The sequence below is a fragment of the Lathamus discolor genome, unplaced genomic scaffold (genome assembly GCF_037157495.1).
Source record: "Lathamus discolor isolate bLatDis1 unplaced genomic scaffold, bLatDis1.hap1 Scaffold_236, whole genome shotgun sequence".
In the NCBI taxonomy this organism is placed as follows: domain Eukaryota; kingdom Metazoa; phylum Chordata; class Aves; order Psittaciformes; family Psittacidae; genus Lathamus; species Lathamus discolor.
Window position 1 is genome coordinate 1 of NW_027069265.1, and position 68,545 is coordinate 68,545.

Below are 68,545 nucleotides of genomic sequence, written 5' to 3' on the forward strand. Positions count from 1 at the left end.
TTGTACACACATACACACGTGCATGTACACATGCAAACACATGTGCAAGCACACATGTACACGCACATATTTACATGCACACATATGCTTGTACACGCACACACATGCACACGCACACGCACACACGTGTGTTTACATGTGCATACACATGTACATGCATACACACATGTACATGCACACACATGTACACGCACACACATACACGCACACACATGTACACGCACACAAGTACACGCACACACATGTACTTGCACACATGTGATGCACACACGTACATGCACACAGATGTACACACACATGTACACACACATACACGCACACATGTACATGTACACATGCAAACACGTGTGCATGCACACACATGTACACACGCGTGCACACACATGTAACACACACACGTACACGCACACACATGTACATGCACACACATGTACACGCACACACGTACACGCACACACATGTACATGCACACACATGTACACGCACACACAGCAGCCCCCCAGCTGCTGTTGCACACCCAGGTGTGGAGCCGCACGCGCAGACGTGCCCCGGGCGCGCGTGGCCGCCTTGCACGCCCCCCGTGTGCGGATGTGCTGCACACGGGGCTGTGACTGCGAATGCGCACGGGAGGCCCCAGCCTCGCGCCGTGAGCACAGCCCTCGCACGCTCAGGTTGCACCCACGGCATCCCTCGTGCAAGGCCCCCGTGCAAGGGGCCGGTGCTGCAGGACCCTGGTGCGACGCTCGTGTTGCCAGGTCCCTGTTTGTAAGCCCCGGTGCAAGCCCCCGTGGTGAAGCCCTGAGCGAGGGCCAGTGCAAGACCCTGTTGCAAAGACCCCAGTGCAAGGCTCCCTGTGCAAGAGCCACTTGCAAAGTCCCCGTGCAAGCCCCTGGTGCAAGGGCCGCACTCAAACCCCCAGGGCACGATCCCTGGTGCAAGGTCCTTGGGGCACAATTCAGTTGCAAAGCCTCTGGTGCAAGGTCCTGGTGCAAGATCCCCCTTCAAGCCCTCGTTGCAATCCCTCATCACAAGCCCTGTGCCCATCACCACCACCACACGCCCCTGGTGCAAAGTCCCCATTCAAGATCCCTGGTGCAAACCCCATTCCAAGCCCCCAGTGCAAGGTCCTGGTGCGAGGTCCTGTTCCAATCCCCCAGTGCAATCCCCTGTGCCCACCATCACAACCCTGGTGCAAGGTCCCAAGTGCAAGATCCCAACGCAAGGTCTCTGTTCAAGGTCCTGTTCCTATCCCCCAGTGCAATCCCCTGCGCCCACCACAACCCCTGTGCCCTCCATCACAACCCTGGTGCAAGGTCCCAGGTGCAAGATCCCAACGCAAGGTCCCCGCTCACGGTCCTGTTCCAATCCCCCATTGCAATCCCTTCTTCCCACACCACCACCACCGCTCCCCATGCGCTGACGCCGCATCCCCGGGGTCCCCGCAGGCCGGGACGAGTACGTGGCCACCTTCAAAGGCAATGAGTTCTTCTGCTACGACCTGTCGCACAACCCCATCCAGAGCAGCACGGACGAGCTGACGCTGTCGTTCCGCACGGCGCAGCGCAATGGGCTGCTGCTGCACACGGGCAAGGCGGCCGACTACGTCAACCTCTCGCTCAAGAGCGGCGCCGTGTGGCTCGTCATCAACCTGGGCTCCGGCGCCTTCGAGGCGCTGGTGGAGCCCGTCAATGGCAAGTTCAACGACAACGACTGGCACGACATCCGCGTCACCCGCAACCTGCGGCAGGTACGGCCAGGGGCGCTGCCGGGCACCGGGGCGATGGGTGGGATGGACAAGGGCTCAACTGGGGGCAATGGGTGTCTTGGTCAAGCACCCAACTGAGGGCAATGAGTGTTTTGATCAAGCACCCAACTGGGGGCAATGGGTGCCGTGGTCAAGCACCCAACCTTGGTCAACTCACCGGCTGGGAAGACTAGGTGGGATGGTCAAGTGCCCAACTGAAGGCAATGGGTGCCTTGTCCAGTACTCAACTGGAAGCACTGGGTGCCTTGGTCAAGCACCCAGCCTTGGTCAACTCCCCAGTTGGGAGGACTGCGTGGGATGGTCAAGTGCCCAACTGAGGGCAATGCATGTCTTTGTCAAGCGCCCAACTGAGGGCAATGGGTGTCTTCTTCAAGCACTCAACTGAGGGCAATGAGTGTCTTGTCAAGTACCCGACTTTGGTCAGTTGCCCAGCTAGGAGGACTGGGTGTGATAGGTCAGCTGCCCAACTGGGGACAATGGTGTCTTGGCACTGGGTGCTTTGGTCAAGCACCCAACCCTGGACAGCTCTCCAACAGAGGGCAATGGGTATCTTGGTCAAGCACACCACCTTGGACAGCTCCCCAACTGAGGGCAAAGGGTGTTTTGGTCAAGCACCCAACTGGAAGCACTGGGTGCCTTGGTCAAGCACCCAACCCTGGACAGCTCTCCAACTGAGGGCAATGGGTATCTTGGTCAAGCACACCACCTTGGACAGCTCCCCAACTGAGGGCAAGGGGTGTCTTGGTCAAGCACCCAACTGGAAGCACTGGGTGCCTTGGTCAAGCACCCAGCCCTGGACAGCTCTCCAACTGAGGGCAATGGGTGTCTTGGTCAAGCACCCAACTGGAAGCACTGAGTGTCTTAGTCAAGCACCCAACCTTGGACAGCTCCCCAACCGAAGGCAATGGGTGTCTTGGTGATCTCCCCAGCTGGGAGCAATGGGTGCCTTGGTCCAGTATTCAACTGGGAGCAAGGGGTGCCTTGGTCAAGCACCCTACTGAGGACAATGAGTAACTTAGGTAAGCACCCAACTGAGGACAATGAGTGCCCTCATTAAGCACCCAACTGAAGACAATGGGTGTCTTGGTCCAGTACTCAATTGGAAGAACTGGGTGTCTTGGTCAAGCACTCAGCCTTGGACAGCTCCCCAGCTGAGGACAATGGGTGCCTTGGTCAACCACTCCACCTTGGTCAACTGCCCAACTGGGAGGCAATGGGTGTCTTGGTGATCTCCCCAACTGGGAGCACTGGACATGATGGTCAACCACCTGACCTTGGTCAACTGCCCGACTGGGAACATCAGACATGCTGTTCAACCACCCATTTGGGGGCACTGGGTGTCTTGGGCAGCTCCCCAACTGGGAGCACTGGGAGCATTGGGCACCTTGGTCCAGTACCCAACTGGTGGTGATGGACACCCAGGTCTGCTCGCCACCTGGGAGCACTGTGTGTGTTGGTGAACTGTCTGACTGGGACTACTGGAAGCACTGGTTGCCTTGGTCCAGTACCCAACTGGGGGTGTTGGACCCTGGGGGCGACTCCCCGGCTGGGAAGCACTGAACATGTTGGTCAAACACCCAGCTGGGAGCACTGGGAAAACTGGTGCCTTGGTCTGGTACCCAACTGGGAGCCCTGGGAGCAGTGGTTCCTTGGTCAAGAAATCATCTGGAAGTACTGGGAGCAGTGGTTGCCTTGGTCCAGTACCCAACTGAAAGCACTGGGAGCATTGGGAGCAGTGGTTCCTTGGTCCAGTACCCAACTGGAAGCACTGGGAGCAGTGGGAGCACTGGTTCCTCAGTCCAGTACCCAACTGGGAGCACTGGTTCCTTGCTCCAGGACCCAACTGGAAGCACTGGGAGCAAAGCGAACAGTGGTTTCCTGATCCAGTACCCAACTGGAAGCACTGGGAGCACTGGTTCTTTGGTCCACTACCCAACTGCAAGCACTGGGAGCAGTGGTTCCTCGGTCCAGGACCCAACTGGGAGCACTGGGAGCACTGGTTCCTTGGTCCAGTGCCGCACTGAGAGCAGTGATTCCTCGGTCCAGGACCCAACTGGGAGCACTGGTTCCTTGGTCCGGTACCGCACTGGGAGCAGTGGTTCCTTGGTCCAGGACCCAACTGGGAGCACTGGTTCCTTGCTACAGTACTGCACTGGGAGCAGTTGTTCTTCGGTCCAGGACCCAACTGGGAGCACTGGTTCCTTAGTCCAGGACCCAACTGGGAGCACTGGGACACGGGGTGCTGGGCTCCCTGGGGGGTGTCAGTGCCCCCCCTTTAACAACTCCGCTGCTCTCCCCCAAGGTGGGCGCAGCCCCCTCGTGCACCCACCCCCCTCGTGCAACGCCCCCCCCCCCCCCCTTTTTCCCTCCTTGTGCAACGCCCCCCCCCCCCCCCTCTCTGTGTGTGCGCGTGCCACTAACACGCTTCCCGCCTCCGGGGCCCCCCCCCCACTAACCAAGTGCCCCCAACTAATCCTGGGGGGGCCCCTCCCCCTCGTAATAAACCAACACCCCCCGAAACGCCCCCGAAACGCCCCCAAACCCACCCGAATAGGGCCCGAAGCTGCGGGAAAAGTCACTGTTTGCTGTGTTTTGTCCCCCCCCCGGCTCCCCCCGGCGCCAGCACGCAGGGATCGGACACGCTATGGTAAACAAACTGCATTACCTGGTAGTTATCACTCTCTTGTTCCCCCTTGGCTTCGCCTCGGCCCCCCCACATCCCCCCCCCCGGGCCCCGTTCCTGCCACAAGGAGCTGACCCCCCCCCCCCCCCCCCCGCCCCAATGCCAAAGCAGCCGCTTTCCCCCCAAAACACAGCCTCAATGGGGGAGTGGGGGGGTGGAGAGTGGGGGGTGAGGTGACCCCCCCACCCCCAGCCCTGGTTTTGGAGTGAATTCTTGGGGTTTGGGTGATTTGATACCCGCCACTGCATTAAGGGCATCGCCACCAGACCTCAGCTCCCCGATGCTAAAACCGGACGGTTTTCCCCCAAAATAAGCCCGTTTTGGGTCAGCAGGGGATGTTTGTCCTCGGGAGGGTGATGTCAGTTCCCACCCTCGCCCCCTGCCCTCGTTTTGGGGTGAATTCTTGGGATTTGGGGACATTTGATCCCTCCCACGGCAGTCAGGGCACCACCCCCAGTCCTCAGCTCCCCGATGCTAGGCCCAGCCATTTTCCCCCCAGATAAGCCCATTTTGGGTCAGGGAGCTGATGGGGGGGTCCCAACCCCTTCCTTTTAGGGTGAATTCTTGGGATTTTGAGCAATTTCCTAAGCCCTGTCTCCCTGACGCCAAGACCACCCCTTTTCCCCCCCAAATCCTGCCCCACGGAGGGTGTCTCTGCTGCTTAATGGGGGGGTCTCAAAGCCCCATTTTGGGGCATTTTCTTTGGGTTTTGGTCCATCTGACCCCCCTCCCCCCTTTGTAGGCAGCCAGGCCTGAGCTACACAGACCCAAACCCAGCCGATTTCACCCCAAAACCCCTCCTAGGATGAGGGGGCCCTGTTTTTCCATGGGGGGGTTGACCTGAGGCCCCAAACCCCACTTTTGGGGGTGCTTTCAGCCCAAAACCCGGCTCGGGGGGGCGGAGTCGCCATGGAGGGGAGGGGGGGGCAGGTTTCGGGGTGGCCCCTCCCCAAAATGAGGACAGAAACGGCGTTTTCAGGACAAGCCCGTGGGCAGCTTCCCCCCTCCCCCCCCGCGCAGGCAGCGGGACCCCCCCCGCTCTTCCCCCCCCCCCCCCACCGCGGGTCCCGCTGCCTGCACGGAGCCCTTGCACGTCCCTTGCACCCCCCTTGCACGTCCCTTGCACCCCCCTTGCACGCCCCGCATGGCTCACTAACACTGTGACCCCCCCCCCCAAGGCCTTCCTTGCCCCCTCCCCATCCCCGTGTCCCCCCCCACCCATGGGTGCTGCTGGCGGAGCACCAGGGCCAGAACCATTGCAGGGTGGGTGTGCAAAGTGCAAGGGAGGGGGGATGCACGAGTGTGCACTGGTGCAAGGGGCAGGATTGGTGCAGGGGGTGTGCACTGGTGTGTAATGGTGCAAGGCCCATGCAGTGTGTGTGTGTGCACATGTGTGCACTGGTGCAAGGGGCAGGATGGGGGGGTGTTGATGCAAAGCCCAAGCAATGTCTGCGTGTGTGCGTGCATGAGTGTGCACTGGTGCAAGAGACAGGATTGGTGCAGGGATGGTGCAAGGGGTGTGCACTGGTGTGTAATGGTGAGGTCCATGCAGTGTGTGTGTGTGTGCACACGTGTGCACTGGTGCAAGGGGCAGGATTGGTGCAAGTGGTGTGCACTGGTGTGTAATGGTGCGAGGTCCATGCAGTGTGTGCGTGTGTGCACACGTGTGCACTGGTGCAAGGGGCAGGATTGGTGCAAGTGGTGTGCACTGGTGTGTAATGGTGCGAGGTCCATGCAGTGTGTGTGTGCACGAGAGTGCACCGGTGCAAGGGGCAGGATTGGTGCAGGATCGATGTAAGTGGTGTGCACTGGTGTGTAATGGTGCGAGGTCCATGCAGTGTGTGCGTGTGTGCACAAGTGTGCACTGGTGCAAGGGGCAGGATGGGGGGGTGTTGACGCAAAGCCCAAGCAATGTCTGCGTGTGTGAGTGCATGAGCGTGCACTGGTGCAAGGGGCAGGATTGGTGCAGGGATGGTGCAAGGCATGTGCACTGGTGTGTAATGGTGCCAGGTCCATGCAATATGTGTGTGTGTGCACGAGAGTGCACTGGTGCAAGGGGCAGGATTAGTGCAGGACTGGTGCAAGGGGTGTGCACTGGTGTGTAGTGGTGCAAGGTCCATGCAGTGTGTGCATGTGTGCACACGTGTGCACTGGTGCAAGGGACAGGATTGGTGCAAGGGGTGTGCACTGGTGTGTAATGGTGCGAGGTCCATGCAGTGTGTGCATGTGTGCACGTGTCCATTCGTGCAAGGGCCACACTGGGGAGTGCAAGCTCACGTGTGCAGGTACCAGCGCACGGGGTGCGTGTGTGCTCACGTGTGTGTGTGTGCGTGCTCACAGTGTACATGTGCATATGTGTGCGTGCTCACACTCGTATGCGTGTGCTCACACGCGTGTGCAAGTCGCACACGGGGCTGCCCCATCCCTGCCGGGGCCCTGGTGCTCCCGCTGTCCCTGTGCCCCTGCACGTGCCTTGCACACCCGCTCACGCCCTTGCACCCCCATTGCACCCCACTTGCACGCGCCTTGCACCCCCCTGGCACGCCTGTGCTCACTGCCCCCACTAACAGCCATTTATCGTCTGAGCTTGGTTCTGAGGACCCCAAAACTCCATACTAACCCCCCCCCCCGCCCAGTGACACCCCCCCATCCCCTTGTCCCCATTGTCACCCCATCCCCATGCCCCTCAGTCCCTTGGGCCACCCCATTGTGTCCCTGTCCCCATCGTCCCCTTGTCCGCATTGTGCCTTTGGGCCACCTGGGCCTCACTGTTCCCCACTGCCCCCCATCTCCTCCCATGACCCCCACATCCCCTATGTCGTCCATTGCCCCCCCCCCATGTCCTCCACATCTCCATGTCCCCCATTGCCCCCGTGTCCCCATTGCCTCCCCATATCCCCACATTCCCCCCATGTCCTCCATTGCCCCACATGTCCCTCCCATCCTCATGTCCTCCATCTCCCCCCATATTCCTGTTGTCCCCCATGTCTCCCATGGCCCCCCATGTCCCCATTGCCCCCTATGTCCCCATGTCTCCCATTGCCCCCCATGTCCCCATTGCCCCCCATGTCCTTGTTGTCCCCCATGTCCCCATTGCCTCCTATGTCCCCATTGCCCCCTATGTCCCCATGTCTCCCATTGCCCATGTCCCCTTTGCCCCCTATGTCCCCATGCCTCCCATTGCCCCCCATGTCCCCGTTGCCCCCTATGTCCCCATGTCTCCCATTGCCCCCCATGTCCCCATTGCCTCCTATGTCCCCATGTCTCCCATTGCCCCCCATGTTCCCCCGGTCTCCTTGCCCCCCCCCCCCCCCCCAGACACGCTGTTGGGCGGGGGGGGGCCGGCGCTGAGGCCGTGCGCACTCGTGCCGCAGGTGACGATCTCGGTGGACGGGATCCTGACCACGACGGGCTACACGCAGGAGGATTACACGATGCTGGGCTCTGACGACTTCTTCTACGTGGGGGGGTCCCCCAACACCGCCGACCTCCCGGGGTCCCCCGTCAGCAACAACTTCATGGGCTGCCTCAAGGACGTGAGTGATGGGGGGCACGGCACGGGGGGGGGGACAGGGCGTGGGGGCATGGGGGGACGTGGGGACACGGGTGCACGGGCCCATGTGGAGGGGTGCCGGGGGACGTGGGGCGCATGAGGACCCGTGGGGGGTGCATGGGTGGGTACGGGGTGCACAAGGACGGTGGTGGGGTGCAGAGGGACACAGGGACACGTGGGCCATGGGGCCGTGTGGTGCATGGAGGCTCACGGAGGGGTGCAGAGGGACACATGACACATGTTGCATGAGGGCACACGTGTGACACACGTGACACTTCACAAGGACACAAACGTGACATACATGACGTGTTACACGAGGCCATGTGTGACACACATGACATGTGCTGCACGAGGACACATGTGATACACACGACACGTGTTACACGATGACACGTGTGACACATATGACACATGTTGCACGAGGCCACACGTATGACACACATGACACGTGTTACACGGAGACACGTCTGACACACGACGTGTTACACGAAGACACACACGTGACACGACACGTGTTACATGAGGACACACGTTTGACAAAAATGACGTGTGACAAAAGGCCCCACGCGTAACACACATGTGACACACATGACACGCGTTAGACAAGGACACACCCGTGACACACACGACACGTGTTACACAAGGACACACACGTGACACACATGACACGTGTTACACGAGGGCACACACGTGACACCCATGACACGTGTTACACAACACCCCACGCATGACACACGTGACACACATAACACGTGTTACACAAGGACACACACGTGACACACATGGCACGTGTTACACAAGGACACACACGTGACACACATGACACGTGTTACATGAGGACACACATGTGACACATGACGTGTTACATGAGGACATACATGACATGTGTTACATGAGGATATACATGACATGTGTTACATGAGGCCCCACGCGTGACACACATGACACACATGACACGAGGACACACGTGTGACACATGACACGTGTTACACGAGGACACACACATAACACACACGTGTTAACAAGGACACACATGTGACACACATGACACGTTACAGGGAGACACGTGACACACGACACGTGTTACACAAGGACACATGTGACACACATGACACGTGTTACACGAGGCCCCACACGTGACACACACGTGTTACACGAGGACACACATGTGACACGTTACACAAGGACACACATGTGACACACATGACATGTTACACAGAGACGTGTGACACGACACGTGTTACACGAGGACACACGTGGCACAAATGACACATGTGACAGAAGGCCCCACGCGTGACACACACAACACGTGTTACATGAGGACACACACGTGACACATGACGTGTTACACTAGGACACACGTGTGACACACGACACTTTACATGATGACGCATGTGTGACACACGTCACGTGTTACACAAGGACACACATGTGACCCACGACACGTGTTACACAGGCCCCACACAACACACGTGACACATATGACGCGTGTTACACAATGCCCCACGCATGACACATGCATGACACACTTGACACGTGTTACACGAGGACACACACGACACACATGATGTGCTACACAAGGACACACGTGTGACACACGACACTTTACATGACACATGTGTGACACACATCACGTGTTACACAAGGACACACACGTGACACACAACATGTGTTACACAGGCCACATACAACACACGCGACACACATGACGCGTGTTACACAAGGCCCCACGCATGACACACGCACGACATGCTTGACACGTGTTACACGAGGGCACACACGACACACATGATGTGTTACACGAGGACACACATGTGACGCACATGACGCGTTACACGGAGACACGTGTTACACGAGGACACACACGACGCGTTACACGGAGACACACGTGTGACACACAGGACACGTGTTACACGAGGCCCCACACGACACACACGATGTGTTACACAAGGACACACATGTGACGCACATGACGCGTTACACGGAGACACACGTGTGACACACAGGACACGTGTTACACGAGGCCCCACACGACACACACGATGTGTTACACAAGGACGCACATGTGACGCACATGACGCGTTACACGGAGGCACACGTGTGACACACAGGACACGTGTTACACGAGGCCCCACACGACACACACGATGTGTTACACAAGGACACACATGTGACGCACATGACGCGTTACACGGAGACACACGCGTGACACGCAGGACACGTGTTACACGAGGCCCCACACGTGACACGCGTGACCGCCGCTCGCGCCCGCAGGTGATCTACAAGAACAACGACTTCAAGCTGGAGCTGTCGCGCCTGGCGCAGGAGGGGGACGCGCGGGTGACCCTGCACGGGGCCCTGCTCTTCCGCTGCGAGCCGGTGGCCGCGCCGGAGCCCGTCACCTTCGGCACCCCTCAGGCCTTCCTGGCGCTGCCGCCCTGGCCGCCCGCCCGCACCGGCTCCGTCTCCTTCGACTTCCGCACCACGGAGCCCAACGGGCTCCTGCTGCTGGGGCAGGGGCAGGCGCCGGGGCCCGGCCCCCCCCGGCCGCACTTCTTGGCGCTGGAGCTGCTGGACGGGCACCTCTACCTGCTGCTGGCCATGGGCGCCGGGGACACGCGGCTCCGCGCCAGCGCGCGCAAGGTCACCGACGGCGAATGGTGCCACGTGGACGTGCAGCGGGACGGGCGCAGAGGTGAGGGGAAAGGGGTGCGGGGGGGGGGGGGGGTGAAGGGGGGGGGCTTGGAGGGGTTGAGGGGGGGGGGGGGGGGGGCACTGGTGCACGCAAAGGGGTGGCAATGGGGTGAGGGAGGGGGCCGGGGTGTGCGAAGGGGGAGGTGGCTGGGTCTGTGCAGGGTGGGGGGGGGGTGTGAGTGGGGTGTCCCCATGTCCCATAGCCCCGTATCCCACATCCTATATCCCCGTCATTCCCGTATCCTCATATCCCACATCCCGTATCCCACACCTCCATGTCCCCATATCCTGTATCTCCACATTCCACACCCATTATCTCCATGTCCCCATATCCCGTCTCTCCATATCCCATATTCCACATGCCATGTCCCCACATCCCCTACCTCCATATCCCCATATCCCACACCTCCATATCCCCGTATCCCACATCCCACACCTCCCTGTCCCTACATCCCATACCTTCATATCCCATATCTTCGTATCTCCATATTCCAAGTCCCATATCGCCCTATCTGGTATCGCCATATCCCATATTCCACATCGCGTGTCCTCCATCCCATATCCTGTGTCCAATATCTCCATATTCCACACCCTATGTCCCCATATCCCACATCCCATATCTCCATATCCCATATCCTGCATCCCATATCTACACATCCCATAACCCACACCTCCATATTCCATATCCCCTATCTCCATACCCCACATCCCATACCTTCATATCCCATATACCACATCCCCATGTCCCTATATCCCATATCCCCTATGCCCTATCCCACATCCCAATCCTGTATCTCCATATCTCCATATCCCCTATCCCACATCCCAATCCCGTATCTCCATATCTCCATATCCCCTATCCCACATCCCAATCCCATATCTCTATTCCCCCTATCCCACATCCCACATCCCCATGTCCCTATATCCCCTATCCCCTCTCCCCTATCTCCCCATCCCAATCCCGTATCCCCATATCCCATATCCCCTATCTCACATCCCCATGTCCCTATATCCCATATCCCCTATCTCGCATTCCAATCCCGTATCTCCATATCCCCTATCTCCCCATCCCAATTCCGTATCTCCATATCTCCTATCCCACATCCCAATCCCGTATCTCCACATCCCCATGTCCCTTTACCCCCTCTCCCCCGTCTCCCCATCCCAATCCTGTATCTCCATATCCCCTATTTCCCCATCCCCTCTCCCCCTTCTCCCCATCCCAATCCCGCATCTCCATCCCCCCTATCCCACATCCCACATCCCCATGTCCCTTTACCCCCTCTCCCCATCCCAATCCTGTATCTCCATATCCCCTCTCCCCTATCTCCCCATCCCAATCCCGTATCTCCATATCCCCTATCCCCACATCCCAATCCCGTATCTCCATCTCCCCTATCTCCCCATCCCAATCCCGTATCTCCATATCCCCCCTCCCCCATCTCCCCATCCCAATCCCATATCTCCATATCTCCTATCCCACATCCCACATCCCCATGTCCCTTTAACCCCTCTCCCCATCCCAATTCCGTATCTCCATCCCCTCTGTCCCACATCCCAATTCTGTACCTCCATATCCCCTATCTCCCCATCCCGTATCTCCATATCCCCTCTCCCCCTATCTCCCCATCCCAATCCCCTATCTCCATATCCCCTCTCCCCCTATCTCCCCATCCCAATCCCCTATCTCTCCATCCCAATCCCGTATCTCCATATCCCCTCTCCCCCCTCTCCCCATCCCAATCCCGTATCTCCCCCTCTCCCCATCCCAATTCCGTCTCTCCATCCCCTCTATCCCACACCCCAATCCCGCATCTCCATACCCCCTATCTCCCCATCCCAATCCCGTATCTCCATATCCCCTCTCCCCCTATCTCCCCATCCCAATCCCGTATCTCCATATCCCCTCTCCCCCTCTCCCCATCCCAATCCCGTATCTCCCCCTCTCCCCATCCCAATTCCGTCTCTCCATCCCCTCTATCCCACATCCCAATCCCGCATCTCCATACCCCCTATCTCCCCATCCCAATCCCGTATCTCCATATCCCCCATCCCAATCCCGTATCTCCATATCCCCTCTCCCCCTATCTCCCCATCCCAATCCCCTATCTCCCCATCCCAATCCCCTATCTCCCCATCCCAATCCCGTACCTCCATCCCCCCTATCTCCCCATCCCGTATCTCCATATCCCCTCTCCCCCCATCTCCCCATCCCCATCCCGTATCTCCATCTCCCCCATCCCAATCCCGTATCTCCATCCCCCTATCCCACATCCCACATCCCCCTGTCCCTTTACCCCCTCTCCCCCCTCTCCCCATCCCGTATCCCCCCACGCCCCCCCCGCCACGCTCTCCCGTGTGTGCCCCGCAGGCTCGGTGTCCGTCAACAGCCGCCGGACGCCGTTCCTGGCGGGGGGCGATGCGGAGGAGCTGTGGTTGGACGCGGGGCTCTTCCTGGGGGGGGCCCCGCCGGGGGCCCCGCTGCCGCCCGCGCTCTGGGCCGCGCCGCGGGGGGGGTTCGTGGGCTGCGTGCGCGACCTCGCGATCCACGGCCGCGCGCGCGACCTGCCCGCGCTGGCGGCGGCGCGCCCGCACCCCGGCGTGGCGCCCTCCTGCGTGCGCCAGCCCGCGAGGCACTGCGACAGCGCCCCCTGCCGGCACGGAGGACTCTGCCGAGAGGGTTGGAACCGCTTCACCTGCGACTGCCTCGGGACCGGGTACCTGGGACCGCGCTGCGAGACCGGTGCGTCCGGGGGGAAAGGGCACCCGTGTGTGGGGACACCCCCCGGTATAGGGACAGCCCTGTATGGGGACAGCCCTGTATGGGGACACCCCTCTATAGGGACAGCCCTGTATGGGGACACCCCTCTATAGGGACAGCCCTGTATGGGGACACCCCCCGGTATAGGGACAGCCCTGTATGGGGACACCCCCCTGTATGGGGACACCAGTGTGTGGGGACACCCCTCTATAGGGACAGCCCTGCATGGGGATACCCCTGTATAGGGACAGCCCTGCATGGGGATACCCCTGTATAGGGACACAACTGTATAGGGACACCCCTGTATGGGGACACCCTTCTATAGGGACAGCCCCCTGTATGGGGACACCCCCCTGTATAGGGACACCACTGTATGGGGACACCCGTGTATGGGGACACTCCTGTATGGGGACACCCCCCTGTATAAGGACACCCCTGTATGGGGACACCACTGTATGGGGACACCCCTGTATAGGGACAGCCCTGCATGGGGATACCCCTGTATAGGGACACCCCTGTATGGGGACACCAGTGTATAGGGACACCCCCCTGTATAGGGACACAACTGTATAGGGACACCCGTGTATAGGGACAGCCCTGTATCAGGACACCCCTGTATGGGGACAGCCCTGCATGGGGACACCCGTGTATGGGGACACCCCTGTATGGGGACACCCCCCTGTATGGGGACACCCCTGTATCAGGACACCCCTGTATGGGGACACCCCTGTATCAGGACACCCCTGTATGGGGACACCCCCCCTGTATGGGGACACCACTGTATGCCTCCCCCCCCCTGTATAGGGACACCCCCCCTGCATGGGGACACCCCTGTATAGGGACACCCCCTGTATGGGGACACCCCCCCCTGTATGGGGATACCCCCTTATGGAGTCACCCCTTCCATGGGGATACCCCCCATGTATGGGGACACCCCCATCCATGGGGACTTCCCCCCTGAATGGGGATACCCCTGTATGGGGACACCCCCGGTGCTTGGGGCACCCCCCCTGTATGGGGATGCATGCAGATACCTACCTCTGCATGGGGACACCCCCAAATGGGAACATCCCCCTATATGGGGACACCCCCTTAGGCATGGGGATACCCCCGGAATGGGGACACTTCCCTGCATGGGGGCACCCGTCACAATGGGGACCTGCACCCCCTGCATGGGGGCCCCCCCAGTATGGGGACACGTCCCAGAACGGGGACACCCCCAAAGGGGGACACCCCGCAGTGCGTGGGGACCCGCAACCCCAAATCCATGGGCACCCCTCCCACATGGCTGACCCCCTCCCTGTATGGGGTCCCCACACCCCTGGGTGCCCCCCAGCCACATGGCTCCCCCCCAAATACATAGGACCCCCCCCCCCCGGGGAACCCTCGCACCCCTCAGTGCCCCCCGGCTGTCTGGGGCCCCCTGGACACTGCGGTGTCCCCAGGGGGCTTTGGGTGCCCTGAAAGCGGGGGTCGGCCCTGGGGAGGGGGTACCCGGCTCCGCAGCGCTGGGTGCCCCGACGTGGGGCGCCCGGTGACGGGTCCCCCACTGCCCCCCAGAGGCGGCGGTGCTGAGCTACGACGGCAGCATGTACCTGAAGGTGCTGGTGCCGGGCACGGCGCAGACCGAGGCCGAGGACGTGTCCCTGCGGTTCATGTCCCCCCGCGCCTACGGGCTGGTCCTGGCCACCACGTCCCGGCACTCGGCCGATACCCTGCGCCTGGAGCTGGACGGAGCCCGCATGAAGCTCACGGTGAACCTGGGTGAGCCCCAGACCTGGCACCCAAAGGACCCCCGAGCCCCCCCCCAATCCCACACCCGGGACCCCAATGCAGCCCTGGGCTGGGGGGGGGCGGGGGGGTCACACAGGAGCTGGCTTTGGTTCCTCCATCCCCGTTGTGTCCCCGTCGGGTACCGTGTCCCCCCCCGTCGTCCCCCCCCACCCCGGGTTTGGGTTCTTCGTGACCTCCCCCCCGCTGCCACCTGGGGCTCGGCGCTGGGACCACCCCCAGAGGGGCTGAGACCCCCCCATGGGGTTGGGGATCCCCCCTTCATTGGGGCCCCCACCGTGGTTTTGGGGACCCCCAAGGGGTTGGAGACCCCGCTGTGGTTTTGGGGTCCCCCCATGGGATTGCCCCCCCCCCCCCACCCCGGTCCCAGCGCGTTTGCCCTCCCCCGCCCCCAGCGGTTGACGAGGGGGGGCCCAGGCCCGGATCCCATTGGGATTCCCCTGGATCCACTGGGCTGGGCCCTGCCAAGGCCGGGACCCCCCTGAGGTGCCACCAATATCCTGACCCCCCCAGCACAGCCCAGTGCTGTTTCCATCCCCTCCCATCCCATCCCATCCATCCCATCCCATTCCATCCATCCTATCCCATCCCATTTATCCCATCCCATCCATCCCATCCCTTCCCATCCCAGTTCAACCCCAGCCCGATCCCAAACCAGTCCCATCCCAGTCCCAATCCCATCCCCAGTCCCCTCCCAGTCTAATCCCAACCCCCCCCCATTCCCCCCCCCATTCCCCCCCCATTCCTGCCCCATTCCCGCTGGCACCCGGGTCCCGGCCGCTCGTCCCCGGGGCGGTGGCTCCGGTGGCCCCGGTGGCTCCGAAGGGCTGATCCCGCTGCTCTTCTCTCCCCAGACTGCGTGCGCGTGGGCTGCAACCCCAGTAAGTGCGGGACCCCCGGGGGCGCCCAGCGCCTGGGTCCCCCCGGCCCCTATAGGGGTGACCCCCCCAAAACAGGGTCCCCTATAGGGGTGACCCCCCCCAACGCCTGGGTCCCCCTGGCTCCCCTATAGGGGCTGAACCCCCCTTCGTAAATGTGGCTGAACCCCCCCCAAACCGGGTCCCCTCTAGGGGTGACCCCCCCAAACCGGGTCCCCTATAGGCGTGACCCCCCCCCCCTGCATTGGGCCCCCCAGTCCCCATAGGGGGGGACACACGAGTGTGTGTGAGGAGCAGGGGGGTCCTCGTGCACCAGGATGTGCCCCCCCCCCCCCCCATGTCCAAGGGGGACCCAGGCAAGCCCCAACCCCCCCCGGACCCACGCGTGCACACACGTGACACGGCACAGCCGTGCACGGGATGCGTGTGCACACACACGAACACACACGGGTGCACACACGTGTGCTGCAGCCGTGCATGGGTGCACACGCGTGTGCACGGCCACACGCTGTAGCTGTGCACCAGCACACGCGCTGCAGCTGTGCCCGCACACACGTGTGCGCACGTGGCCTGGGAGCACGCACACATGTGCACACGCCCCACGTGGACACGCGTGGGCTCACACCCTACCCCATGTCCCCGGCTGGTGCACGTGTGTGTACATGTGTGTGTATGTGTGTGTACGTGTGTGTGTATGTGTGTGTACATGTGTGTTTATACATGTGTGTTTGTACACGCGTGTGCACATGCATGTGCACATGTGTGTACGTGTGTGTATGTGTGTGCACATGTGTGTAAATGTGTGTGCACATGTGTGTGCACATGTGTGTTTGCACATGTGTGTGTACCTGAGTATGCACATGTGTGTGTACATGAGTGTGCACATATGTGTTTGTACATGTGTGTGTACCTGTGTGTGTACATGTTTGTGCACGTGCGTGCACATGTGTGTTTGTACATGTGTGTGCACATGTGTGTGTACATGTTTGTGCACATGTGTGTGCACATGTGTGTTTGTACATGTTCGTGCACATGTGTGTGCACATGTGCGTTTGTACATGTGTGTGCACGTGTGTGTACATGTTTGTGCACATGTGTGTGTACATGTGTGTACATGGCATGAAGGGGAGCACACGCGTGGGCATGCTGTTTCTTTAGCAGGGGGGTGCATGGGGTTTGCATGGAGGGCTTGGAGTTGTGTGCATGGTGTCACCCATCAGTGCCCGGTGTCACCCATCAGTGCCCAGTGCCACCTGCCTATTCCCAGTGTCTTGATGTCCCATTGTCCTGGTGCCCAGTATCCCATATCCCACTGTCCCAGTGTCCCAGTGTCCAAATATCCTGGTGTCCCAGTGTTCCAGTGACCCCATATCCTGGTGTCCTATATCCCACTGTCCCATATCCCGTTGTCCTAAATCCCACTGTCCCATGTCCCGCGTCCTATGTCCCCTGTCACGCTGTGTCCCGTGTCCCCTGTCATGCTGTGTCCCATGTCCCCGTCATGCTGTGTCCCATGTGCCCTGTCATGCTGTGTCCCATGTCCCCGTCATGCTGTGTCCCATGTGCCCTGTCATGCTGTGTCCCATGTCCCCGTCATGCTGTGTCCCATGTGCCCTGTCATGCTGTGTCCCATGTCCCCGTCATGCTGTGTCCCATGTGCCCTGTCATGCTGTGTCCCATGTCCCCGTCATGCTGTGTCCCATGTCCCCGTCATGCTGTGTCCCATGTCCCATGTCCCCTCTCACGCTGTGTCCTATGTCCCCTGTCATGCTGTGTCCCCTGTCACGCTGTGTCCCGTGTCCCCTGTCATGCTGTGTCCCATGTCCCCTCTCACGCTGTGTCCCCTGTCCCCTGTCACACTGTGTCCCCTGTCCCCTGTCACACCGTGTCCTGTCTCCCCCAGGCAAGGGCCCCGAGACGCTGTTTGCGGGGCAGAAGCTGGATGACAACGAGTGGCACTCGGTGCGGGTGCTGCGGCGCGGGCGCAGCCTCCAGCTCTCCGTCGACAACGTCACCGTTGAAGGTGCGCGGAGACCGGGACACGGGGGCACGGGGGGGGGGGGACAGCCCAGGAGGATGGGGGTGCTTGGTCATGGATGCTCAGCTCCATGGGAGGTGGATGCTCATGTCCATGGGTTATGGATGCGCATGTCCATGGGTTATGGATGCTCAGGTCCATGGGTTATGGATGCTCAGGTCCATGGGATGTGGATGCTCAGGTCCATGGGTAAAGGATGCTCAGGTCCATGGGTTAAGGATGCTCAGCTCCATGGGTTATGGATGCTCAGCTCCATGGGTTAAGGATGCTCAGGTCCATGGTTTATGGATGCTCAGGTCCATGGGTTATGGGTGCTCGGCTCCATGGGTTGTGGATGCTCAGCTCCATGGGAGGTGGATGCTCAGGTCCATGGGATGTGGATGCTCAGGTCCATGGGTTATGGATGCTCAGCTCTATGGGATGTGGATGCTCAGCTCTATGGGATGTGGATGCTCAGCTCTATGGGATGTGGATGCTCAGCTCCATGGGAAGTGGATGCTCAGGTCCATGGGTTAAGGATGCTTAGGTCCATGGTTTGTGGATGCTCAGGTCCATGGGTTATGGATGCTCGGCTCCATGGGTTGTGGATGCTCGGCTCCATGGGTTAAGGATGCTCAGGAACATGGGTTATGGATGCTCAGGTCCATGGGTTATGGATGCTCAGCTCCATGGGTTATGGATGCTCAGCTCCATGGGTTATGGATGCTCAGGTCCACGGGTTAAGGATGCTCAGGTCCATGGGTTAAGGATGCTCAGGTCCATGGGTTAAGGATGCTCAGGTCCATGGGAGGTGGATGCTCAGCTCCATGGGTTATGGATGCTCAGGTCCACGGGTTAAGGATGCTCAGGTCCATGGGTTATGGATGCTCGGCTCCATGGGTTGTGGATGCTCGGCTCCATGGGTTAAGGATGCTCAGGTCCATGGGTTAAGGATGCTCAGCTCCATGGGTTATGGATGCTCAGGTCCATGGGTTATGGATGCTCATGTCCATGGGTTAAGGATACTCAGGTCCATGGGTTAAGGATGCTCATGTCCATGGGTTAAGGATACTCAGCTCCATGGGTTATGGATGCTCAGGTCCATGGGTTAAGGATGCTCAGGTCCATGGGAGGTGGATGCTCAGCTCCATGGGAGGTGGATGCTCAGCTCCATGGGTTATGGATGCTCAGGTCCACGGGTTAAGGATGCTCAGCTCCATGGGTTATGGATGCTCAGGTCCATGGGTTATGGATGCTCAGCTCTATGGGATGTGGATGCTCAGGTCCATGGGTTAAGGATGCTCAGGTCCATGGGTTAAGGATGCTCAGGTCCATGGGTTATGGATGCTCAGGTCCATGGGTTAAGGATGCTCAGGTCCATGGGTTAAGGATGCTCAGGTCCATGGGTTATGGATGCTCAGGTCCATGGGTTATGGATGCTCATGTCCATGGGTTAAGGATACTCAGGTCCATGGGTTAAGGATGCTCAGGTCCATGGGATGTGGATGCTCAGGTCCATGGGTTAAGGATGCTCAGCTCCATGGGCCATGTCTCACTGGGAGGCGGTACCCGGGGACACCCACATGTCCCCGCTGTGCCCCCGCAGGGCAGATGTCGGGCTCCCACGTCCGCCTCGAGTACCACAACATCGAGACGGGCATCGTGACGGAGCGGCGCTTCCTGGCCGTGGTGCCCTCCAACTTCCTGGGCCACCTCAGCGGGCTCCTCTTCAACGGGCAGCCCTACCTGGACCTCTGCAAGAACGGGGACATCAGCTCCTGCGAGCTCAACGCCCGCTTCGGCCGCCGCACCATCGTGGCCGACCCGGTGGCCTTCCGCGGGCGCGGGTCCTACGTGGCGCTGGCCACGCTCCAGGCCTACTCCTCCATGCACCTCTTCTTCCAGTTCAAGACCACGACGCCCGATGGCCTCATCCTCTTCAACAGCGGCAACGGCAACGACTTCCTGGTGGTGGAACTGGTGAAGGGGTGAGGATGCGGCTGCAGGGGCTCCTGGGTGCCTTGGGGACCCCCTGGGCCTCCTTAGACCCATCCATGGGGATGCGGATGCTCAGGTCCATGGGGATGTGGATGCTCAGGTCCATGGGATGTGGATGCTCAGGTCTATGGGGTGTGGATGCTCAGGTCCATGGGATGTGGATGCTCAGGTCCATGGGATGTGGATGCTCAGGTCCATGGGATGTGGATGCTCAGGTCCATGGGATGTGGATGCTCAGGTCCATGGGATGTGGATGCTCAGGTCTATGGGATGTGGATGCTCAGGGCCATGGGATGTGGATGCTGAGGTCCATGGGATGTGGATGCTCAGGTCCATGGGATGTGGATGCTCAGGTCCATGGGATGTGGATGCTCAGGTCCATGGGATGTGGATGCTGAGGTCCATGGGGATGTGGATGCTCAGGTCCATGGGATGTGGATGCTGAGGTCTGTGGGATGTGGATGCTCAGGTCCATGGGATGTGGATGCTCAGGTCTATGGGATGTGGATGCTCAGGTCCAAGGAATGTGGATGCTCAGGTCCATGGGATGTGGATGCTGAGGTCCATGGGGATGTGGATGCTGAGGTCCATGGGATGTGGATGCTCAGGTCTATGGGATGTGGATGCTCAGGGCCATGGGATGTGGATGCTCAGGTCCATGGGATGTGGATGCTCAGGTCCATGGGATGTGGATGCTGAGGTCCATGGGATGTTGACACTCAGGTCCATGGGATGTGGATGCTCAGCTTCATGGGGATGTGGATGCTGAGGTCCATAGCATGTGGATGATAACCCTTCTGGAGACCTTCTCAATGTCCTAGACCCTTGGGGACCCCAATGGGACACCAGGGAGCTCCTGGGGCCTTTGGGGACCCCCTGTGGCGCCCTGGGGTTGTTGGCGACCCCGTTGGGGCCCTCCTGACCCCTCTTAAGGCCCCCATAAGCCCTGGGGATCCCCTACCCCAAGGGGCCAATCCCTTCCTTGCTCATCAGACCCCGCCCCTTTGACTCAAGCTCCTCCCCCTTTGCTCAGACCCTGCCCTATTAGACCACGCCCCTTAGACCCATTGCATTATCTGTTCAATGTGGGAGGGCTTGGCTCCTCCCACTTGTCTCAGGCCACGCCCCCGGCTGTAGCCACGCCCTCCCCCCCAATGTACATGCACTGTTTGTTTGCCTGGGGGGGGTGTCTCCCATTGGCTCTGGCTCCTCCCCCTTGTCTCAAGCCCCGCCCCCATTGTCTCAGGCCACGCCCCCTTGTCTCAGGCTCCGCCCCTCTCCCCCCCCCCCCAGGTACATCCATTACGTGTTCGACCTGGGGGACGGCCCCTCGCTCATGAAGGGGAACTCGGAGCAGCCGCTGCACGACGGGCGCTGGCACGAGGTGTCGGTGGCCCGGGACGGCGGCTCCGTGCACGGGCTGCGCGTGGACGGGCGCCCGGTGACCCAGCACGGCCAGCCCGGCCGCAGCCTCGACCTCAAGGGTGAGCCCCCCCACCCCCCCCCCCCCATTGGGGTGAATGTGGGGTGGGAGCCGTGGGGTGAGTGGGGGCGCCCATGGGTGACCCCTACAGAGCTGGGTGCGTGGGGGCATCCATAGGGTGCCTGGGGCGGCCTCACTGGTGATGCCCGTTGGGGTGGATGGGGATGTGGTGGCAGCTGTGGGGTGGGAGAGGGGTACCCATGGGTGATCCCCATATAGGGGTGCACACATGGGGGGACCCATAGGGTGGGGGGTGGCACCCGTGGGTGACCACCACAGGGGGTTGTGCATGGGGATTCCATGGGGTGAGGGATGGCACCCATGGGGTGGATGAGGGGCACCCATGGGTGATCACTATATATAGGAGTGGATGCATGTGGGGACCCATAGGGTGTGGGATGGCACCCATGGGTGATCCCCATATATAGGAGTGGATGCTTCTGGGGACCCATGGGGTAGAGGATGGCACCCATGGGTGACCCCCATAGGGGATTGTGCATGGGGGGACCCATGGGGTGAGTGAGGGCAGCCATGGTGTGGATGAGGGGTACCCACAGGTGATCCCTATAGGTAGGGGTGGGTGCATGGGGGTGCTCGCTGAGGTGAGTGCCAGCACCCATGGGTGATCCCTATATATAGGGATGGATGCATGGGGGGACCCATGGGGTGAGGGATGGCACCCATGGGGTGGATGAGGGGTACCCATGGGTGATCCCATGCATAGGGATGGATGAGGGGTACCCACGGGTGATCCCCATGTATAGGGATGGATGAGGGGTACCCACGGGTGATCCCATGCATAGGGATGGATGAGGGGTACCCACGGGTGATCCCATGCATAGGGATGGATGAGGGGCGCCCACGGGTGATCCCCATGCATAGGGATGGATGAGGGGTACCCACGGGTGATCCCCATGTATAGGGATGGATGAGGGGCGCCCACGGGTGATCCCATGCATAGGGATGGATGAGGGGTGCCCACGGGTGATCCCATGCATAGGGATGGATGAGGGGTACCCATGGGTGATCCCTATATATAGGGATGGATGCATGGGGGGACCCATGGGGTGAGGGATGGCACCCATGGGGTGATGAGGAGTACCCACGGGTGAGTGATGGCACCCATGGGGTGGATGAGGAGTACCCATGGGTGGTCCCATGTATAGGGATGGATGAGGGGTGCCCACGGGTGATCCCCATGTATAGGGATGGATGAGGGGTACCCACGGGTGATCCCCATGTATAGGGATGGATGAGGGGTACCCATGGGTGATCCCATGTGTAGGTATGGATGAGGGGCGCCCACAGGTGATCCCCATGTATAGGGATGGATGAGGGGTGCCCATGGGTGATCCCATGCATAGGGATGGATGAGGGGTACCCGTGGGTGATCCCATGCATAGGGATGGATGAGGGGCGCCCACGGGTGATCCCCATGTATAGGGATGGATGAGGGGTACCCGTGGGTGATCCCATGCATAGGGATGGATGAGGGGTACCCATGGGTGATCCCTATATATAGGGATGGATGCATGGGGGGACCCATGGGGTGAGGGATGGCACCCATGGGGTGATGAGGAGTACCCATGGGTGAATGATGGCACCCATGGGGTGGATGAGGGGTGCCCACGGGTGATCCCATGCATAGGGGTGGGTGCATGGGGGCGCGCAGCGGGGTGGGTGCCAGCACCCATGGGTGTCCCCCCGCAGGGGAGCTCTACGTCGGGGGTGCGAGCCGGGCGCTCCTGGGCCGCCTGCCCAAGCTGGTGGCCTCGCGCGGGGGCTTCCAGGGCTGTTTGGCCTCCCTGGACCTCAACGGGCGCCTGCCCGACCTCCTCGGGGACGCGCTGCAGCGCGTGGGGCACGTCCAGCGCGGCTGCGACGGTGAGGGGGGAGCGGGGACACGGAGGGGATGGGGGGCACCAAGGGACGGGGGGGCACTGAGGGGATGGAAACAGCGGGGATAGAGGGGAGATGGAGGGATGCGGGGGGCACTGGGGCAGGGGGGGACCGGGGACACAGTGGGGATGGGAGGACACTGGGGCACAGGGGGATAGGGGGGACCAGGAACATTGGAGACACCGGGGGGACAGGGAGCGAGGGGGGACACTGGGATAGGGGAGACACCAGGGGCATGGGGATACAAGGGGGGACCGGAGACACAGTGGGGATGGGAGGCACCAAAGGACAGGGGGGGCATTGAAGGGATGGAGACAGCAGGGATACAGGGGGGATGGAGGGTTATGGGGGGACACCGGGACAGGGGGGACCACGGACACTGGGGGGGACAGGGGAATGGGGGGGACACCAGGGGGATGGGGACACTCGGGGCGGGACACAGGAGGGTGCCTGGGTGTGCACAGGGGTGCGTAAGGAGGCAGGAGGGCGCACGAGGGTCGATGGGGATGCATTGGGGGGCAAGGGGGATGCATTGGGGTGCATTGGGGTGCGCAGGGGCACACAGGGATGCACGAGGGCCGGTGGGGGTGCATTGGGGTGCACAGGGGACGCATTGGGGTGCATTGGGGTGTAAGGCAGATGCATTGGGGTGCACAGGGGCACACAGGGATGCATGAGGGCCGGTGGGGGTGTATTGGGGTGCACAGGGGACGCATTGGGGTGCACAGGGGGTGCATTGGGGTGTAAGGCAGATGCATTGGGGTGCACAGGGGCACACAGGGATGCATGGGGATGCATTGGGGTGCCCGGGGGATGCACTGGAGTGCACAAGGGGCGCACAGGGGGTGCATTGGGGTGCACAGGGGCACACAGGGATGCACGAGGGCTGGTGGGCGTGCATTGGGGTGCACAGGGGGTGCGTTGGGGTGTAAGGCAGATGCATTGTGGTGCACAGGGGCACACAGGGATGCATGAGGACCGATGGGGATGCATTGGGGTGCCTGGGGGATGCATTAGAGTGTACAGGGGGATGCATTGGGGCACACAGGGGAGCACAGGGATGCACGAGGGCCGGTTGGGGTGCATTGGGGTGCACAGGGGATGCATTGGGGTGCACGGGGGCACACAGGGGGATGCACTGGGGTGCATTGGGGTGCACAAGGGGCGCACAGGGGGATGCATTGGGGATGCATTGGGGTGCACGGGGGCACACAGGGGGTGCATTGGGGATGTATTGGGGTGCACGGGGGATGCATTGGGGTGCATTGGGATGCATTGGGGTGCATTGGGGTGCACGGGGGTGACCCCCCCCCGTGACGCGGCGCCCGCAGGCCCCAGCACCACGTGCACGGAGGAGTCGTGCTCGCACCAGGGCGTCTGCCTGCAGCAATGGGACGGCTTCACCTGCGACTGCTCCATGACCGCGCACGGCGGCCCCGGCTGCAGCGAGCGTGAGTGGGGGGGCGCGGGGGGGGCTCGGGGTGCAGGGGGACCCCCGCCCCCCCCCCGCTGCCCTCGCACCATCGGGGTCCGGGTGGGGGTGGGCAGAGCCGGAGCCTCCGTGGGGTGGGGGGCTCTGTGGAGCTCTATGGGGCTGCCGTGTCTATGGGGCTGCTGTGAGTGTCTGTGGGTGTCTATGGGGCTCTATGGGTGTCTGGAGGTCTCTGTGGGGATGCTATGGGTCTCTATGGGCAGCTGTGGGTCTCTATGGGGCTGCTATGAGTGGCTGTGGGTCTCTATGGGTGTCTATGAGTCCCTGTGGGTCTCTATGGGGATGCTGTGGGTACCTATGTGTGTCTATGGGTCTCTGTGGGTCCCTGTAGGTCTCTATGGGGATGTTATGAGTCTCTGTGGGGCTGCCATAGGTCTCTATGGGTCTCTGTGGGGCTGCTATAGGTCTCTATGGGTGTCTATGAGTCCCTGTGGATCTCTATAGGGATGTTGTGAGTCCCTGTGGGGACTGCCCCATCTATGGGGCTGCCGTGAGTGTCTATGGATATCTATGGGTCCCTGTAGGTCTCTATGGGGATGCTATGGGTCTCTGTGGGGCTGCTGTAGGTCTCTGTGGGGCAGCCATGGGTCTCTATGAGTGTCTATGAATCCCTGTGGGTCTCTATGGGGCTGCTGTGAGTGTCTATGAGTCCCTGTGGGTCTCTATGGGGATGCTATGGGTCTCTGTGGGGCTGCTGTAGGTCTCTATGGGGCAGCCGTGGGTCTCTGTGAGTGTCTATGAGTCCCTCTGGGTCTCTATGGGTCCCTGTGGGTCTCTATGGGGATGCTATGGGTCTCTATGGGGCTGCTGTGAGTGTCCATGAGTCCCTATGGGTCTCTATGGCTCCCTGTAGGTCTCTATGGGGATGCTATGGGTCTCTGTGGGGCTGCAGTATGTCTCTGTGGGGCAGCCATGGGTCTCTATGGGTCCCTGTTGGACTCTGTGGGGCTGCTGTGAGTGTCTGTGGGTCCCTGTGGGTCTCTATGGAGCAGCTGTGGGACTCTTTGGATCTCTATGGGTCCCTGTGGGTCTTCTATGGGTCTTCTGTGGTTCCCTATGGGCTCCTATGGGGCAGCCGTGGGTCCCTGTGGCTCCCTGCGGGTCTCAGTGGGGCACCCATGGGTCCCTATAGTTGTCTATGGCTCCCTGTGGGTCTCTATGGGGATGCCGTGGGTACCTATGAGTGTCTATGGGTCCCTTTGGGTCTCTATGAGGCAGCCATGGGTCCCTGTGGGTCTCTATGGGGATGCCGTGGGTACCTATGAGTGTCTATGGGTCCCTTTGGGTCTCTATGAGGCAGCCATGGGTCCCTGTGGGTCTCTATGGGGATGCCGTGGGTACCTATGAGTGTCTATGGGTCCCTTTGGGTCTCTATGCGGCAGCCATGGGTCCCTGTGGCTCCCTGTGGGTCTCTATGGGGATTCCGTGGGTACCTATGAGTGTCTATGGGTCCCTTTGGGTCTCTATGAGGCAGCCATGGGTCCCTGTGGCTCCCTGTGGGTCTCTATGGGGCAGCCATGGGTCCCTATGTGTGTCTATGGGGCAGCCATGAGTCCCTATGGCTTCCTGTGGGTCTCTATGGGGATGCTGTGGGTACCTGTGAGTGTCTATGGGGCAGCCGTCGGTCCCTATGGCTTCCTGTGGGTCTCTAGGGGGATGCTGTGGGTACCTATGAGCGTCTGTGCGTCCCTTTGGGTCTCTATGGGGCAGCCACAGGTCCCTATGTGTGCCTATGGGGCAGCCGTGGGTCCCTGTGGGTCTCTATGGGGCAGCCGCGGGTTCCCCCTCGTGGGTCCGGCCGTGGCCCCACCCCCCTCCGGCCCCTCCCCCCGCCCCTCCCCCCTCCCCCGCCCCTCCCGCTGCAGCAGCCGCCGCCGCCGCCGCCGCCCCACGGCCCCCGCGCCCCACCGCGCCCCACCGCCAGCGACCGCCGCGCCCCACCGCGCCCCACAGCGCCGCAGCCGGAGCCGCGCAGGCCAGAGCCCCCCCGGCCCCATCCGCATCCGCATCCTCATCCCCCGCCGCCCCACCGAGCCCCGCACCCTCCGTCCGCGCCCCACAGCATCCCCCGCCCCACATCCCCGTCCCCCGCCCCACATCCCGCATCCTCCGCCCCACATCCCGCATTCACACATCACACATCCCACATCCCCCGCCCGACATCCCCCATCCGCCGCCCCGGAGCATCCTCCGCCCCACATCCCGCATCCTCCATCTCCCCCAGCCCCATCTCCCCCAGCCCCAGCCCCACATCCCCATCACCTGCCCCACATCCCCCACCCGCCTCCCCAGAGCATCCCCCCCAACATCCCCCGCCCCACACCCCGCATCCTCCATCTCCCCCGTCCCCACATCCCCATCCCCTGCCCCACATCCCCCATCCTTCATCCTCTCCACCCCCCCCCGCCCCACATCTCCCCCCCCACCTCCCCCGGACGATGCTCGACCCCCTCTGAGCCCCCCCCGCGCCCCCCCCCCCCGCCCTGGCCCCCCCCCGCGCCGGGGCCCCCCCGCGCCCCCCCCCCGCATGCGCTGAGCCCCGGGGGGGGGATCCAGAGCCCAGGGGGGGCCGGGACCCCCCGAGCCCTCCGGGGACCCCCCTCGCCTGCAGGGGGGGGGCTGCCCCCCCCACACCCCCCGTTGGGGGCCCCCTCAGCCCTGTTCTAAGGGGGGGGGATTCGGGCGACCCCCCCCCCTCCAGCCCCATTTTGGGGTGACTCTGCCCCCCCCCCCGTGGGTGGATCCGGGGGGGCTTTAACCCCATTGGGGGGATTCGGGGACCCCCCCCGGCCCTTGTGGGGTGACCCCGGGCCTGGCACTGAGGGATTTGGGGCTTTCCCCCCTCATCCCCCCCGAACCCCAGTTTGGGGCTCAGTCCCCCCCATCACTGCCCCCCCATTTTGGGGTGAGGCTCCCTTCCCCCCCCCCGTTTTGGGGTGCATCCCCCTCACCTCCCTGTCCCCCCCCCCATTTTGGGGTGAAAACTCCTCCTTTCCAGTCCCCCCCCCCCATTTTGAGGTCTCCCCCTCTCCCATTGACCCCATTTTGGGGTGACCCCTTCTCCCTCCATCCCCCCCATTTCGGGGTACCCCTTTCCCCCCCCACTATTTTGGGGTAACCCCAAAGCCTCCTTCCCCCATTTCGGGGTCCCCATTTTCCACCCCACTTTGGGGGTGACCCCCCCTCCTCCATCCCCCCCCCCATTTTGGGGCTCCTCCTCTTCTCTCCTCCCCATTATCGGGGTTACTCTCTCTCCCTTCCCCCCCCATTTCGGGGTGCCTCTTTTTCCCTTCCCCCCACTTTGGGGGTGACCCCTCCCACTCCACCCCCCCATTTTGGGGTACTCCTCTTCCCCCCCCATTTTGGGGTGACCCTCTCCCATTGACCCCACTTCGGGGTGACTCCCCCCCCTTCCCTCCATCCCCCCCCGTTTTGGGGCCTCCCCTCTCCCATTGACCCCACTTTGGGGGTGACCCCCTCCTTCCATCCACCCCCGTTTTGGGGTGATCCCTCTCCCCCCCCATTTTGGGGCCCCCCTTCTCCCATTGACCCTACTTTGGGGTCCCCCCTCTCCCCTCCATCTGCCCCCACCCCCCCCATTTTGGGGTCCCCTCCACTTTGGGGTTGACCCCCCCCATTCCCCCCTATTTTGCCCACCCCCCTCCCATTGACCCTACTTTGGGGTCCCCCCTCTCCCCTCCATCCACCCCCACCCCCATTTCGGGGTCCCCTCCACTTTGCGGTTGAACCCCCCCCTTCCCTCCATCCCCCCCATTTTGCCCACCCCTCTTCAGTGTTGCCCCCCACTCCATCCCACCCACATTTTGCCCCCTCCCTCCCATTGACCCCTCTTTGGGGTCCCCCTCTCCCCTCCATCCCCCCCCATTTCGGTGTCCCCCCACTTTGGTGTTACCCCCCCTCCCATTAACCCCACTTTGGGGTTTAACCCCCCCTTCCCTCCATCCCCCCCATTTTGCCCCCCTCTTCTTCCCCCACATTAGTGTTGCCCCCCCCTCAATCCCCCCCTCATTTTGCCTCCCATTGACCCCTCTTTGGGGTCCCCCTCTCCCCTCCATCCCCCCCCATTTCGGTGTCCCCCCACTTTGGTGTTACCCCTCCCCCCATTAACCCCACTTTGGGGTTTAACCCCCCCTTCCCTCCATCCCCCCCATTTTGCCCCCCTCTTCCTCCCCCACATTAGTGTTGCCCCCCCCTCCATCCCCCCCTCATTTTGCCCCCCCCCCCCCATTGACCCCTCTTTGGGGTCCCCCTCTCCCCTCCATCCCCCCCATTTCCGTGTCCCCCCACTTTGGTGTTGCCCCCCCCCCCTTGACCCCACTTTGGGGTTTAACCCCCCCTTCCCTCCATCCCCCCCATTTTACCCCCCTCTTCCCCCCCACTTTAGTGTTGCCCCCCCCTCCATCCCCCCCCCCCTCTCCCATTGACCCCCCTTTGGGGTCCCCCCTCTCCCCCCCACCCCCCCCCCCCATTTCGGGGTCCCCCCCCCCGCGGATGGGGGGCGGCCGCTGAGCCCATGCGTTGCGGGGGGGCCGCGGCGCTGCTGGCGCTGGGGGCGCTGCTGGCGGCGCCCGCGGGCGCGGCGCGGGTCAGCTCCAGCCTCTCGAGCACGCACCACGTGCACCACTTCCACAGCCGGCACCGCAGCGTCCCCATCGCCATCAACCGCGCGCCCGTGCTCACCCGCGGCCACCACGGTGAGGGCCGCACCGCGGGGGGGGCACCCTCGGGGACGCCGACCCCTCCACAGGGGCACGGAGCCACCCATAGGGAGCTGGGGCCACCCATAGGGAGCTGGAGCCACCCATAGGGACATGGAGCCCTCCATAGGGAGCTGGAGCCACCCATAGGGAGCTGAAGCCACCCATAGGGACATGGAGCCCTCCATAGGGAGCTGGAGCCACCCATAGGGAGCTGGAGCCACCCATAGGGACATGGAGCCCTCCATAGGGAGCTGGAGCCACCCATAGGGAGCTGAAGCCACCCATAGGGACATGGAGCCCTCCATAGGGACATGGACCCATCTATAGGGAACTGGAGCCACCCATAGGGAGCTGAAGCCACCCATAGGGACATGGAGCCCTCCATAGGGAGCTGGAGCCACCCATAGGGACATGGAGCCCTCCATAGGGAGCTGGAGCCACCCATAGGGAGCTGGAGCCACCCATAGGGACATGGAGCCCTCCATAGGCAGCTGGACCCATCTATAGGGAGCTGGAGCCACCCATAGGGACACGGAGCCCTCCATAGGGAGCTGGAGCCACCCATAGGGACACGGACCCCTCCATAGGGAGCTGGAGCCACCCATAGGGAGCTGGAGCCACCCATAGGGACATGGAGCCCTCCATAGGGAGCTGGACCCATCTATAGGGAGCTGGAGCCACCCATAGGGACATGGAGCCACCCATAGGGAGCTGGACCCATCTATAGAGAGCTGGAGCCACCCATAGGGACATGGACCCGTCCATAGGGAGCTGAACCCATCTATAGGGAACTGGAGCCACCCACAGGGAGCTGGACCCCTCCATAGGGACATGGAGCCACCCATAGGGAGCTGAACCCATCTATAGGGAGCTGGAACCACCCATAGGGAGCTGGAGCCATCCATAGGGGGCTGGACCCATCCACAGGGACGTGGACCCATCCATAGTGACATGGATCCGTCCATAGAGACATGGAGCCACCCACAGGGACATGGACACATCCATAGGGAGCTGGAGCCACTCATAGGGACATGGAGCCACCCATAGAGAGCTGGGCCCGTCCATAGGGAGCTGGAGCCACCCATGGGGACCTGTACCCATCCATAGGGAGCTGAACCCACCCATACGGAGCTGGAGCCACCCATAGGGACATGGACCTGTCCATAGGGACATAGAGCCACCCATAGGGAGCTGAAGCCACGCATAGGGAGCTGGACCCGTCCATAGGGGGCTGGACCCATCCACAGGGACGTGGACCCGTCCATAGGGACATGGAGCCACCCACAGGGACATGTACCCATCCATAGGGAGCTGGACCCACCTATAGGGAACTGGAGCCACCCACAGGGAGCTGGACCCATCCATAGGGAGCTGGAGCCACCCATAAGGACATGGACCCATCCATAGGGACATGAAGCCACCCATAGAGACATGTACTCATCCATAGGGAGCTGAACCCACCTATAGGGTGCTGGAGCCACCCATAGGCAGCTGGACCCATTCATAGGGACATGGAGCCACCCATAGAGAGCTGGAGCCACCCATAGGGAGCTGGAGCCACCTATAGGGGCATGGACCTGTCCATAGGGAGCTGGACACCCCATAGGGACAGGGACCCATCCACAGGGACATGGACCGGTCCGTAGGGACATGGAGCCACCCAGAGGGAGCTGGACCCATTCATAGGGACACGAACACCCCATAGGGACATGGAGCCACCTGCAGGGAGTCGGACCCATCCATAGAGACAAGAACCAACCCATAGGGACCTGAACCCATCATAGAGATCTGAACCCATCCATAGGGACCTGGACCCCTTCGTAGGGAGCTGGACCCATTCAAAGGGACCTGGACCCATCCATAGGGACCTGAACCCACCTATAGGGACCTGAACCCATCATAGGGACCTGAACACCCCACTGGAGACCTGAACACCCCCATAGGAACCCCTATAGCGACCTGAACCCACCATGGGGACCTGAACACCCAATGGGGGCCTGAGCCCACCACAGGGACCTGAACCGATCACAGGGACCTGAACACCCCATAGGGTCCCCTATAGGGTCCTGAATCCATCATAGGGACCTGAATACCCCTACAGGTACATGAACCCACCCATAGGGACCCCTATAGGGACCTGAACCCCTCATAGGGACCTCAAAACCCACCATGGGGACCCCAGAACCACCCCATGGGGACCCAAACACCCCATAGGGACACCGGGAGCACCGCATGGGGACCCCAGAACCCCCATCCTCAGCCTCATCATCCTCACCATGGGACACCCCCCCCCCTCATCCTCATGGGGAGCCCCTCCTCATCCTCCTCATTGGGACCCCAAAACCTCATCCTCATCCTCATGGGGAACTGCTCCTCATCCTCATCCTGCTCACAGGGACCCCCCAAAACCTCATCCTCTTCCTGGGGGCCCCCCTCTTCCTCCTCCTCATGAAGAGCCCCAAACCCCCCTCTTCCTCCCCCTGCAGAGCCCCAGGCTTCCTCCCCTCCCCTCCCCTCCTCCTCCTCTTCCTCCCCTCCTGCCCGCAGCGGCCCCAAGCTCCCGTCCTGCTCTTCCTCCTCCTCTGCTCGCGGCTTCCTCCTCCTCCTCCCTTCTCACCCTCCTCCTCCTCCCCATCTGCTCCTGAGTGCTCTCAGGCCGGCCCCTTCCTCCTCCTCCTCTTCCTCCTCCCCCTCTCCTGCTTGTGCAGACCCCAAAAGCTCCATCTCCCTCCTCCTCCTCCTCCTCTTCCTCCTGGGGACCCCAGAGCTTTTTCCTTCCCTCTTCCTCCTCCTCCTCTTCCTCTCCCCCCAGAGCAGTGGGGCCGGGCAGGGTTTGGGGTGCGGGGGGTGGTGGTGGTGTTTGTGCCCCCCCCCCCCCCTTGCACACGCGTGTGCACAGCCCCACGGCGTTGTCTGCGTGTGTGCACGCATCCTTCCTGTGACCCCCAAGTGCTTGCACCCCACGGGGATGTGGGGCTGGGCTGAGCCCTTCTGTGGGGCGAAATCCTCCTGCAAGGGGATGGGCTCACGGGGCTCTCACAGCCCCCACCCCCCTGCCCCTTCCCCTGCACCCACTTTGGTGGGGGGGGTACCCAGGGCTCCCCCCCATGCTGGGGATATCGCTGTGCCCCTCATGGACCCCCAGAGATCCCTATGGGTCCCATGGACCCCGTGACCCTCATAGACCCCAATGACCCCCATAGAGCCCATAGATCCCCATGACCCCCATAGACTCCCACTGCCCCCGTGCCCCCATGGTTGCCATAGACCCCATAGGCTTCATGGACCCCAATGGACCCCCATGACTCCCATGCCCTCCAGGACCTGTATGGGGCCCCATGGACCCCATTCTCCCAATGACCACCATAGAACCTGTAGAGCCCTGTGGACCCCATAGACTCCAATGACCTCCGTGGATGCCATGACCACCATGGACCCCATAGACTCCCATGACCCCCATGGACCACATAGATGCCATTACCACCATGGATGCCATAGACCTCCATGGACCCCATAGACTTCAATGACCCCCATGGACCCCATAGACCCCCATGGATCCCATGGAGTGCAATGTCCCCCATGGACTCCATAGACTCCAATGTCCCCCATGGGCCTCATGGACCCCATAGTGCCCCATAGACCCCATAGACTCCAGTGACACTCATGGACCACATGGACCCCATAGTGCCCCATGGACCCCATAGAGCCCCATGCCCCTTATTAACCCCAGTGACCCCCATAGACCCCATGGACCTCATGACTGCCATGGACCCCATAGACCTCATGGACCCCATAGACCCCAATGCCCCCAATGGAACCCATGACCCCCATGGACCCCATAGACCCCATAGACCTCATAGACCCCATTGACCCAGTAGACCCCATGGACCCCATAGACTCCAATGCCTCCCATGGACCCCATGACCCCCATAGACTCCAATGCCCCAAATGGACCCCATGACCCCCATTGACCCCATAGACCCCACTGACCCCATAGACACCATGGACCCCATTGACCCCACGGACCCCATTGACCCCATGGACCCCATAGACCCTGTAGACCCCATAGACCAAATAGACCCCGTAGACCCCATGGACCCCATTGACCCTATAGACCCCATTGACCCTATAGACCCCCCATTGACCCCGTAGAACCCATTGACCCCATTGACCTCCTAGACCCCATTGGCCCTGTAGACCCCATGGAGCCCACTGACCCCATAGACCCCATAGACCCCATGGAGCCCACTGACCCCATAGACCCCATAGACCCCATGGAGCCCACTGACCCCATAGACCCCATAGACCCCATGGAGCCCACTGACCCCGCTGACCCCGTGTCCCCGCAGCGGGCACCACGTACATCTTCGGCCGCGGCGGGGGCCTCATCACGTACACGTGGCCGCCCAATGAGCGGCCGAGCACGCGCGCGGACCGGCTGGCGCTGGGCTTCAGCACGAGGCAGCGCGACGCCGTCCTCCTGCGCGTGGAGAGCGCCGCGGGGCTGGGCGACTTCCTGCAGCTCCACATAGTGCGTACAGCGTGGGCTCCGGGGACAGGGGGCTATGGGGGGACATGGGGGCTATGGGGGCTATGGGGGCTATAGGGGCTATGGGGGACATGGGGGCTATGGGGGCTATAGGGGCTATGGGGGCTATAGGGGCTATGGGGGACATGGGGGCTATGGGGGCTATAGGGGCTATGGGGGCTATAGGGGATATGGCGGATATGGGGGGACATGGGGGGTATGGGGGGACATGGGGACTATAGGGGCTATGGGTGACTTCCTGCAGCTCCACATAGTGCGTACAGCGTGGGCTCCGGGGACAGGGAGCTATGGGGGGACATGGGGGGCTATAGGGGCTATGGGGGACATGGGGGGCTATGGGGGCTATAGGGGCTATGGGGGACATGGGGGCTATAGGGGCTATGGGGGCTATAGGGGCTATGGGGGACATGGGGGCTATGGGGGCTATAGGGGCTATGGGGGCTATAGGGGATATGGCGGATATGGGGGGACATGGGGGGTATGGGGGGACATGGGGACTATAGGGGCTATGGGGGCTATGGGCGACTTCCTGCAGCTCCACATAGTGTGTACAGCATGGGCTATGGGGACAGGGGGCTATGGGGGGACATGGGGGGCTATAGGGGCTATGGGGGCTATAGGGGACATGGGGGACATGGGGGGACATGGGGACTATGGGGGCTATAGGAGCTATAGGAGCTATGGACGACTTCCTGCAGCTCCACATAGTGTGGACAGCATGGGGCTATGGCGGGTATGGGGGCTGTGGGGGCTATAGGAGCTATAAGGGGCTATGGGGCCTATGGGCGACTTCCTGCAGCTCCACATAGTGCGTACAGCATGGGGGTATGGGGGCTATGGGGGGACATGGGGAGCTATAGGGGCTGTGGGGGCTATAGGAGCTATAGGAGCTATGGGGGCTATGGTGGCTATAGGGGCTATAGGGGCTATAGGAGCTATAGGAGCTATGGGGGCTATAGGAGCTATAGGGCCTATGGGGGCTAAGGAGCTACAGGGGCTATGGGTGACTTCCTGCAGCTCCACATAGTGTGTACAGCATGGGGAGGATGGGGGTATGGGGGCTATAGGGGCTATGAGGGCTATGGGGGCTATGGGGGGTATGGGGGCTATAGGTGACTTCCTGCAGCTCCATATAGTGCGCGCATGGGGGGTATGGGGACACTGGGGGCAATGGGGGGCTATAGGGGTTATAGGGACTATGAGCAACTTCCTGCAGCTTCACATAGTGCATGTGGGGGGGGGGTATGTGGGCTATGGGGACATGGGGGGGCTATAGGGGTATGGGGGGCTATAGGGGCTGTGGGGGGCTGGGCGACTTCTTCCAGCTCCACATAGTACGTGCATGGGGAGCATGGGGGCTATGTGGGCTATGGGGGTGACAGGGGGCTGTAGAGACATGGGGGGCTATGGGGGTTATGGGAACAGGGAGGTGAGGGGGTGAATGGGGGTCTATGGAGCGCTGGGTGACTTCTTGCAGCTCCACATAGTACATGCATGGGGGGTATGGGGGGACATGGGGGCTATGGGGGGATATGGGGGGCTATAGGGGGAGTGGGGGACTTCCTGCAGCTCCACATAGTATGTACAGCATGGGGGCTATGGGGAGCTATGGGGGCATGGGGGTGATGGGGGATATGAGGACTTGGGGGCTATGGGGGCATGGGGGTGATAGGGAGCACATGGGGCTATGGGGGTATGGGGGGCTATGGGGGCATGGGGGTGATGGGGGGATATGGGGACATGGGGGGGCTATGGGCAACATCCTGCAACTCCACATAGTACGTGCATTGGGGTGGGTATTGGGGGGTCTATAGGGCATGGAGCACTATGGGGGGCTTTGGAGGGGCATGGGGGGCATGGGGTGTGATGAGGAAGTATGGGGATATGGGGGGGCGTTGAGCTATGGGGGGCATGGGGAGCTATGGGGGTGATGGGGGACTTCCTGCAGCTCCACATTGTATGGCACAGGAGGGGCTATGGGGGGCTATGAGGACCTGATGGGCATGGGAGTGATGGAGGGAGTAGGGGTTATGGGGTGATGGGGGGACATGGGGTGATGGGGACATGGAGAGTTATGGGGGGCTATGTGGGTGATGGGGGTGTGCAGGGTATGGGGGTCATGAGGGGGGTGGGGGACTGCCTGTAGCTCCACACTGAAAAAGGGGAATAGGGGAGTTGGGGGGCTTGAGGGGGGCATTTGGGGTATGGTGGAAATGGGGGTCTTGGGGCTATGGGGGGGGTGATGGGGCTATGGGGGGGTACTGGGGCTACTGGGGGGTGTTGGGTCTATTGGGGGTGATGGGGCTATGGGGGGGGTGATGGGGCTATGTGGGGTACTGGGGCTACTGGGGAGTGTTGGGTCTATTGGGGGGTGATGGGGCTATGGGGGGTGGTGGGGCTATGAGGGATACTGGAGCTACTGGGGGGTGTTGGGTCTACTGGGGGGTGTTGGGGCTATGGGGGGTGATGGGGCTATGGGGGGGGTGATGGGGCTATTGTGGGGTACTGGGGCTACTGGGGGGGTGTTGGGTCTATTGGGGGGTGATGGGGCTATGGGGGGTGGTGGGGCTATGAGGGATACTGGAGCTACTGGGGGGTGTTGGGTCTACTGGGGGGGTGTTGGGGCTATGGGGGGTGATGGGGCTATGGGGGTGTGATGGGGGCTATGGGGGGTACTGGAGCTACTGGGGCGTGTTGGGTCTATTGGGAGTGATGGGCTATGGGGGGTGATGGGGCTATGAGGGATATTGGAGCTACTGGGGGGTGTTGGGGCTATGGGGGGTGATGGGGCTATGGGGGGGTACTGGGGCTATGGGGGTCGCTGCTGCTCCCCATCCCAGGGGGTCCCGTGGGGTCTGTGGGGGGGCGCCGTGGGGCGGGCGTGGACCCACGGTGCCCCCCCGCAGGCGCAGGGGGCCGTGGGGGTGCTCTTCAACGTGGGCACCGAGGACATCGCCCTGGAGGAGCGCGCGGGCCGCGGTCAGCGACGGCCGCTTCCACGTCGTGCGCTTCACCCGCAGCGGCGGCAACGCCACCCTGCAGCTGGACGGGGGCCCCCTGCACGAGCGCTACCCCCCAGGTACCCCGCGCCGCCGCGCAGCTCCCCCGTAGCGCCCTATGGCACCCTGTGGCACATACAGGCACCCTATGGCACCCCTATAGCACCCTATGGCACATACAGGGAACCTATGGCACCCCTATAGCACCTTATGGCACATACAGGGCACCCTATGGCACCCCTATAGCACCTTATGGCACATACAGGCACCCTATGGCACCCCTATAGCACCCTATGGCACATACAGGCACCCTATGGCACCCCTATAGCACCCTATGGCACATACAGGCACCCTATGGCACCCCTATAGCACCTTATGGCACATACAGGCACCCTATGGCACCCCTATAGCACCCTATGGCACATACAGGCACCCTATGGCTCCCCTATGGCACATACAGGCACCCTATGGCTCCCCCTATAGCACCCTACAGCACATACAGGGACCCTGTGGCGCCCCTATAGCACCCTATGGCACATACAGGCACCCTATGGCTCCCCTATGGCACATACAGGCGCCCCTATGGCTCCCCTATAGCACCCTACAGCACATACAGGGAACCTATGGCACCCCTATAGCACCCTATGGCACATACAGGCACCCTGTGGCACCCCTATAGCACATACAGGCACCCCTATGGCTCCCCTATGGCACATACAGGCACCCTATGGCACCCGTATAGCACCCTATGGCACATAAAGACACCCTATGACTCCCCTATGGCACATACAGGCACCCTATGGCACTCCTATAGCACATAAAGGGAACCTGTGGCACCCCTATAGCACTCTATGGCACATATAGGCACCCTATGGCTCCCCTATGGCACATACAGGCACCCTATGGCTCCCCTATAGCACCCTACAGCACATACAGGGACCCTGTGGCGCCCCTATAGCACCCTATGGCACATACAGGCACCCTATGGCTCCCCTATAGCGCCCTACAGCACATACAGGGAACCTATGGCACCGCTATAGCACCCTATGGCGCATACAAGCACCCTATGGCTCCCCTATGGCACATACAGGCACCCTATGGCACTCTTATAGCACCCTATGGCACATAAAGACACCCTATGGCTCCCCTATGGCACATACAGGCACCCTATGGCTCCCCTATGGCACATACAGGCACCCTATGGCTCCCCTATAGTGCCCTACAGCACATACAGGGAACCAACCTATGGCACCGCTATAGCACCCTATGGCACATACAGGCACCCTATGGCTCCCCTATGGCACATACAGGCACCCTATGGCACTCCTATAGCACCCTATGGCACATAAAGACACCCTATGGCTCCCCTATGGCACATACAGGCACCCTATGGCTCCCCTATAGCACCCCTATGGCACATACAGGCACCCTATGGCACCCCTATAGCACCCTATGGCACATACAGGCACCCTGTGGCACCCCTATGGCACATACAGGCACCCTGTGGCTCCCCTATAGCACCCTATAGCACATACAGGCACCCTAAGGCACTCTATGGCACATACAGGCACCCTATGGCTCCCCTATAGCACCCTATAGCACATACAGGCACCCTATGGCACATACAGGCACTCTGTGGCTTCCCTATAGCAGCCTATGGCACATACAGGCATCCTAATGCACCCCCAGAGCACATACAGGCACCCTACAGTGCCCCTGTGGTACCTACAGGCAGCCCACTGCACCCCTATGGCACAAGAGGCACCCCATGGCACCCGATGGCACATACAGGCAGCCTACAATACCCCTAAGGCACCCCCAGAGCACATACATGCACCCCACTGCGCCCCTATGGCACTTAAAGGCACCCCACTGTGCTGTGCTGTGCCCCCTACAACACCCCTATGGCACCCCTATGGCACCTATGGGCACCCCACTGCACCTCACTGCACCCTGCTGTGTCCTTACAGCACCCCTAAGGCACCCCCCGATCACCCCACAGTGCCGAGGGGCACCCTACAGCACCCCCCATGGCATCCCCAGGACACTTACAGGAACCCCACAGCACCCCCTATAGCACCTATAGACACCCTATGGCACCCCATAGCACCCACAGACACCCTACAGCCCCCTTAGCACCCCTGTAGTCCCCTAACGAGTGGCTCCTCCCCTAATTAGGGCCCCCCCTAACCAGGGCACTAACGACGGGCATGAGGGGACCCCGGGGACACCCCCCCTAACGCCCCCCTAAACGCCACCTAAACCCCCCCCCCCACCCCCCGTGGTGACACCGGTGATGGGGACGTGGTGGTGACACCGCGGTCCCACCATGATGCTGATGGTGCCACCGTGGTGATGCCAATGGGGACACCCCTGATGTCACGGGGTCCCGCCATGGTAATGGTGATGGTGATGCCAATGGTGATGCCACAGTCCCACCATGGTGATGCCAGTGACACCAATGGTGATCCCATGGGACATCGGGATAGCAATGGCAATGCTGCGGGCGACATCATGGTCCCACCATGGTTCCATGACGGTGATGCCACTGGTGACCCTTGGGAACACCATGGTGATGCCAATGGTGATGTCACCATGGTTCCATGATGGTGATGCCAATGGTGATGTCAGTGGTGATGCCAATGGCGATGCCACCATCCCACCACTGTGATCCTGATGCCACCAGTGACGCCATGACCTCACCATGGTTCCATGATGGCGATGCCACTGGTGACCCTTGGGAACGCCATGGTGATGTCAATGGTGATGTCAATGGTGATGCCACCAAAGGCGCCATGATCCCACCATGGTTCCATGATGGTGACACCAATGGTGACCCTGTGGAACACCATGGTGATGCCGATGGTGATGCCAATGGTGATGCCAATGGTGACGCCACCATGATTCCATGATAGTGATGCCAATGATGATGCCACCATTGTTTCATGATGGTGATGCCAATGGTGATTGCCACCATGGTTCCATGATGGTGATGCCAATGGTGATGCCAATGGCTATGCCACCATGGTTCCATGATGGTGATGCCAATGGTGATGCCACCATGGTTCCATGATGGTGATGCCGATGGTGATGCCAATGGCGATGCCACCATGGTTCCATGATGTTGATGCCAATTGTGATGCCAATGGCGATGCCACCATGGTTCCATGATGTTGATGCCAATTGTGATGCCAATGGCGATGCCACCATGGTTCCATGATGGTGATGCCAATGATGATGCCACCATGGTTCCGTGATGGTGATGCCAATGGTGATGCCAATGGTGATGCCAATGATGATGACACCATGGTTCTATGATGGTGATGCCAATGGCGATGCCAGTGGTGATGCCACCTGTGGCACCATGGCCCCGCGGTGGTACCGCAGTGGCCTGGCCCCGTAACGCTCTTCTCCTCCCTCCGAAGGCAGCGGGGACAGCGAGCGGCTGGCGCTGGCGCGGCAGCGCATCCCCTTCCGCCTGGGGCGGGTGGTCGATGAGTGGCTGCTCGACAAAGGTAACCCGGCAGAGAGCACCCCCCGCCCGCCCCACAGCGCCCCACGGCGCCCCCATAGCGCCCCACAGCACCCACAGGCCCCGTGCCCACGGGGCTGGGACCCGCAGATCTGGGGAGCCACGGACGTGGGCATCCAGAGATCTGGAGACCCAGAGATGTGGGACCCATAGGTCTGGGCACCCATAGATCTGGGGACCCGCAGATCTGGGGACCCAGGCATTTGGGCCCCATGGATCTGGGAGCTCCAGGGCTGAGGACCCATAGGTCTTGGCACCCATAGATCTGGGGACCCGCAGATCTGGGGACCCAGGCATTTGGGCCCCATGGATCTGGGAGCTCCAGGGCTGAGGACCCACAGATCTGGAGCTCACAGGTCTCTGGACCCATAGATCTGGGCCCCGCAGCTCCAGGGATGAGGGTGTCCGGGCCCCACATCTCTGGGGACCCAGAAACTCGGCCCCATGGATCCAGGTCCCACATCCCCAGGACCCCGTTGTTCGGGGGGGGGGTCCCATTGACCCCGTTGTCCCCATTGACCCCATTGACCGCTGGGGGCGCTGCCCCATTAACGGCCCCTTAAACCGCGCTTTAACCCTTCGAGTGCTGCCGGCCCCGGCCCTAAACCAGCATAAACCAGTTTAAACCAGCATAAACCCACAGCGGCACCGGGGGGCGGGGGGAAAGGGGGGGGGGGGGGGGCAAGAGGGGTGTGTGCAAGAGGGGGGCTGTGCACAAGAGATGGGTGTGCACAAGGGCCGGGTGTGCACAAGGGCTTGGTGTGCACAAGGGCTGGGTGTGCACAAGGGCTTCCTGTGCACAAGGGCTGGGTGTGCACAAGGGCTTGGTGTGCACAAGGGCTTGGTGTGCACAAGGGCCGGGTGTGCACCAGTGCCCCCCCTCGAACCGGTTCTGACTGTACCCAGCTCAGAGGGTTAAGGGTGGGGAGGAGGTGACTGCTCCTCGTGCAATGCACGTGTGGCCCTCGTGCAATGGGTGCAAGGGGCTTTCGGCAGCAGGCACCGGGGCCCTGGTGCAACGCGGCTGCAGTCCTTACACGGTCCTGGTGTAACACAGGCGAGGCTGTGTCCCAGGGTGCAACACCCACCACAGCCCTGGCACAACAGGCACGCACCATGACCCTCGTGCAACACACGCGCTGCGGCCCCCGGTGCATTGCACCGGTGCACAATGCACACCAAAGGGCCTGCACCGTGTGCGCACAGCGTGACCCTTGTGCAATGCACTGGGGTACAATGGACACTGCAGCCTTGCACAACACACGCTGTGCATCACACCCTGGTGCAACACCCACCACAGCCCTTGCACAACAGGCACACCCCGTAACCCTTGTGCATCACCCCACACAACTCTTGTGCATCAAACCCAATAACCCTTATGCATCACACCCCGTGGCCCTTGTGCATCACACCCCTTGTACATCACCCCATGGCCCTTCTGTACTGCACACCCCATAACCCTTGTGCATCACCCCATGGCCCTTGTGCACTGCACACCCCATAACCCTTGTGCATCACAACCCTTGTGCATCAACCCGCATAACCCTAGTGCTGCACAGCCTTCATGTATCACAACCCTTGTACATCACCCCATGGCCTTTGTGCATCACAGCCCTTGCACATCACCCTGTAGCTCTTGTACATCACCCCATGGACCTTCTGCACTGCACAACCCATAACCCTTGTGCATCACAACCCTTGTGCATCACAACCCTTGTACATCACAACATAACCCTTGTGCATCAAAACCGTTTTGCATCACTCCATAACCCTTGTGCATCACAAGCCTCGTGCATCACCACATCACCCTTGTGCATCACCCCATAACCCTTGTGCATCTCAACCCTTGCGCATCACAACGCTTGTGCATCAAGCTATAAAACTTGTGCATCTCAAGCCTTGTGCATCACAACCCTTATACATCACACCATAACCCTTGTGCATAACACCCTGTAGCTCTTGTACATCACAAGCCCATGGCCCTTGTGCACTGCACACCCCATAACCCTCGTGCATCTCAACCCTCGTGCATCACCCCATAACCCTCCATCACCCCATAACCCTTGTTCATCACCCCATAACCCTCGTGCATCACCCCATAACCCTCGTTCATCACCCCATAACCCTCGTGCATCACCCCATAACCCTCGTTCATCACCCCATAATCCTTGTGCATCACCCCATAACCCTCGTTCATCACCCCATAACCCTCCATCACCCCATAACCCTCGTGCATCACCCCATAACCCTCCATCACCCCATAACCCTCGTGCATCACCCCATAACCCTCGTTCATCACCCCATTACCCTCGTGCATCGCCCCATAACCCTCCATCACCCCATGACCCTCGTGCATCACCCCATAACCCTCGTGCATCACCCCATAACCTTTGTGCATCACCCCACAACCCTCGTTCATCACCCCATAACCCTCATGCATCACCCCATAACCCTCGTGCATCGCCCCATAACCCTCGTGCATTGCCCCATAACCCTCCATCACACCATAACCCTTGTTCATCACCCCATAACCCTCGTTCATCACCCCATAACCCTCATGCATCACCCCATAACCCTTGTTCATCACCCCATAACCCTTGTGCATCACCCCATAACCCTCATGCATCACCCCATAACCCTCGTTCATCACCCCATAACCCTCGTGCATCACCCCATAACCCTCGTTCATCACCCCATCACCCTCGTGCATCACCCCATAACCCTCGTTCATCACCCCATAACCCTCATGCATCACCCCATAACCCTTGTTCATCACCCCATAACCCTTGTGCATCACCCCATAACCCTCGTGCATCCCCCCATAACCCTCGTTCATCACCCCATCACCCTCGTTCATCACCCCATAACCCTCATGCATCACCCCATAACCCTCGTTCATCACCCCATAACCCTCGTGCATCACCCCATAACCCTTGTTCATCACCCCATTACCCTCGTGCATCACCCCATAACCCTCCATCACCCCATAACCCTCGTCCATCCCCCCATAACCCTCGTCCATCCCCCCATAACCCTCGTGCATCCCCCCATAACCCTCGTCCATCCCCCCATAACCCTCGTCCATCCCCGCATAACCCTCGTGCATCACATTAGCTCTCCTACATCCCCCCCCCATGGCCCTTCCCCCCCCCCCCCCCCCCGTGCCCCTCTCTCCCCCCCCGGTGCCCCCTCCCCTCTCCCCGCCGCGCTGCCGCAGCGCGGCCGCGGGTGCGATGCCGCTGTGTCCGTCCGCCCGCAGGCCGGCAGCTCACGATCTTCAACAGCCAGGCCGTGGTGCGCGTCGGGGGCCGGGACCGGGGCCGCCCCTTCCAGGGGCAGCTCTCGGGGCTCTACTACAACGGCCTGAAGCTGCTGGCGCTGGCGGCCGAGGGGCACCCGAGGGTGCGGCTCGAGGGCGACCTCCGCCTGGTGGGGGCTCCGCCGCCGCCCCCCCCCCGCCCCGCCCGGGGCCACCCCGGCCCCCCCCGATATGGCCACGACCATCATGGAGACCACCACCACCATGGCCACCACCACCACGCGCCGCGGGCGCTCGCCCACCCTGCGCGACACCGTGGCACAGGTACGGGGCACGGCGGGGGGGGGGGGGGGGTCACCCGGTTCGGGGGGGCTTTGGGTGTCTTTGGGGACACCCAGCACCCATTGGTGGGGGGCTTTGAGGGGTCACTGGGGACACCCAGCACCCATTGGGGAGCTTTGAGAGGTCACTGGGGACACCCAGCACCCACTGGGGGGCTTTGAGGGGGCTTTGGGTGTCTTTGGGGACACCCAGCACCCATTGGGGGGGCTTTGAGGGGGCTTTGGGTGTCTTTGGGGTCACCCAGCACCCACTGGGGGGCTTTGAGAGGTCACTGGGGACACCCAGCATCCATTGGGGAGCTTTGAGAGGTTACTGGGGACACCCAGCACCCACTGGGGGGCTTTGAGGGGGCTTTGGGTGTCTTTGGGGTCACCCAGCACCCATTGGGGGGCTTTGAGGGGTCATTGGGGACACCCAGCACCCACTGGGGGCTTTGAGGGGTCGTTGGGTGTCTTTGGGGTCACCCAGCACCCATTGGGGGGCTTTGAGGGGTCATTGGGGACACCCAGCACCCACTGGGGGCTTTGAAGGGGCTTTGGGTGTCTTTGGGGTCACCCAGGACCCACTGGGGGGCTTTGAGGGGTCACTGGGGACACCCAGCACCCATTGGGGGGCTTTGGGTGTCTTTGGGGTCACCCAGGACCCATTGGTGGGGGCTTGAAGGGGGTTTTGGGTGTCTTTGGGTGTCTTTGAGGGGTCTTTGGGTGTCTTTGGGGTCACCCAGCACCCACTGGGGGGGGGTTGAAGGGGGTTTTGGGTGTCTTTGGGTGTCTTTGAGGGGTTGTTGGGTGTCTTTGGGGCCACCGAGCACCCCTTGGTTGTCTTTGAGGGGTCGTTGGGTGTCTTTAGGGTCACCCAGCACCCATTGGGTGTCTTTGAGGGGTCTTTGGGTGTCTTTGGGGTCACCCAGCACCCACTGGGTGTCTTTGAGGGGTCGTTGGGTGTCTTTGGGGTCACCCAGCACCCACTGGGTGTCTTTGAGGGGTCGTTGGGTGTCTTTGGGGTCACCCAGCACCCATTGGGTGTCCTTGGGTGCTTTGCAGGGGGGGTTTGGGTGTGTTTGGGGTGGTTTTGGGGTGTCTTTGGCTGATTTGGGGTATTTCAGGGGTCTTTGGATGTCAAGAAGGTCCCCCAGCACCCATTGGGTGCCTTTGGGGGTCTTCAGGTGTCTTTGAGGGCTCTTTGGGGTCCCCCTGCACCCATTGGGTGTCTTTGGGCTGGTTTTGGGGTGGTTTGGGGATATTTGGGGCTGGGTTTTGGGTGGTTTTGGCGTGTTTTGAGGTGTTTTTGGAGTGTTTTGGGTTGGTTATGGGGTGTTTTGGGGCGCTTTGAGGTGGTTTTGAAGCGTTTTGGGCTGGGTTTGAGGTGTCATAAGAGTGTTTTGGGGTATTGGCAGTTTCTTGTGTGTTTTTGGAGTGTTCTGAGGTGTTTCTGGGGTGGTTTTGAGGTGGTTTCAGGTGCTTTGGGCTGTTTTGTGACGGTTTTAGGGTGTTCTGAGGTGGTTTTGGAGTGTTTCAGGCTGCTTTGTGATGGTTTTGCGGCGTTTTGAGGTGTTTTGGGCTGTTTTCGGGCTCTTTTGGGCTGGTTTTGGGGTGTTTTCGGCTGTTTTGGTGTGGTTTTGGGTGGGTTTAGGGTGTTTGGGCTATTTTAGGCTGTTTTGGGGGTGTTTCTGTTTTTTTTCAGGGTGTTTTGGGGCTGGTTTAGGCTGTTTCGGGGCGTGTTTCTGGGTGTTTTAGGCTGTTTTGGACTGTTTCTGGGTGGTTTTGGGCTGTTTCTGGGTGGTTTTTGGCTGTTTGGGGGTGTTTCTGGGTGTTTTGGGTTGGTTTAGGCTGTTTCTGGGTGGGTTTGGGCTCTTTTAGGCTGTTTCAGGGGTGTTTCTGGGTGGTTTTGGGCTGTTTAAGGCTGTTCCTGGGCTGTTTCTGGGTGTTTTCAGTGTGTTTTGGGCTGTTTTAGGCTGTTTCTGGGTGTTTTCGGGCTGTTTGGGGCTGTTTCTGGGTGTTTTCGGGCTGTTTCTGCATGTTTTCAGGCTGTTTGGGGCTGTTTCTGGGTGTTTTCGGGCTGTTTGTGGCTGTTTTGCGTACCCCGGGCTGTCCCCGCAGAACACGGATGATTTGCTGGTGGCCTCGGCCGAGTGCCCGAGTGACGACGAGGACCTGGAGGAGTGCGAGCCGGGCACAGGTGGGTGCTGCTCCGGGCCCGGGCTCGCGCGACGGCCCGGGGGGACCCCAGAGCGCGGCACCGGGCACACGCGTGTGCGGCCCCCCCCTGGTGTGCACGGGCAGCGGCCGCGGTGCTGACACATGTGAGCAGTGACACAGACACGTGATCAGTCACACACACGTGATCAGTCACACACACATGAGCAGTGACACACACACATGTGATCAGTGACACAGACACGTGATCAGTCACACACATGTGAGCAGTGACACACACACGTCAGTCACACACACAGGATCAGTTACACACACACATGTGATCAGTCACACACGCATGATCAGTCACACACAGGTGATCAGTCACACACACACATGATCAGTCACACACAGGTGATCAGTCACACACACACGTGATCAGTTACACACACACGTGATCAGTCACACACACACGTGTGATCAGTCACACACACACGTGATCAGTCACACACACGTGATCAATCACACACATGTGATCACTCACACAAACACATGATCAGTCACACACACGTGATCAATCACACACATGTGATCAGTCACACAAACACGTGATCAGTCACACACACGTGATCAGTCACACACACGTGATCAATCACACACATGTGATCAGTCACACAAACACGTGATCAGTCACACACACATGTGATCAGTCACACACGTGTGATCAGTCACACACACACGTGATCAGTCACACACACACACGTGATCAGTTACACACACACGTGATCAGTCACACACACACACGTGATCAGTCACACACACACGTGATCAGTCACACACACACGTGATCAGTCACACACACACACGTGATCAGTTACACACACACGTGATCAGTCACACACACACGTGATCAGTCACACACACACACGTGATCAGTCACACACACACACGTGATCAGTCACACAAACACGTGATCAGTCACACACACACGTGATCAGTCACACAAACACGTGATCAGTCACACACACACGTGATCAGTCACACACACACGTGATCAGTCACACACACATGTGATCACTCACACACACACGTGATCAGTCACACAAACACGTGATCAGTCACACACGCACGTGATCAGTCACACACACACGTGATCACTCACACACACGTGATCAGTCACACACACACACGTGATCAATCACACACATGTGATCAGTCACACACACACGTGATCAGTCACACACACACGTGATCAGTCACACACACACGTGATCAGTCACACACAGCATCACAGAATCCCAAGGGCTGGAAGGGACCTCCAAAGCTCATCCAGTCCAGCCCCCTGCAAGAGCAGGGTGCCCTAGAGCACATCACACAGGGCCTTGTCCAGGCCGGCCTTGGATATCTCCGGCGTAGGAGACCCCACAACCCCCTGGGCAGCCCGTTCCAGCGCTCCGGCACTCTCACAGTAAAAAAGCTTCTCCTGATGTTCGCATGGAACCTCCTATGCTCCAGTTTACACCCATTGCCCCTTGTCCTGTCCCTGGACATCACTGGAAAACCCCAGCTCCATCATCCTGACACCTACCCTTTACATATTTGTAAACACTGATGAGGTCACCCCTCAGCCTCCTCTTCTCCAAGCTAAAGAGACCCAGCTCCCTCAGCCTCTCCTCATAAGGGAGATGTTCCACTCCCTTCATCATCTTTGTGGCTCTGCGCTGGACTCCTTCAAGCAATTCCCTGTCCTTCTTGAACAGAGGGGCCCAGAACTGGACGCAATATTCCAGATGCGGCCTCACCAAGGCTGAGTAGAGGGGGAGGAGAACCTCTCTTGACCTACTAACCACTCCCTTTCTAATGCACCCTAAGATGCCATTTGCCTTCTTGGCCGCAAGAGCACATTGCTGGCTCATGGTCATCCTCCTATCCACCAGGACCCCCAGGTCCCTTTCCCCTTCGCTACTTTGCAGCAGGTCAACCCCCAACCTGTACTGGTACATGGGGTTGTTCTTCCCCAGATGCAAGACGTGATCAGTCACACACACGTGATCAGTCACACACATGTGATCAGTCACACACACGTGATCAGTCACACACACATGATCAATCACACACGTGATCAGTCACACACACACGTGATCAGTCACACACACACATAATCAGTCACACACACGTGATCAGTCACACACATGTGATCAGTCACACACACACATGATCAATCACACACGTGATCAGTCACACGCACACGTGATCAGTCACACACAGACACGTGATCAGTCACACACACGTGATCAGTCGCACACACATGATCAGTCACACACGCACGTGATCAGTTACACGCACGTGTACACAATAACAGACGCCTGTGCACAATCGCACACACGCGTTCACAGTCACACACGTGCTCAATGCCGAGCGTGCACACGCGTGCCCTGCACACGCAGCCCCATGCACACAAGCGTGTGCCCCCCGCAGCCCCGCCCCTCACATGCCTGCACACGCGTGTTCCCCACGGCTCCATGCACACGCGTGTGCCCCGCGCAGGCCCCCCCATGGACTGATGGACGAGGGACGGACAGGGGCCCCCGAGCCCCAGCACAGGCACCCCCAGCACCCGGGGTGGCCCATGGACACCCCCGCACCCATGTGTAGCCAATGGGCCTCTTGTTCCCCCCAGCACCCATGGGGGTCCCGTGGACACCCCCAGCACCCATGGGTGCCTCATGGACTTCTTGTGCCCCCCCCAGCACCTGTAGATGTCCCTTGGACATCTTGGTCACCTCCAGCACCCATGGGTTTTCCATGGAGCCCCCAGCACCTGTGGATGTCCCATGGACCCCTTGGCTTCCCCAGCACCCATGGGTGTCCTCTACACCCCCCCAGTGCCCATCGGTGTCCCCTGGACCCCTCAGCACCCATGGGTGTCCCATGGACCCCTTCAGCACCCATGGGTGTCCCATGGACACCCCCAGCACTCATGGGTGTCCCATGGACCTCCCGATTCCCCCTTGAGCCAACCGGAGAGGGCAGCAGCAGCTGGGGGGAGACACAGGGACAGACGGACAATGGACGGACAATGGACAGAGGACGGAGAAAGGGGGGGAAGAGATGGAGGATCCGAGGCTGGATCCAGCCAGGGATGGAGACAGGGATGGAGCAAGGGATGGATGGAGGATGGAGGATGATGGACGGATGATGATCAATGGATGATGGATGGATGATGATGAATGATGGATGGATGGATGGATAGATGGATGGATGGATGATGATGGATGATGGATGGATGGATGATGGATGATGAATGGATGATGCATGGACGGATGGATGGATGATGGATGGTGGATGATGGATGGATGGATGGATGGATGGATGAAGGGTGATGGTTAATGGATGGATGGATGGATGATGGATGGATGATGGATAGATGGATGACGGGTGATGGATGATGGATGGATGGATGGATGGTGGATTATGAATGGATGATGGATGATGGATAGAGGGATGATGAGTGACGGATGATGATGGATGGATGGATGGATGGATGGATGGATGATGGATGATGATGGATGGATGACAGATGATGAATGGATGATGGATGGATGACGGATGATGATGGATGACGGATGATGGAGGATGGATGGATGGAGGGATGGATGGATGGAGGGATGGATGGATGGAGGGATGGATGGATGGATAATGATGGTGGATGATGGACGGGTGATGAATGGATGATGGATGGATGGATGATGGATGGATGGATGGATGGATGGATGGATGAAGGGGGATGGATAATGGATGTATGGATGGATGATGGATAGATGGATGATGGGTGATGGATGGATGGATGGATGATGGATAGATGGATGATGGGTGATGGATGATGGATGGATGGATGGTGGATTATGAATAGATGATGGATGATGGATGGATGGATGGATGTAGGATGATGGATAATGGATGGATGGACGGATGATGGATGATGATAGATGATGGATGGATGACAGATGATGATAGATGATGCATGATGGATGGATGATGCATGGATGGATGGGTGGATAATGGATGGGTGGATGGATGGATGGATGGATGATGGATTGATGATGGATGGGTATTGGATGGATGATGGATGGATGATGGAAGGATGGACGGACAGATGAATTGATAATGATAGTGGATGATGGATGGGTGATGAATGGATGATGAATAGATGGATGATAGATGATAGATGCATGATGGATGGATGATGCACAGATGGATGGATGGATGGATGATCGATGGATGGGTGGATGGATGGATGGATAACTGATGGATGAATGGATGGATGGATGATGATGGATGGATGGATGGATGGTGGATGGTGGATGATGATGCAGGATGGATGGATGATAATGGATGACAGCTGGATAGATGATGGATGGATGATGATGGATGACGGATGGATGGTTGATGAATGGATGGATGATGGATGATGGATGGATGGATGAAGGGTGATGGATAATGGATGGATGGATGGATGATGGATGGATGGATGATGGATAGATAGATGATGGGTGATAAATGATGGATGGATGAATGGTGGATTATGAATGGATGATGGATGGATGATGGATAATGGATGGATGATGGATGATTAATGGTGGGATGGATGGTGATGGACAGATGGATGGATGGGTGGATGATGGATGATGATGCAGGATGGATGGATGATGGATGGATGATGGATGAATGATGATGGATGACAGATGGATGGATGGTTGACGGATGATGAGGGATGATGATGGATGATGACGGATGATGACGGATGATGACGGATGATGATGGATGATGACGGATGATGATGGATGATGATGGATGAATGATGATGGATGACGGATGGATGGATGGTTGATGGATGATGACGGATGATGACGGATGATGACGGATGATGATGGATGATGATGGATGATGATGGATGACGGATGGATGGATGGTTGATGGATGATGACGGATGATGACGGATGATGATGGATGATGACGGATGATGACGGATGATGACGGATGATGATGGATGATGACGGATGATGATGGATGATGACGGATGATGACGGATGATGACGGATGATGCATCCACGGCTGATGAACGGACGATGTTGGCTGTTCCCATGGCTGTTGCTGGCGCACCGGTGCGGGGCCCCACGGCTCCCGCTGGCTGCTGCCGCTGTCGGGCCGGGGCCGGCTCAGGGCTGCCCGGCGGCACCTTCTCACCGAGTGTCTCTTCTCTCCTTTTCCTTTGTGTTCTGTTTCTCTTACTCTGTTCTCTCTCTCTCCTGTGTTTGTTGTTTTTTTGGGTGCTTTCCCTTCCTTCCTGCAATTCCTTTTTCCTCCACGCTAAAATCACCCGGCCCCATCCCGCGATGTAAGTTGTGGCAGCGCCGCGGTTTGCTCTTATCAAAGCGCACATTAACATAACGTTAATTAATAATCGTAATGATAATGCTCATAACACGGCTCGAGAAGCGGCGGCGGCGGCGGGGGGGAGGTCGGGGGGCCGGGGGGGGCAGGGCCAGGGGCTCATTTGGACCCCCCCCTCCCCTGTCTTTCCCCCCCCCCCCCCCCCCCCCCGTCCTTTGTGTCTCTGCAGGCGGTGAATTGGTGCTGCCGGCGGCCCCGGTGGGGGGCGGGCCCGTGTCCCCCCCCCCCTCGCCCCCCGGGGTCCCCCCGCTCGCCCGCATCGTGCGGCCCCGACTGCGAGGAGCCCTCGGGCTTCGCCTCGGGGGAAGCGGCCGATCCCAACGCTCCCCCCGCCGACGACGAGGACTTCGGCGGCGGCGGCGGCGGCGAAACCCCCCCCCCCGCGCCGCCCGACCGACGGCGGCGGCGGCGGCGGCTCCGCTCACACCCAGCCCGGCCCCGGCGCCGTCACCGTGGCCACGGTGGTGGCCGCGCCGCTCCCGGGGCTGGTGCCCGCCGGGGAACGGCACCCGCGGGAGGGCTCGGCGGGGCGCGGGAGGGTGACGGGCGCGCCCGTGACCGCCCGCCCCGGTGCTGTCCCCACAGCCGCGGTCCCCGGCGCCGTGGAGGTGGTGCGCGAAGCCGGCGGCACCACGGGCATGGTGGTGGGCATCGTGGCGGCCGCGGCGCTCTGCATCCTCATCCTGCTCTACGCCATGTACAAGTACCGCAACAGGGACGAGGGCTCCTACCAGGTGGACCAGAGCCGGCACTACATCGGGGCGGCCGCCGCGCCCGGCGCCGTCGCCGCCGCTACCCAAGGCGGGGGCCCCAACGCAGCCGCGGTCCCCGCCGGGGGTGCCCCCAAGGAGAAAGCCCCCCCCGCGCCCCCCAAGGCGCCCGGCAAGGCCCGGCGGAACAAGGACAAGGAGTACTATGTCTGACGGGGGGGGGGGACACCCCACCCCCCCCCGACACCCGCCCCCCCCCATCCAACCACACACCCCCCCCAACGGGCGCGTGTCCCCCCCCCCCCGGGGCTGTGTGTGTGTGTGTGACCCCCCCCCCCCCCCCGCACCCGGGGGCGCCTCTGTGGTTGTCTGTGTCCCGTCCCCCCCCCCCCGACAAAGGGAACAGGGGGTGCGGGGGGGGTCCCCCTGAGCACGGGGGGGGGGGGCTCTGGAGGGGATCGGGGGACGCGGCCCAGCCCCCACCTCGTTGCCCCCCCCCCCCCCCCAAATTGGTTCTTTTTTACCGTCCCGTCGTCGTCCCCCCTCCCCCCCCCGGTTTTGGGTTTTGGTTTTTTAATTTAAAAGCCTCGCTCGGGGCTGGGACCCTCCCCGAGGGCCCCCCCGGACCCCCCCCCCCCCCCCCAAAACCTGAGCCCCCCCAACGAGCCCCCCCCGGGCCCCCCCGCCGCGCACAGAGGAATACACAGTTCTATACTTCGTACAACGGCTCCGCCTCTTCCTGCGCCGAAACCGGGAACGCCGGGACCCCCCCAGAGACCCCCCCCCCAGACCCCCATATCCAGAGACCCCCCCTTAAACCCCCCCCAGACCCCAAACCCCCCCCAGCGGGGGAATCCCGGCCCTCCAGCTCCTCCCCGCCGCCAGGGGGCGCCGTCGCCTCCCCGTCCTCTCTGCCCTCCCGAGGCCACCGCCCAGCAGGCCGGGCAGGGCCGTGACGTCACTTCCTCCCCCAATCTTTCCCACCCGCGGGCGGGAGCGGCGCGAGGAGCGCGCGGAGCCGTGACCCCGCGTGACCCCAGCACCTCCCCCCCCCCCTCCCCCCCCCTCCCCCACCGCGCGCTGACCCCAGCGTGACCCCGGCTCCGGGCATGGAGGGGGAGGGGCCGGCGGCGCCCGGTGCTACCGGTGAGGGGGGAGGGGCCGGGAGTGGGCGGGGGAAGAGGAGGGGCAGGGGAGGGGGAGGGGCGGGGTCTTCGGGTCTGTGCCCCCCCCCCCCCCCCCGACCCCCGTGGGTGAACCCCGTGACCCCCCCAGACCCTCCCCGCGCCCCTCCCCGTCCGTGCCCCCCCCCCCCACCCCGACCCCCCCCATGGGTGCCCCCCGGGACCCCCCGCAGTCGGTGCCCATCCCCGATCTCTTCCCCCCCTTCCATGAACCCCTGTGACCCCCCCATGGGTGCCCCCCCCCAGCTCTCCTGTCCCCCCCCATGGGTGCACCCCCCAACCCTCCTGTCCCCCCCCCAATGGGTGCCCCCCCCCAACCCTCCTGTCCCCGCCCCCATGGGTGCCCCCCCCAACCCTCCTGTCCCCCCCTGTGGGTGCCCCCCCCCAACCCTCCTTTCCCCCCCCCCCATGGGTGCCCCCCCCAACCCTCCTGTCCCCCCCCCCATGGGTGCCCCCCCCAACCCTCCTGTCCCCCCCCAGTGGGTGCCCCCCCAACCCTCCTGTCCCCCCCACTATGGGTGCCCCCCCAACCCTCCTGTCCCCCCCCCCCATGGGTGCCCCCCCCAACCCTCCTGTCCTACACCCATGGGTGCCCCCCCCCAACCCTCCTGTCCCCCGCCATGGGTGCCCCCCCAACCCTCCTGTCCCCCCCCCATGGGTGACCCCCCCAGCTCTCCTGTCCCCCCCCCCCATGGGTGCCCCCCCCAACCCTCCTGTCCCCCCCACTATGGGTGCCCCCCCAACCCTCCTGTCCCCCCCCATGGGTTCCCCCCCAACCCTCCTGTCCCCCCCCATGGGTTCCCCCCCAACCCTCCTGTCCCCCCCCATGGGTTCCCCCCCAACCCTCCTGTACCCCCCCCATGGGTGCCCCCCCCAACCCTCCTGTCCCCCCCCCAATGGGTGCCCCCCCAACCCTCCTGTCCCCCCCCATGGGTGCCCCCCCAACCCTCCTGTCCCCCCCCCCATGGGTGCCCCCCCCAACCCTCCTGTCCCCCCCCCCAATGGGTGCCCCCCCAACCCTCCTGTCCTCCCACCATGGGTGCCCCCCCCAACCCTCCTGTCCCCCGCCATGGGTGCCCCCCCCAGCTCTCCTGTACCTACCGGACGCTTCGGCCGTGCCGCTGCCGCTGGAGCCGCCGCCGGGCCCCACCGCCGCGGAGCTGCTCCGCCGCCTGCAGGGGGCGCTGTCGCTGCCGCCCGTGGCCACCGAGGCGCTGGCGCTCTGGATGGGCTCGCCCCTGCTCGGTGGGCGGGGTCACGGGGTCACGGGGGGGGGGGGGGGGGGGGGCGCTATGGGTGTCTGTGGGTCACTGGGGGTCCATGGATGTCTATGGGTTGCTGGAGGTCTGTGGTCCCTGGGGTGAATCTGTGGGTCCATAGGTGCCTGTGGGGTCCACGGGGGTCCCTGGGCTGGGGGGCTGTAGGTCTGTGGATGCCTGTGGGGCTCTGTGGGTCCCTGAGGGTGGTGGGGGGTGCCCATGGGTTGGTGGCTGGGGGTCAGCGGGTGCCTGTAGGGGTCAGTGTGTGCATGGGGTGGGGGGTGTCTGTGTGACCCTGTCCCTGTATCACCATATCCATACCCTATATCCATATCCCATGCCCCATATCCCATATTCCATACCCTATATCCATACCTTATATCCTATACCCTATATCCCATATTCCCTATCCCATACCCCATATCTCATACCCCATACCCCATATCTCATACCCTATATACCATACCTCATATCTCGTACCCTATACCCATCCCCCATATCCCATACCCCATACCCTATATCCATATCCCATACCCCATATCCCATACCCTATATCCCATACCCTATATCTATATCCCGTACCCTGTATCCCATACCCTATATCCATATCCCATACCCCATACCCCATACCCCATACCCCATATCCCATACCCCATATCCCATACCCTATATCCATATCCCATACCCCATACCCCATACCCCATACCCCATATCCCATACCCCATATCCCATACCCTATATCCATATCCCATACCCCATCCCCCATATCCCATACCCCATACCCCATACCCCATATCCCATACCCCATATCCCGTACCCTATACCCATCCCATATCCCTGTCCCTGTTCCCAGCGGTGCAGCTGAAGCCTCGGCACCGCCCCCTGCGCGTGGCCCGGCGCTGGCCCGAGCTCCTCCTGCGCCTCAGCACCGCCTCCCCCGAGGACATCGGCACCGGTGGGCACGGGGGGGGGCATGGGGGGCTCTGGGGCAGATGGGGGGTTATGTGGGGCACTGGGGTCATTGGGGGGCAGCTGTGGGGTGGTTATGGGGCAGATGGGGGGTTATTGGGGGCACTGGGGTCAGCTATGGGGGGGTTATGGGGCAGATGGGGGGTTATGTGGGGCACTGGGGTCATTGGGGGGCAGCTATGGGGGGTTATGGGGCAGATGAGGGGTTATGGGGGGCACTGGGGTCATTGGGGGGCAGCTGTGGGGTGGTTATGGGGCAGATGGGGGGTTATTGGGGGCACTGGGGTCAGCTATGGGGGGGTTATGGGGCAGATGGGGGTTTATGGGGGGCACTGGGGTCATTGGGGGGCAGCTATGGGGGGTTATGGGGCAGATGGGGGGTTATGGGGGGCAATGGGGGGGTCCCTGTTGGTGCCCCCAGGGTCACCGCTGCCCCCCCCAGACGAGCCGTGTCTGCAGCTGCGCAGGAACGTGTTCTTCCCCAAGAGCAGGGAGCTGGAGGTGAGCGGGGCCCCCACATGTGGGGCACCCCCCAGGTGTGGGGCTGTGGGTGAGGAGGGGAACATGTGTGTGTCACGCTGTGGGGTGATGTGGGGGTCACTGTGGGGTGCTATAGATCACGCTGTGGGTTGCTATGGGGTGCTATGGGACACTATGGGGTGATGTGTGGTTTCCTATGGGGTGCTGTGGGTCACTATAGGGTGATGTATGGGTCTCTATGGGTCACTATGGGGTGCTATGTGACGCTATGGGGTGATGTGTGGGTTGCTATGGGTCACTATAGGGTGCTATGGGGTGATGTGTGGGTCTCTATCAGGTGCTGTGGGCCACTGTGGGGTGTTACAGGATGCTATGGGGTGATGTGTGAGTTGCTATGGGGTGCTATGTGATGCTGTGGGGTGATGTGTGGGTTGCTATGGGTCTCTGTGGGGTGGTATGGGTCACTATGGGGTGCTGTGTGGTGATGTGTGGGTCTCTGTGGTGCTGTAGGTCTCTATGGGGTGGTATGGATCACTATGGGGTGCTATGTGGTGATGTGTGGGTTTCTATGGGGTGCTGTAGGTCTCTGTGGGGTGCTATGGGTCACTATGGGGTGCTGTGGGTCACTATTGAACACTATGAGGTGATGTGTGGGTTGTTATGGGTCACTATGGGGTGCTATGGGATGCTATGGTGTGCTGTGGGGTGATGTGTGGGTTGCTATGGGTCACTATGGGGTGCTGTGGGGTGATGTGTGGGTTGCTATGGGTCACTATGGGGTGCTATGTGGTGATGTGTGGGTTGCTATGGGTCACTATGGGGTGCTGTGGGGTGATGTGTGGGTTGCTATGGGTCACTATGGGGTGCTATGGGGTGCTGTGGGGTGATGTGTGGGTTGCTATGGGTCACTATGGGGTGCTGTGGGGTGATGTGTGGGTTGCTATGGGTCACTATGGGGTGCTATGGGTCACTGTGGGGTGCTGTGGGGTGGTGTGTGGGTTGCTATGGGTCACTATGGGGTGCTATGGGTCACTATGGGGTGCTGTGGGGTGATGTGTGGGTTGCTGTGGGTCACTATGGGGTGCTGTGGGGTGATGTGTGGGTTGCTATGGGTCACTATGGGGTGCTGTGGGGTGATGTGTGGGTTGCTATGGGTCACTATGGGGTGCTATGGGTCACTATGGGGTGCTGTGGGGTGATGTGTGGGTTGCTATGGGTCACTATGGGGTGCTGTGGGGTGATGTGTGGGTTGCTATGGGTCACTATGGGGTGCTATGGGTCACTATGGGGTGCTGTGGGGTGATGTGTGGGTTGCTATGGGTCACTATGGGGTGCTGTGGGGTGATGTGTGGGTTGCTATGGGTCACTATGGGGTGCTATGGGTCACTATGGGGTGCTGTGGGGTGATGTGTGGGTTGCTATGGGTCACTATGGGGTGCTGTGGGATGCTATGGTGTGCTGTGGGGTGATGTGTGGGTTGCTATGGGTCACTATGGGGTGCTATGGGTCACTATGGGGTGCTGTGGGGTGATGTGTGGGTTGCTATGGGTCACTATGGGGTGCTGTGGGGTGATGTGTGGGTTGCTGTGGGTCACTATGGGGTGCTATGGGTCACTATGGGGTGCTGTGGGGTGATGTGTGGGTTGCTATGGGTCACTATGGGGTGCTATGGGTCACTATGGGGTGCTGTGGGGTGATGTGTGGGTTGCTATGGGTCACTATGGGGTGCTATGGGTCACTATGGGGTGCTGTGGGGTGATGTGTGGGTTGCTATGGGTCACTGTGGGGTGCTGTGGGGTGATGTGTGGGTTGCTATGGGTCACTATGGGGTGCTATGGGTCACTATGGGGTGCTGTGGGGTGATGTGTGGGTTGCTATGGGTCACTATGGGGTGCTATGGGTCACTATGGGGTGCTGTGGGGTGATGTGTGGGTTGCTATGGGTCACTATGGGGTGCTATGGGTCACTGTGGGGTGCTGTGGGGTGATGTGTGGGTTGCTATGGGTCACTATGGGGTGCTATGGGTCACTATGGGGTGCTGTGGGGTGATGTGTGGGTTGCTATGGGTCACTATGGGGTGCTATGGGTCACTATGGGGTGCTGTGGGGTGATGTGTGGGTTGCTATGGGTCACTGTGGGGTGCTGTGGGGTGATGTGTGGGTTGCTATGGGTCACTATGGGGTGCTATGGGTCACTGTGGGGTGCTGTGGGGTGATGTGTGGGTCGCTGGGGGTCTCAGGTGCAGTCGGAGGCGCTGCTGCGGCTGCTGTACGAGGACGCGCGGGGGCAGGTGCTGGGGGGGCGCCTCCCTCTGGACCCCGCCCAGGCCCTGGCTCTGGGGGCCCTGAGCTGCCGCCTGCGCCTGGGCCCCTTCCAGCAGGGGCTGCACACGGCGCGAACCATCAGGTATGGGGTGCATGGGGGACACCGGGACCCATAGAGACCCATAGAGACCCATAGGGAGACCCATAGAGACCATAGAGACCCATAGGGACCCATAGGGGACCCATAGAGACCCATAGGGAGACCCATAGAGACCATAGAGACCATAGAGACCTATAGAGACCCATAGAGACCCATAGGGAGACCCATAGAGACCATAGAGACCATAGAGACCTATAGAGACCCATAGAGACCCATAGGGAGACCCATAGAGACCATAGAGACCATAGAGACCTATAGAGACCCATAGAGACCCATAGGGACCCATAGAGACCCATAGGGACCCATAGGGAGACCCATAGAGACCATAGAGACCATAGAGACCTATAGAGACAGACCCATAGAGACGCATAGAGACCAGAGAGACCATAGAGACCCATAGGGATCAGAGAGACCATAGAGAACTATAGAGACCATAGAGACCTATAGAGACAGACCCATAGAGACCAGAGAGACCATAGAGAGAGAGACCATAGAGACCCATAGAGACCCATAGGGACCCATAGGGACCCATAGAGATCAGAGAGACCATAGAGACCTATAGAGACAGACCCATAGAGACGCATAGAGACCAGAGAGACCATAGAGACCCAGAGAGACCATAGAGACCCAGAGAGACCATAGAGACCCAGATGCCCATACCCATAGAGACCCATAGTGACCATAGGGACACATAATGACTCACTACGACCCATAGTGACCCATGGGGACCCCCAGCCCCCCCCATTCCCCTGCCCCCATTCTGACCCCCACTGTTGTCGCCCCCCCCCCCCCCCCAGGCCGCTGCTGCCGGAGCTGCTGCCGCGGGCGGCGCCGCGGGGCTGGGGGGGGCTCTGGGGGGCGCTCGTGCGCCGCGGCCCCCGGGAGCCCCCCCCCGAGCAGCGGCTGCTCGAGGCCTTCGCCCGCACCCCCGGGGCCGGAGCCCCCCCCGCGGAGCTGCACCGGGACTTCCTGCGGCGCTGCCACGAGCTGCCCGGCTACGGGTGAGGGGGGCCGGGAGACCCCAGTGGAGACCCCTATGGAGACCCCAATGGAGACCCCAATGGAGACCCCAGTGGAGACCCCAATGGAGACCCCTATGGGAGACCCCAATGGAGACCCCAATGGAGACCCCTATGGGAGACCCCTATGGAGACCCCAATGGAGACCCCTATGGGAGACCCTAATGGAGACCCCAATGGAGACCCCAATGGAGACCCCAGTAGAGACCCCTATGAGAGACCCCAATGGAGACCCCTATGGAGACCCCAATGGGAGACCCCTATGGAGACCCCAATGGAGACCCCTATGGAGACCCCAATGGGAGACCCCTATGGAGACCCCAATGGAGACCCCAATGGAGACCCCAATGGGAGACCCCTATGGAGACCCCAATGGAGACCCCAGTAGAGACCCCTATGGGAGACCCCAATGGAGACCCCAATGGGAGACCCCTATGGAGACCCCAATGGAGACCCCAATGGGAGACCCCAATGGAGACCCCTATGGGAGACCCCTATGGAGACCCCAATGGAGACCCCAATGGGAGACCCCTATGGGACACCCCCATGAGTCCCCCCTATGAGACACGCAATGGGACACCCCAATAGGACACCCCTATGGGACACCCCCACAGTGGGACCCCCCCATACCCCCTATGGGAACCCATGGATCCCAGACACCCGGGACCCTTCCCCTGGGATTCCAGCAACCCCCCATGGACCCCCCCCAAACCCCAAGAGCCACCCAGGGCCCCCCAGTGCCCCCATTCCTGCACCCCCCAAGTGCACCCGGGGGGGCAGAGGGGACCCAGGACCCCCCCTGTGTCCCCCCCCCCAGCTGCGCCTTCTTCCCGGGAGCCATCGAGCGTCCACCCGGGGGGCTGCTGGGCCGGGGGGGGCTGCGGCCCGTAACCGTCGCTGTGGGGCTGGAGGGGGTCACCATCATCGACCCCCGGGAGAGGTATTTGGGGTCCGTGGGGCAGAATTGGAGCCACAGTGGGGTCTATGGGGCAGGATTGGGGCCATGGGGGAGTCTGTGGGGCAGGACTAGGGCCACAGTGGGGTCTCTGGGGCAGGATCTGCCTCACAGTGGGGTCTGTGGGGCAGGATTGGGGCCATAGTGGGGTCTGTTGCACAGGATTAGGCCCGCAGCAGGGTCTGTGGGGCAGGATTGGGGATGGAGTGGTGTTTATGGGGCAGGATTGGGGCCACAGTAGGACCTATGGGGCAGTATCAAGTCCAGGGGGGTTCTATGGGGCAGGATGGGGGCTGGGGCTGTCGGGGGGGGGGCAGTTGTGATGAGACACCATGGGGCAGGGGGAGGAGACTGTGGGCAGTTGTGGGGCAGGGGGAGGATGTTGTGGGGCAGGGGGAGGATGTTGTGGGGCAGGGGGAGGATGCTGTGGGGCGGGGGAGGATGCTGTGGGGCAGGAGGAGGATGCTGTGGGGCAAGGTGAGGAGGCTGTGGGGCAGCCATGAGGCTGACTACCCCCTGCCCCCCAGCACGTGCTGCTGACGCTGACCTACCCTGAGCTGTGCTGGGAGCTGGTGGGCGCCGTGGGGCAAGAGGGGGACGAGGCCATGGGGCAGGAGGGGGACGAGGCCGCGGGCCCCCCCCAGCTCTGGCTGGAATTTGATGGGGACCACGAGGGAGCCCCCGTGAACCGGCTGCTGCGGGTGTTCTCCCCACAGGTGCAGCACTTGGGGGGCAGTGGAGGTGTTGGGAGGCAGTTGTGGGGCACTGTGGTGGTTATGGGGCACTGGAGGTGGTTGTGAGGCAAAGGGTGGTGGTTATGGGGCACTGAGAGGTGGTTGTGGGGCACTGGGGGGTGGTTGTGGGGTGCTGGAAGTGGTTATGGGTCACTGTGTGGTGGTTATGGGGCACTGGGGTGTGGTTGTGCGGCACTGTATGGTGGTTATGGGTCACTGTGTGGTGGTTATGGGGCACTGGGGGGTGGTTGTGGGGCACTGTATGGTGGTTATGGGGCACTGGGGGTGGTTCTGGGTCACTGTGTGTTAGTTATGGGGCACTGGGGGGTGGTTGTGGGTCACTGTGTGTTGGTTATGGGGCATTGGGGGGTGGTTGTGGGTCACTATGTCGGCTATGGGGCACTGGAGGTGGTTGTAGGTCACTGTGTGGTGGTTGTGGGGCACTGGAAGTGGTTGTGGGTCACCGGGGAGCAGCTGCGGCTGGCTGCTCGCCGCTAGGGGGCGCTGCGGCGCTCCCGGCGTGCTGACAGCGCCCCCAGGCGGAGCTGATGAGCGCCCTCATCGAGTGCTGCATCGAGCTGGGAGGGGCGGGGCCAGAGCAGGCGCAGGCCCCGCCCCCGGACCAAGCCCCGCCCCCGGACGGCCCCGCGCGGGGCGCCCCCTTGCGGCCGCGGCTGCAGCGCTTGGCGACCATCGACTACGTCCAGGACGGTGCGCGGGGGGGGGGGGGGGGCCCGCACTCGGTGAGGGGGGGGGGGGGAACGATCCGGGATCGCTCTGACCCCCCCCGGTGCCCCCCCAGGGCAGGAGCTGCGGCGGGTGAAGCCCCCCCGGCGCTCGGCCTCGTTCTTCGGCAGGGGCGGCTCCTACAGCGCCGTGGCCGGGGGGGCGGAGCAGGGCTGAGCCCCCCCCCCCCCGCACAAGGACCAGCCCCAAGGAGCCCAGGGCCGCGCTGTCCCCAATAAAGGAACGCGGGTGTCCCCCGCGGGCACGATTTGGGGCGAAATCCGGGCATTTTGGTTCATTCTGGCGCCGCTGCGCCGAGAGGGACCCGCGGGACCCGCTCCTCACCCGCCTCGTGGTGCTCTGCGGCGAGTCCGGCCGGGGCCGGGGCCTTCTCTGCCGGGCTCTGCAGGTCCCATCTGTGCGCAAAAACACCCAAAACCTCGAATTACTTCAGTGTTTAACCCTTTTACTTCATTATTTAACCCTTTTACTTCAGTATTTAACCCTTTTACTTCGGTATTTAATCCTTTTACTTCATTATTTAACCCTTTTACTTCAGTATTTAATCCTTTTACGTCATTATTTAATACTTCTACTTCATTATTTAATACTTTTACTTCATTATTTAACCCTTTTATTTCAGTATTTAACCCTTTTACTTCATTATTTAATCCTTTTACTTCATTATTTATTTACTTCAGTATTTAATCCTTTTACTTCATTATTTAACCCTTTTACTTCGGTATTTAATCCTTTTACTTCATTATTTAACCCTTTTACTTCACTATTTAACCCCTTCAATATTTAACTCCGTTACTTAATCCCTTCATTAACTTTTACTTCATTATTGACCCGCTTTCCCTTCCCTCCCCGCCTCAAGGAGCTGCTTTGAACCAAAAAGCCCCTTTTCCACGGTACAAACGCAGCCTCCCCCCGCAGCAAAACCACCTCAGCCCCGGGGGTGATTTTAAGGGGAAAAACCCTGATTTGGGGAAGTTTGTGCTTGAAAAGGGAGGGTTTAAGTGTTACAAGCTCCGAAATCTCGTTTAATAACGAGGAATGGGGGAAACAGCGGGGCTGGGAGGGAGGAAAGGACGCTCCCCCCCCCCCCTTTACCTCAGGGAAGGGCTCCTGTGGGGAAACTCCGCTTTGGGTCTGTGGAGGAAATAAATCATTTATGGGTTAAAGTCGTTAAATGGGGTTAATGGGGTTTATTTTGTTGGGGGGGGGGGGGGTGTCGGGTATTTCAGCCCCGGCGCCGCGCTTTGCCCGAGGGGCGCCATTTTGAGGTGCCGCGGCCGCCATTTTGAGGCCTCTTCCTGCCTCCCTTCCGCCATTTCCTGAGGTAAAACCCACGCCAAAAAAAGGGTTTTTCCTCCATTTTCCGCCTCTCCCCGCTCCTCGGGAGCGGTTGAGTCCGCGTCCACCCCCGCTTCGGGACGGGAAGCGACGGAACCATCGCGATCGTGCCCGCCCCTGCGGCAGCGCTGAGGGGGGGGGGGGGGGGGGCAGCGCCGCAGTGCGCCATCCGCGGGACCGGCTGGAACCGGCCGCGCCGCCGCGTATCCCTCCGCGGGGGGGGGGGACGGGACGCGGCCCCTATGGAACAACCCAAAGGGATCCCCGTTGGGGTGATTTTGGTGTAAAAAGCCGCTCAAAACGGGTCGTTTTGCCTAAGAAACGGCACTTTCAGGAGGCCAAAGTGAAATTGGGGGGGGGGTTCAGCCCAAAATCGTTCGGGAAGTGGTGGAGAAACACCCCCACCCCCCCCCCAAATCAGGCTGAAAAAGAGCTGTTTGGGTCAAAAAGCTGCGATTTGAAGGCTAAAAGGCTTAATTTCACCTGAAATCACTGGCAGGGGCAATGTGGGGGTCATTTTGAGGGGGTTTGGTGCTATTGCAGTTAAATCCGTCCATCAAGGCACCCAAACACACGCAGCTTTTCATCCGTTTGAGCCCTTTTGTTCCTTTCCTTTCTGGGAAAGGGAGGTTTTGGTGAAGCCAGGTTCGTTTTCCTATGGAAAATGCCTTCAAATGGCCCCTCCAAGGCCAGCTTTGGGGTAAAAACCAGCTTCGTGGGGCCTTTCCCCACAGAAACTGAACTTCGGCCGCATCGCAGCCGGTGAAGGAATTGTAAAGCTGAATTTGGTTGGAATAGACAAAACCAGCCCCAAAAGAGCAAATCCTCGCCGAAAAAGCAGCGTTAAATGGATGGGATTGAGATGGAGGAGGGGAGCTTTGAGCCGTGGGTGAAATGGGGGTAAAAAAAGGCACTTTTTGGGGGTTTAATGGTGCGATAACGCAGGGAAATGCTCTTAATAACAGTGAATTCTCTTCTCCTTCAGGAATCGCGTCCGGAACCATTCCCGGTGTCTCCCGATTGCCTCATGGGCTCCGTCCGTGCCTTGAATTCACCCCCCTGGGGTTGAATGATGGGGTTGGGGGGGTTCATCCCTCCCAGTGCTCCCGGATCCTGGATCCCAACGCGTCGCGTTCTTCCCCTGCTCGCGAAGGGTTCGGGCCATGACTCAGCAGGGCCTCAAAATGCCGGGGAAGGAGGAGGTTTTGGGGGGGGGGTCATAGAAAATAAGCCAGAAAAGGTCCTTTGGGCGTTGTTGGAAAAGAGAACGGTAACAAAGGGGCGTTTGGAAATGGGGGAAATGGGCAAAAAGAAGGGGTTTTGGGGTGTGGGTCCCTTCAGCACCGTTCCCCCCCCCCCGTTCGTGGGACAAAAGGAGCCGCATGGCGCCGCGAGAGCGAAAAGGGTCAAAATGGGGCGAGAAAGAACGAGAACGCTCCAGGTTCCCCCCGAAAGGTCAGAACGGAGCCCCAAAACGGTGCAAACCCAAACCAGTTCGGTGCTCAAACCCGCGGGGCGGCCGAGGGCCTCCGGGGGGTGATGGAGGATGAAAAGGGGGAGAAAGGAGTAAAGAGGGCCCGAAAAAGATAAAGCGATTTTTGCTGCAATCGGGGTGAGTTGGTGATTACAGGGACTATTTTCTCTCCTCCCCCCTTCCGCGGAAGCGGCTGCGGTGGCGCGGCCGTGCCTCGGCTTTATAAAGGGGCGCGGGGAGGGAGCGGCCCCAATCGCCATTAACGCTTGTGCCGAGGCGATTCCTGCTCGCGGAGCTGCTCTTTTGCCTTTAAAATCGGCTTCTTTGGGGCCAAAACGCTCTTAAAGCGGCCTTGCATTCGAAAAGGGGGCTTGATGCAGCGTTATTTAACGCGAAAATGCTCTTAAAGCGACTTCGTTTAAAGCAAAGCGCTCTTAAAGCGGCTTTATTTAAAGAAAAAAGGCTTTTAAAGCGACTTTATTTAAAGCAAAACGCTCTTAAAGCGGTTTTATTCGAAGAAAAAGGCTCTTAAAGCTGTTTTCTTTGATTTTTGATGGAGCATGGCGTTTGAAAAGCCAGGCGCGAGCTGGGGGCTTCTTAATGCACCAAACGCCCCAATCTGCTTTGCTTTAGAGACGAGCAGCTCTTGGGACCCTTCTAGCTGGGAACCGAAGCTCTTAAAGCCGGTTTTCGTGGGATCGCGGCTCTTAAAGCTGCTTCCTTTCATCCCGGAGCCGTTCAGGCTCTTTTCCTGGCTCTGGAGGAGCTGGGTTCTTTCGCCAGGCCTTAAACGGCTGCGTTAGGAAAGCCGGAGCGAGCGCCTCATGGAGAGCCCCCTTTCCAAGGGAGGAATTGCTCCTAAAGCAGATTCCTCCTTCGCTGCAGCTCTTAAAGCGCTTTCCTTGCGTACGGAACGCTCCTAAAGCGGTTCCGTTCGTGGAGCAGCTCCTGAAGCTGCTTTAGTGCCTGACCAGGGGCTCCTAAAGCGGCTTCCTTTGTGTTTTTGAAGCTCCGGACGGGTGGTGAGGGGCGATGGAGCAGGAGCGGCCCCAGGAGCGCTCCCGAGGCTGGGCTCAGGGCAGGAAGGACTGGAGGGGAAAGGAGCCCGTGGAGACGGCGGAGGAGAGAGGATGGAGGCGAGGAAAAGGAGAAGAGCGAAGCGAATAGGAACAGAAAAGAGAGGAGAAACAGAGAAAAAGACAAGAAAGAGAAAAAAGAACAAATAGAGAAAAAACCAAGAAATAGAAAAAACAGAAAAAAGCAAGAAATAGAGAAGAAATTAAAGAACAAATAGAGAAAAACAAGAAATAGAAACACGAAATAGAGAAAAAGAGCAAATAGAGGAAAAAGCAAGAAATAGAGAAAAAGGCAAGAAATAAATAGAGAAAAATAGAGAAAAGGACAAGAAATAAGAAGTAGAGAAAAAAAACAGAAAAAAAACAAGAAATAGAGAAAAAAGCAAGAAATAGAGAAGAAATAGAGAAAAAAGCAAGAAATAGAAAAAGACAAGAAATAGAGAAAAAAATAGAAAAAAACAATAGAGAAAAAGACAAGAAGTAGAGGAAAAAATTGAGATAAACAAGAAATAGAAAAAAAATATGAAATTGAGAAAAAAATAAGAAAAATTGAGAAAAGAAAACGAAAATGAAAACCAACTACAGAAAAGATAATAGAAAAAAAATATAAATTGAGAAGAGGAAAAACAAAACAAAAATTAAGAAAATTGAAAAAAAGAAATAGAGAACAAAAATCCGAACCATTGAGAAAAATAGAGAAAAAATAGGAAAAAAGAAAATAGAGAAAAGGGGAAAAAAAGGAAATTGGAGAAGATTGGGGAAAAACCCCCAGGAATCAGAGAGGAGCCGCTGGGAATTGGTGAAGGCAGAGGAGGAAGCGGGAGCAGAAGGAAGGAAGAGGCCGAGGAACAGGAGCAATGGAGGGAAGAGAGGAGATGGGCAAAGGAAATAGAAGAGGAAGGAGAGGAGCGATCAGAGGCAATGGAGGCAGCGGCGCCGGCGGGACCCAGGGTAGAGCAAGGCGAGGACCCGAGGAAGGGGGCCCGGAGCCGGGGAGCGCCCAGGAAGGTTTGAGGCATTGAGGAAAACTAAAGCCAAGAGGAGCCGGAGCTTGTGGGGCTGGAGCAGGAGCCGCAGCCGGTGAGGCCTGGCCCCGTTTGGGGGCATTTGGGGGGGGGGCCGGTTGGTTTTGGGGGCTCTGGGGGGCTCTTGTCATTGCAGGCACCGCGGGCGCTGCTCCGCGCCCCCCGTTTTGCCATAAAACTCCCAAGAAATGGGAAAATTCCCCCCCCCCCCACCTCCAGCGTCCCCAAGCTCCGGGCTTAGGTCCTGCCGGCGCCGCAGAGTAAGTGCTCCAAAATCCTTCTCTTTGCTCCCAAAAGTGGCGATGTGAGGGAGGGATGGACAGAAGGCTCTGGAAAATGGGGAGGAAAGGGGGGAAATGGTTGTGGGGTTTTTTTTTTGGGGGGGGGGGGGGTGTCTCGAGTGTTTTTCCACCCCCAGAGAAGCAGCCAAGATGCAGGAAAACAGGAAAAAAACAGAAAAAACACAGAAAAAACGCAGGAAAAATGCAGGAAAAACGCAGGAAAAAGGCAGATAATGGTGAGAAAAATACCAAGAAAAGCAAAAAACGTGATTCCAAGGGCCAGGATTTGCCCAAGAAAGGCCAGTCTGCACCCAAAACGGGAGCTATTCCCACCGCCCATGGGGCTAGAGGCAGCGATTTGATACCACGGAGCCGGGCGGAAGTAAGAGTTTGGGTTGAATTGGGAGGGTTTTGGTTGTTGCTGTTGGGTTTTGGGGGGGGGGGAGGGGGGTGTTGGGGGGCCTGTTCCCAGCCTTTCCGCAGATGCTGTGCTGGGAGGCAGCTTGGAAGAACCCCCTTTTTTCCCCCCCAAAACGGAGCTGGAAAATGAGGACTTTTCATCCCGAGTATTCCCAGGAGCTTCCCATAGGAAAAGCTAACGTAAAACCCCCCCAAAACAGCGGTGGAAGAGGGGTGGGGGAGGCACAAAACTGGGTGTTTTTGGCTTCTCTCTATTTCTGGGTGTGGATTTGGGGGTTTTGGGGCGTTTTTGGCCGTTTTCGGTGGCATGGAGGGGGGGCGGGACTCGGTTGTGCTGTTGGTGGGAACGCTGCCCCTTCCCCTCCCCATGCACCTCGTGGCACGTTTGCCCCAACCCCCCCCCCCCCCCATATCCCACCCCCTCCCCCATTCCAGCGCGGAGAAA

The 68,545-nt window shown here is 60.4% G+C and overlaps 2 protein-coding genes and 1 long non-coding RNA gene across 8 annotated transcripts; all 3 read left to right on the forward strand.

Annotated features, from left to right (window-relative positions):
- Window positions 1-521: 521 nt before the first annotated feature.
- Window positions 522-52,647, forward strand: LOC136006485 (neurexin-2-like; the record flags this gene model as incomplete). Its single annotated transcript, XM_065664516.1, is given in 20 exon segments — window positions 522-646; window positions 1,446-1,747; window positions 7,823-7,984; window positions 10,276-10,696; window positions 13,067-13,438; window positions 15,017-15,220; window positions 16,102-16,128; window positions 18,029-18,148; window positions 19,749-20,130; window positions 21,434-21,624; window positions 23,334-23,507; window positions 24,854-24,973; window positions 34,085-34,266; window positions 37,191-37,250; window positions 37,252-37,363; window positions 40,709-40,798; window positions 44,075-44,264; window positions 44,266-44,398; window positions 46,516-46,594; window positions 52,175-52,647. Coding segments are annotated over 20 exon segments (3,820 nt in total), but the record flags the coding sequence as incomplete, so codon positions are not given.
- A 1,018-nt stretch (window positions 52,648-53,665) lies between these two features.
- FRMD8 (FERM domain containing 8) lies at window positions 53,666-62,745 on the forward strand. Of its 2 annotated transcripts, none has more exons than XM_065664517.1 (10): window positions 53,666-53,861; window positions 54,986-55,144; window positions 56,012-56,113; window positions 56,549-56,628; window positions 58,847-59,013; window positions 59,829-60,032; window positions 60,868-60,989; window positions 61,531-61,721; window positions 62,279-62,450; window positions 62,542-62,745. In XM_065664517.1, exons 1-10 carry the CDS (start codon window positions 53,825-53,827, stop codon window positions 62,640-62,642), a joined length of 1,335 nt encoding a protein of 444 aa, XP_065520589.1. In that variant the 5' UTR covers window positions 53,666-53,824; the 3' UTR covers window positions 62,643-62,745. The 2 variants fall into 2 exon arrangements, with proteins under 2 accessions (XP_065520589.1, XP_065520590.1); XM_065664518.1 differs by having other exon boundaries at window positions 56,570-56,628.
- A 935-nt stretch (window positions 62,746-63,680) lies between these two features.
- Window positions 63,681-67,929, forward strand: LOC136006488 (uncharacterized). Of its 5 annotated transcripts, none has more exons than XR_010609156.1 (2): window positions 63,681-63,810; window positions 64,810-67,929. It is a non-coding gene; the product is annotated as an uncharacterized LOC136006488 (long non-coding RNA). The 5 variants fall into 5 exon arrangements; XR_010609157.1 differs by lacking the exon at window positions 63,681-63,810 and adding an exon at window positions 64,023-64,148; XR_010609154.1 differs by lacking the exon at window positions 63,681-63,810 and adding an exon at window positions 64,235-64,724.
- Window positions 67,930-68,545: the final 616 nt, after the last annotated feature.

What these genes read in the sequence shown, in the direction of transcription:
- FRMD8 (XM_065664517.1), top strand. Translation starts at nt 53,825, where the DNA reads ATGGAGGGGGAGGGGCCGGCGGCGCCCGGTGCTACCG. An exon ending in GATGGGCTCGCCCCTGCTCG is followed by an intron (nt 55,145 to 56,011) that starts GTGGGCGGGGTC and finishes CCCTGTTCCCAG; the next exon opens with CGGTGCAGCTGAAGCCTCGG. An exon ending in CATCGACTACGTCCAGGACG is followed by an intron (nt 62,451 to 62,541) that starts GTGCGCGGGGGG and finishes GTGCCCCCCCAG; the next exon opens with GGCAGGAGCTGCGGCGGGTG.